The 72089-nt window shown below is 43.4% G+C and overlaps 1 protein-coding gene across 2 annotated transcripts; it reads left to right on the forward strand.

Annotated features, from left to right (window-relative positions):
- Window positions 1-16987: 16987 nt before the first annotated feature.
- Window positions 16988-47296, forward strand: LOC147422617 (putative 1-acyl-sn-glycerol-3-phosphate acyltransferase 5). 2 transcript variants are annotated; one of them, XM_086503280.1, is made up of 4 exons: window positions 16988-17634; window positions 17716-17820; window positions 46508-46638; window positions 46733-47296. In XM_086503280.1, exons 1-4 carry the CDS (start codon window positions 17063-17065, stop codon window positions 47188-47190), a joined length of 1266 nt encoding a protein of 421 aa, XP_086359406.1. In that variant the 5' UTR covers window positions 16988-17062; the 3' UTR covers window positions 47191-47296. The 2 variants fall into 2 exon arrangements, with proteins under 2 accessions (XP_086359406.1, XP_086359405.1); XM_086503279.1 differs by having other exon boundaries at window positions 16990-17820.
- The last annotated feature ends 24793 nt before the right edge of the window (window positions 47297-72089 follow it).

Genomic DNA, 72089 nt, shown 5'->3' on the forward strand with positions numbered 1-72089 from the left:
TCCCGAGGCAAATGCTACAGCAGAACAAAGGAAATCTTTGAGGGACTGGCAACAAGGCCAGAGCAAAGTGATGTATTGGCTTTCTATGAGCATCACAGATGGCATGATGGGCTATCTACAGGATGCTGAAACCCCCGCCATTGCATGGAGAAACTTAGGCAGAGTGTTCGAGGTGAACACCAAGGCCAGGAAGCTTCAACTAAAGTCGGAGCTAAATCAGGTTAAGAGGAACAACCTCTCAATCAATGATTATGCCTTGAAGATCAAGAGTATCATTGAGGCTCTTGGATCTATTAAAGTCTCAGTGGAAGATGATGACATTGTCCGTGCATGCTTGGATGGTCTAGGAGATCAGTATGTACATTTTAGGTCTTCCATGAATACAAGAGACGACATCCCCGTGTTCCAAGATTTGATTTCTATGCTTATTCTGGAGGAGAAGAACCTTGACACATCTTCTTCTCATGGCAGAAATAATTCTGAACAGGCCTTCTATTCTAACTCCAACAGAGGTAGAGGTAGAGGTCGTGGTCGAGGCCCAAGGGGTTGCAGGGGCCAATTTCTGGAAGGTCAATCAAATCAAAACAATACAGGTGGTAGGGGAAACCAGTCTCAAGGCAGGGGGAGTCAAAGAGGTCGTGGTGCAGGATCAAGCAGGCAGCAACATACTCGAGATAGCAGAGAATGTTGGACTTGTGGTGAAAGAGGTCACATGTCACGTGACTGTCCAAAGGGAAAAGCAAGTTGAAAGAGAGAACATGGCAACTATGCATCTACTAGCAGAGATGCAGATGACAGCAAAAACGAGCGCATGTTCGTTATGCAGCATGTGATGAATACAATGATTGCAGAGAATTCCACCCAAGATGATGTTTGGTATGTGGATTTGGGTGCCTCTAATCACATGACGTCTCGTGGAGAGTGGTTTAGAGATATGCGCAAACCAGATGTTTCAGGCTATGTGCAGACAGGAGATGACACAGCTCACCCCATTGCTCATGTAGGAGACATACCTCTAAATACGAAGAGTGGCAAATCAAAGTACTTAGCAGATGTACTTCATGTCCCAAACATTACAAAGAATCTTGTTTCTGTTGGACAAATGGTTGAGCAGGGTTTGCAGGTTCGTTTCAATCCGAATGGCTGTTATGTAGAAGATTTTCAGAATGGCTGTAAGCTGATCACAGAGGGCAAATGTGTGGGCAGAATGTTTACGCTGAATGTAGACATGCCTGAGGTAAAAGCTGCATTATTTGCACAGGGCACAGGTGTTGTGGCTGATGTTGACATTTGGCACAAACGCATTGGCCATGTCAATGAGCAGAGATTGCGCAGCATGCAATCAAAACAGATTGTAAAAGGTTTGCCCAAATTCAAGGTGGATGGTATGCATAAAGTGTGTGCAGCATGCCAGTTTGGAAAACAGTCAAAGGGCTCATTTCCACATGAGCGCAATGTATGTAAAAAGCCACTTGAGGTGGTGCACACAGATGTTTGGGGTCCAACCGATACTGCAAGTATACATGGTTGCAGGTATTATGTCTCTTTCATTGATGACCATACAAGGAAAGTATGGGTCTACTTCATGCGTAACAAAAGTGAAGTGTTTGGTCACTTTCAAGACTTCAAAGTCATGATTGAGAAGGAGACAGATATGCAAATCAAGACATTGAGGTCAGATGGAGGGGGAGAGTACTTCTCCAATGATTTTTCAGATTTTCTGCGAATGCATGGTATACATAGGCAGTTTACATGCAGATATACTCCACAGCAGAATGGGGTCGCAGAAAGGAAAAACAGGCACATTGCAGAGGTTGCACGTGCATTGATGAATGAGAAGAACATGCCTCATCATTTCTGGGCTGAAGCCGTAAATACAGCTGTGTACATTATGAACAGGACACCTACAGCTGTGGTGCATGATGTAACACCTGAGGAAAAGTTTACAGGTACAAAGCCTGATTTGGCACACTTGAAAGTGTTTGGCTGCATAGCTTACGTGCATGTACCAGATGAGTTGCGTAGGAAATTGGATCCTAAAGCAGAGAAATGTATTCTTGTGGGATATTCCCTTGAACAAAAGGGGTACAGGTGCTACAATCCTACTACACGAGAATTACGAGTGAGCAGAGATGTAGTCTTTGATGAGATGAGCAGATGGTACAGTAATGCACATGGCACTATTGGGGCTGATGTAAAAGATGATGTGGTTGTACAAAATGTGAGGCCACAGTCACAGGTTTTGAGTGGACCACAAGAGTCCTCTTCTCGTGGCTCTGTTGAGAAACCATGGAATGGTAGACTACGTACGCAGGTTACTCCACCAACAGGTACAGGGAATGTATCACGAAAAGGAAAGGAAAAGGTTGATGAACCTCCCTTTATGGCTGATGCATCATCAGGTTTTTCGCGTGTAGACATGGATTCAGATGGTTCTGAACAAAGTCTTGATGAGGAATTTGGAATTCCGGCTATCAGGACACCTGGTGTAAGGAAAGTACAAGAAGATGCTAGAGGGCAAAGGAGTGACCCAGGACCGCGCAGATCTAATAGAGTCAGAAATCCAGTTCAGAAATTGACTTATGATGGGTATCTAGCGCATCACCAAGCCTACATGGCTAAGGTGATACAGGATGTGGAGCCCACATGTTTTGAGGATGCAGTTGGAAATGTGCATTGGGATGATGCAATGAATGAAGAGATGGCTGCATTGGAAGCAAACGACACATGGGAGTTGGTGCCATTGCCAAGTGGCAAGAAAGCTATTGGATGTAAATGGGTGTATAAAACCAAGCATAAGGCTGATGGTAACATTGAGCGTCACAAGGCAAGGCTGGTCGCAAAGGGTTATGCACAGACGTATGGCATAGACTATGAGGAGACCTTTGCTCCAGTGGCAAAGATGACGACTGTGAGAGCTGTCATAGCATTGGCTGCATCTAGAGGATGGATTATGCATCAAATGGATGTAAAGAATGCCTTCTTGAATGCTGAGTTGCAAGAGGAAGTGTATATGGATCAGCCACCTGGTTATGTCGATCCAGGTTACCCAGATTATGTATGCAGACTTCTCAAAGCTTTGTATGGTTTGAAGCAGGGCTCTAGAGCATGGTATGACAGGATTGCCAAGTATCTTGTCAGTATTGGTTTTAGGAGAGCTCATGCTGATCATTCACTCTATGTACGTGAGAGTGATGTGGGGATTGTGGTCATTACCATATATGTAGATGACCTTATTATTGTGGGTGACAATGCTATGGAGATTGACCATGTGAAGGGTCTTCTCAAACAGGAGTTTGAAATGAAAGATTTGGGCGAGTTGCGCTACTTTCTTGGCATTGAGGTGATCAGGACTCCAGAGGGTGTATGGCTGTCACAGAGACAATATGCTTTGGACATGTTGTCAAAGTATGGTATGGCTGATTGTAAGCCAATTTCTATTCCCTTGGATGTGAATGCAAAGCTGAGTGCAGAAAAGGGTGATGTTGTTGAGGATGTCAACATGTACAGGAAGATTGTGGGTAGTCTAATCTACTTGACTATCACGAGGCCAGACTTGAGCTACACAGTAGGCTTGGAGAGTCAGTTCATGCAGCTTCCGAGGAAGCCACATTTGGATGGAGTACGACGCACACTTCGGTATGTGCAAGGGACTCTTGACTACGCATTGTTCTATGCAGCAGATGCACCATTAGCATTGTATGGGTATACAGATGCAGATTGGGCAGGTAGCATTGTTGATAGGAGATCTACGAGTGGCTTCATGTTCTCTTTTGGGAGTGCTGTTGTTACTTGGAGCAGCAAAAAGCAGCCTACGGTTGCTTTATCGAGCACAGAGGCCGAGTACAGAGGTGCAGCAGTTGCGGCATGCGAGGTAGCTTGGCTACGCACATTACTTGAGGACTTGGGAGTGCAGGTGGACCAGCAGATTGTCATTCATTGTGACAACCTCAGCAGCATGCAGTTGGCTAGGAACCCAGTGTTCCATGCTCGGACCAAACACATAGAGGTCCATTACCACTACGTTCGAGAGCGAGTGTTGGCGGGCGACATCGACTTGGTCTACGTCAGCACAGAGAAGCAGATAGCGGATATCTTTACCAAGGCCCTCGGAGCTGAGAAGCTTCGACGTTTCCGGACTATGCTTGGACTCTGCGACATGCAGAGCTCGAGGGGGAGTGTTGAGATGTCGAGCTCTACACCTTGAGCTAGCATCCACTACGGGTCTTGGCCGCTTACGGCATTTACTCACTGGCGCGTTAGGTGACCGACACGGAGGATCTCTGCCAGTGATTCTACAGCTGGACTACACTTATAGTGCCAGCCTAGTACGCTTCTAGCGAGTTCAGACTTAGTGACCGCATGTACATATGTGCTACTTTTCAGCTTTAGCACTTAGTCATTTTGTACTCTCTTTTCTGTAAAGAAGAAGAAGAAGCTTTCCATCTCTGTGTGCTTTGTGCTTGTCTTGTGTAGCTCTCTTGCATCCTCCTTCTTTACAGGTGTGTGTGTGTGCACTAGGCACACACAGTGCATAGTGTACTCTTTGGTGATGTTGTGTGTCTTTAGTGTGATGGTGACCCCTCTTTATATAGGGGAAGAGGGGGGAGAAATTATAGAATTTAGAAATGAAGAAATCATTATCTACATAGGCCATGTGACTGTGGGCCCCACTTGTCTGGCTGTGTGTATATGTGTCAGAACAGCAGTCTCATGAGAGAGAGACTAAGAGAGAGAGAGATGGGTGAATGGAAAATGAGAGGTGACATGGAGAATAAAGTAATTACAAGAGGGGAGAGAGGGGAGTGTGTTCAGAGGTGAATCTGTGTGCAGATGTGTGTGAACACAAGAAAAATCAGGTAACCACCGGGTGGGGATGGGTCTGTGGGCACCTTTTTCAGTGAAACTGAGTGTGTGTGAGTGTGGGGGAGGTTATTTAGCTACAAGACAAGAGACATGGCGCCCTTTAGAGAGAGGGGGGGGTATTTGGGTCATGGGATATGATAGGAGAGAGAAAGGGGGGGTGGGGTATACTATTTTGGAAGATAGCATAAGTTGCATGTGAGTTAGGGTGCATTATTGGTGAGTTATAATGCATTATTGGTAAGAGGTGGGGTAGCTTGAGGGGAGAGAGAAAGGAGAAAGGACAAGGGGAAGAGAGAGGGGGTTGACCTTTTGAGTGGAGGAGAGGAAAAGGGACACACGACGGGGCAAACAGTGAAGAAAAAGGAGGCAAGGTGGGGATGGGCTGCCCCGCAGGCATGAGGTGGCCAATTTTACCTTTCTCATATATTTACATAGTCATACTTTTTTTTTTCTTACTTTTTCCAATGCTTTTTATCACTCCTCCCTAAGAGGGGGTTTTCATGGGGTGGGGACGAGAGAAGAGGGGTATGGGAGCTTGGCTTGTGAAAAGCCCCCATCATTAGCCCTCCCCTTTTGGCTAGAGGCATTCATGCCTCTAGCTCATCTGTTTCTTCTTCCGCTTAGTTGTAGGATCCGATATCGAGTTGCCTTCTGAACTATCCATTCCATTTGGCCATTGGTGAGATTTTTGGGATATTCATGGATCTGTAACACGTCCGGGTGATAGCTTGTTCCTTGGAATAGTGTCGGTTGATTAAAGGGGAAGCCCATGGCTTCCAGAACTTTGTGCCAATGTCCTCCTGGATCCCAAGTGAAAAATAGGATCATTGTTTACAGTGTCCGAACAATAAAATTTGCATGCCAAATTGGATCAAATTTGTAGCCACCAGTAGCGAGAGGGAAAATGAGCATCTTGGCTCCTGCAAAGACAGAACTGAAAATTATGATTCCCAAGAGTGTACCAAGAATCCACCATATATGGCCGCCTTGTTGGTGTGGTGAGCTCAAGTTGTCTTCAGAGTCCTGCTTACTGCCATGACTAGAAAAAACTACAAGCATATCATGCTTCTTTTGGGTGTGCTTAAACATGTCAGCTTCCTTTACTGATGCTAATAGCAAGCCACCTACCTTGCGGCTTAAATACAAGGGTAAACCACTTACCTTTCTCAAAAGAGAGGATGCACTCTTTGTAAAAAATTGTACCAAATTGGGAATGAGGTCTTCATTCTTGCATTCTATCAGCATTTTGTCTATCCATGGCTCCTTTGCTCTTATCTCCATGTTGATCTTCTCTCTATATGTTATAGCGGCTAGCCATAGCCATAGGTCTGATGCATCCCATGCAAACACAATGTTGTGTTGTGGAGGAGTTTGGAACATCCTTAAAAGGTTGGAAACATATTGATCATCAAACTTACTATGAACATCCTCACATAAACTGGAGGCATTACCCATCTCCAAGTTTATAACACCCTTCAGTAGACTAGAGGCATTACCCATCTCTAAGTCTATAACACTACACAATAAAGTCTTGCTCGGCTGCCAAGCCTCTGGAGAAATATCCAACTCCAAACCTTCAGTCATACTTACCTCTTTGTTATGGTCCTCTAGTGAAACTGCCTTGATGCAAGATTCCTTTAGCTTGCTACACTGTCCTGGGTCCATGGTGGTGCACAGGCTTCCGTTTTCAAAGCCCTCCCCTTTGCTTGATATGTTGTCCACCTTCTGCAAAGCCTTGCTAGCAAGCTGGTCTTCCTCTTCTCTTGTATCTTTCATGCCCTTTGCATTCCTCTTACTCTGACGAGGCCTAATCAAGACTTTACACCTTCTTACCCTTACTGCCCAATGCTGTCGATTGATCGCTTTGGTGCCTATTTCATTTAAGGTTAAAGATGTACTCACATTTGTAACACAATTTTCTTGACTTACCTCCCCCACCTGGGTAGCATCTTTTGATTCTTTAACCTCTTGTTCCACTGCTTCAGTTCTTTGAATAGTCTTCTCACTTGATCCTTCTTCTGTTGCACTCATCTTGACCTCTTCTGCAAGACCAATGATACTTGGTGTACGGGTACCAATTGGTGGTGGGCGTAGGATGATTGTAAGTGTTGATTGTGGCGGACGTAGAATTTGTGTTGGTGGGGCTGGTGCTCGGGGTGGGGGTGTTCTTTCTCTAGGGGGTGACAATTGGTTCCTCCTACCTCCTCTATTATAGTTTTGTCGTGGTTTGGGACAGTAGTACATACCGTGACCGTCTTCTCCGCAGTTGTAGCAATGATACTCCCTGTTTTGTCGTCGTGCTCTTCCAGGGTCTTGATCTCTTTCTTGACTCCTCCCTTGTTGTATTAAGTGGACAGACAAATTCTGCAGTTGGTCAGTAATATGGGCCAACATATCTTGTTGGTCATCTCTTACCCCAAGAGCCGGTGGTGGTGGTGGAATGGTGGTTGTCGTAGTTGCTGGTCGACGTGATGTTGCTGTTTCTGTTGACTCGGTTTCTTTGGCTTTCATTCACAGCTTCTTGTCCTTAAGGCGAGCAATCTCAACGGCTAACTCGTACGTAGCCGGGAATCTACCTTTCACCTTCTCCTTGAGAAGCGGCCATAAGCCATGTGTGAACCGATCTTTTTTTAGGAAATCGGGTGCGGCTTCCCCCCTTGCCAGTGACTCAACCCACCGTTCCCACAAATCCACAAATTTGGACTCATAGGTGGCATATTCTAAAAGACCCTCCTGCTTCAAGTCTCTCAACTTGTCCCACAACTTTTCTGAAGTGGTACCTCCCCCAAAGCGCCTCTTAAAAGCGGTTTTTAAGGGTTCCCAGTCATCCTTGGTTGCTTGTGGAAGTGCATTGTACCATGATCTAGCTTCTAGCTTCATGAGATGCTTAAAGATTCTAACCTGGGATTCATCCGTATCTTTGTTTCTCACTACACATGCTACTTCAAAGTCATCTAGGAAGTCTGTTACCAAATCCTCCCCCTTCTTTCCTTTAAATGTTGGAAATGCTACACTTGCCATGATTACTGAGAGAGAGCTAGAAAGACACACTGCTTAACTTGCAAAAGTTTTTTCTTCTTTACAAGGAGGCGTGTATACCCTCTTATACTAGGACATAGATTAAAACTTCAAACGGTACATTGCCTTGTACCAAAGGTAAGACAAATGGTTGATCTGATGTCAGAACCTCAAAAAATCTCTCCCCACCCAGCATGGTGTCAATGACGTGCTGGTAGTGAGCCTTCAAATCCAGTATTACCTTGATTGAGTGTACACGTGTTGGTATGTGTGATCTGTCTTGAGGTAGGTTGTACTGATTCATGTGAAGCTTAGAGGTGCTTAGTCACTGTCCAAGCTTGTGGGAGAGGGTGGTGTTCTTTCCTGAAACAAACTCAGTAGATCCCTAGTTTCTCTAGTGAGAGTGTGAGCCAATGCTTCCGTTATCTGTGCTGCAGCATCAGGTGCGACTTGAAAACTGACTGTGATAATTACCTCGGTGACTTGAGTTACCCGATTCTCAAAGTAGAATAGTGTTGATTCTCTATTGTGTAGAGCTCCTTCCATTTTGTTGTTGTGGGTTGGTTGTAAGTTGCGGACATGGTTTCGACTTTCTCCTTCTTCTTCTTGGCACTTGGCCTATGTATATCCACTGGGTTTGGCGTGTTGGTTGACTCTCCCACTGCAAATCGATTACCGTTACGCCTGGCACTCGAGCTTCGATGGAGATGCGGAGTTCGTCTAGTTGTGCTTGGAGCTCTTCTTCTTCTGTCGTCCAATTAGCAAATCCTGCTAGCCATTCATCCATTCACAATAGTTTAGGGGTTTCAGTCTTGTAAATTGAAGGGTTTCATGAAAAGATCCTCGGTGGGGGCACCAAATGACGGGAGCAAAGCAAACCCCGAACCCCCGTCGGCCTCTAAAACACCGGGGACCGAATGGCACGCCTCGAGCCTGTCATGGTAAAGCAAACAGGGGGCACCACCTAGCTTCAGCGGCTAGGACGCAAACAACACACCACCATAACAAAGTTTTCATCCAAGAGAGATGGATGCTTGGGAGTAATGATGAAGAGGAAAGGGAATGAGATCAAGTGAGAGAGAGAGAGGGTGAGGGAGGGGGTATAGCGGCTTAGTACTTAGGCACCACAAAAGGATGGCGAATCCGCACACCCTTCACACATACACAAGCTCACTCCAAACACAAGACTAGGTGGCCATTCCGCACACCTCACATGGGCAAAACATTGCAAGAAAACATACTCACAAAACCTCAAGCTTTATTTAGAGAATAAGGCGATGAAATGGGGAGCATAGGGTAGGGGAATGAGAAGGGAGAGCGTGGTAGAGCACATGGCGGATAGGTGGGAGTTGATGGCGAAGACTCGCACGAGGGTTATGGCCATCATCCTTCATTTAGTTTCCCTTCATCTTCCATAGCCCAAGGGTGTAGAGGTCATGCTCAAGACGAGCATGGTGATTGCGGTGATGGTGATGGTGTGGGTGTGGGTGTGTGTATGTGCACTAGGCACACACAGTGCATAGTGTACTCTTTGGTGATGTTGTGTGTCTTTAGTGTGATGGTGACCCCTCTTTATATAGGGGAGGAGGGGGGAGAAATTATAGAATTTAGAAATGAAGAAATCATTATCTACATAGGCCATGTGACTGTGGGCCCCACTTGTCTGGCTGTGTGTATATGTGCCAGAACAGCAGTCTCATGAGAGAGAGACTAAGAGAGAGAGAGATGGGTGAATGGAAAATGAGAGGTGACATGGAGAATAAAGTAATTACAAGAGGGGAGAGAGGGGAGTGTGTTCAGAGGTGAATCTGTGTGCAGATGTGTGTGAACACAAGAAAAATCAGGTAACCACCGGGTGGGGATGGGTCTGTGGGCACCTTTTTCAGTGAAACTGAGTGTGTGTGAGTGTGGGGGAGGTTATTTAGCTACAAGACAAGAGACATGGCGCCCTTTAGAGAGAGGGGGGGGTATTTGGGTCATGGGATATGATAGGAGAGAGAAAGGGGGGGTGGGGTATACTATTTTGGAAGATAGCATAAGTTGCATGTGAGTTAGGGTGCATTATTGGTGAGTTATAATGCATTATTGGTAAGAGGTGGGGTAGCTTGAAGGGAGAGAGAAAGGAGAAAGAACAAGGGGAAGAGAGAGGGGGTTGACCTTTTGAGTGGAGGAGAGGAAAAGGGACACACGGCGGGGCAAACAGTGAAGAAAAGGGAGGCAAGGTGGGGATGGGCTGCCCCGCAGGCATGAGGTGGCCAATTTTACCTTTCTCATATATTTACATAGTCATACTTAATTTTTTTCTTACTTTTTCCAATGCTTTTTATCACTCCCTCCCTAAGAGGGGGTTTTCATGGGGTGGGGACGAGAGAAGAGGGGTATGGGAGCTTGGCTTGTGAAAAGCCCCCATCAACGGCATCGGTTGCAACAACTAGCCATCGAACTCGGCATTGGATTAGTTAACAGATAATCAAGAAGTGCAGCTTTGGGAATTTGTTTCGGATCACATGCGTAGTGGTTATTTCTGATAACAATCTCCCAATTGGTAAGGTTCGCATCGCATCATCGACGACCAAACGTGACTCAGAGATTTCAACTCTTCAACAATACCAACACGGCTTGGTTTCTCGGCATTCGTACATTTTTTACTTGCGGTTGTGGGGTCTAATTAGCACAGCTAATTATCGACATTGGTGGTGCATTTTACTATTACGAACTTTCTTTGGAATCAAGGTATTCTTCTTCTTTTTCCTTCCACTACACATTTGCCATGGATTTGGTGGTGCATTTTACTGTTACAAACTTTCTTTGGAATCAAGGTATTCTTCTTCTTTTTCCTACCACTACACATTTGCCATGGATTCAGATATCAACATGACTTTTGACTTTGAGCGCAATACGCCCGATCCTCCCAATGATGGTTTGCAATCGGGTACTCTCACCGAGGGTACTTGCGAAGTTACGAGAGGAGATGACGCTTATGAATTGCTCAATATCCAAGAATTTTGAGCACTTCAAGTAGGCATATCAGTGATGGAAATGAATTTTGCATCCCTAAATGAAAATGTCAGTAAATTATCCACTTTAGTGATACAATTTATGCAACAGTAGGCCAAGGGTCCTATTGACACATACATGCATGAGCACGTAGCCAATCAGGGGCAAGGCCCTCTTGGTCATGGACAAGGTCCATCTCCGAATTCTCTACACTCTCTCACTACGAAGGAGGTGGACGAGTTGTTGAAAAACACAAAGCCACCAACTTTTAAGGGAGAGGCCCAAAATCTCAATAAGGATGCAGTGAATATCTTTCTCAGCAAGTGGGATGGAATTCACGCCTTACAGCGTACTCCGGATGTAGTCAGAGCACTGCAGACAAGTCTGACTCTGGAAGGCAAGGCCTATAAATGGTGGATGTCTCTCAAGGAGAATAATATCATACCACAGAGTTGGACAGCCTTTGAGGCTATGTTTAGAAAAGAGTTTCTGCCCACAAATGAGGCAGATAGAAATTTCACGGCTTGGGACACGTGTTCCATGTGCCAACACCCATCATTGTTTGAATATATCTCGCACTATCGGGATGTTATCCTCAAGTTGGGTAAGATAACTTTTAACAAGTACGTGAGTTTATCCGTGGTCTGACACCAGAGTGTTTGCATCTCAATAGGGGTCCAAAAAGAGATGGTCTACCAAAGAGCAATGTGCAATAAGTGCTTCCACATTTACCTCAGCAAGGGACCAAGAGGAGAGATGGTTACATCTCAATAGGGGTCCAAAAGGAGGTAGTCTATCAAAGAGCAACATGCATCTAATGGAGCTTAAAAGACCTTAGGGTTAGCTTCATTAAAGACCTCCAAAGTTAGTGTTAAAAATTCCTCTGACTTTACGCAAGCTAGGGTTGACCATGAGGTGGAAATCCTATCCAAGCATGAGGTGCTTGTCAGCTTGCTAAGTGTTCATGGGAACCTTGCCCAAAACTTGAGGTGATTTTTATGCTTAAATGACTAAGGTTCTTGAAATGTTCAATTCAAAGATAAACTCTCAAGAGGCATAAACGTTTTCCATGCTTAATTGACTAAGTGCTTGAAGTGTTCAATTCAAACCAAATGACTCAAGAAGCATAAAAGACACATGTCAAAATCCTCTACATGTGGCCCTCATGATGTGCTTGAATCCTATTGGATAGGTTTTAAAGGGGTCCAATGAGAATTTAGATGCATAAAAATAAATAATTAAGTTCTTTCTCTCAAAGAGGAAAAAGAGGACACGTATCCAAATGATATAATTAAATAATACAAGAGAGAGAGAGAGAGGGGTGGATCAAGCTTGAGAGGGATATACTCTCCCACACACACACAGACACACACACACACATTATTTCATTGTGTGGAGTGCAAAGTTCAAGAGCTCTATCTCCTTCTCAACTTGTTGAGAAGTGGAGAGCCTACACCAACACTCTTGGATATGGAATGCAAATCCAACCAAGAGTTGTGCTTCAATGCTTAAGCTTGCCATCTTCTTCATCTTCATTACTATGCTATTATGCTATGCTAAGCAAGAAGAGTGATGATAAGTGAGGAACTATTTCTTTCTCCTATGAATGATTCTTCTTCCTCTTCCCTACCCTCGTTCCCCGCTTGTTAGGAAATAAGACGTAGCTAAATAGATAATTGAGTAGATTACTTAATGGAGAGAGACAGATTTACATACACGAGATTATAGAGTAGAGAGAGAGAGAGAGAGTACACACGATATACATGGTTCACCCAATGTGGGCTACGTCCACGGGAAAGCAGCCACTCAATGGCTTTAGTACTTCAAAACAAGAAGTAGTTTACAAAGGGATTATACCCTTAATAGAGGTCCCGCCTTGCTTCACTCTCACCACCTCACACTCACCTTGTTGCATCAACTTCACACTATAAAATGTGTGTAGAAATGGCCTCCTTTTATAGGCCAAAAGGGCTGCCCTCTCTCATGAGAGGCAGCCATGTGTGGCTCCGCCCTTGTGTAGATAAGTCCAAATCGGACCCTTCGATCCGCCCATGTGTGGCCGCCCTTGAGAAGACAAGTCCGCTTTTGAATTCGGCCACCAGCCATTGAATTCGGCCACCGGCCACCACCGGCCATTGACTTTCGACCACCGGCCATCGGCCATTGACTACCGGTCACCGGCCAACCGACGGTTGTTTTCTGACCACTTTCCGGCCGCCGGCTGGCCATAATATTTCGGCGAGGAAAAAAAAAGTCTCGGGGGCTTCCGCCCCCAAGGCCCCTAAAGTTGCCCCTGGTTTTTTACTGTGAAAATTTTGGTTTCCGAGTGATTTACCTTCACGCACGATGGCTTCTCCTCATAATGGGGGCCGACAGAAAATTACAAGGGTAAATCAGGCTCCATACTTAACACCGCTGGCTCTCTTCACCTTCGAAGGTGTTTGAGGCCTTGGGACTGAGGCTTGGGATAGTTAATGCTTTTTGCAAAGTTTATGCTATGCTCGTGATGTATGAAGCTTTCCATCTTCCTAGCATCACCAAGGTCACAAGGAACATAGAGATTGTATTGTACCAAGTCTCTGTTGATGGGAGAATCTATAATACAAACGCCGGAGGGGAGACCAGCTCCAAGTAAATCCCGTCCTCAACTATTGTCATGTTCTCTAATACTCTCTCTCTTGCAAAAGTATTGTTGATGCCAAGTTAATTAAGTATTATATTTATGTTGCTACCATCAATTAAGTTCACCCTCTAAGTTCTCAAAGTGATCTCACAAAAATGCTCACTTTAATTCTCTTAATTCTGCTATTCTTAAAGTTCATAGGCCATTTCCGTTACAACAAAGTTTTAATACACTCAAGGATGCATTAGCTACAACTCCTATTCTAGCTATTGTGGATCCTTTAAAGCCATTCATTTTGGAAATGGATGCCAGTAACCGTGCTATTGGAGGAGTCCTTGTACAGGAGGGGAGGCCAATTGCATTTGAAAGCAAGAAGCCTGATTCAGCGCAGCAAAATTATTCTACTTATGAACGCGAACTCTACGCAATAGTGTCTGCCTTAAAGACATGTCGGAATTATTTGTATGGAGCTCAGTTTGAGATTATGTTTGACCACGAAAGCATAAAATGGTTTACACAATAAACCAACTTGAAGGGTCGAAAGGCCAGGTGGGCTGAGATTCTTCAGGAGTATGACACAAAGCTCCAATATCGTAAAGAAAGATACAATGTGGTGGATGATGCTCTTAGTCGTATGCCCGAGATCAATTCTCTTTTGTTCACGGAACTTCACAACAGTGAGTTTTTGGATTCTCTGAAGGGCAAATATGAGCATGATGACGCATATTCCAAAGTGTGGAGCCATGTGCAAATGAGGGATCCTTCTCACTCCAATGCTGGTAGTGTGTCGTCAATCTCCACACATAGTTCTCCTCCATCGAGTGATGAACTGCAAAGGTGGAAGAATTTTTCCATAGATAATGGGTACCTACTCCATAAGGGGAGAGTTTGTGTACCGACGAACACGGACATTCGGCACCAAATTCTTTATGAATATCATGACAGTCCAAGTGTAAGGCACCCAGGTATTAAAAAAAGACTTATGCTCTCGTAAGACGACATTTTTACTCACTAGGTTTACATGGCTTTGTTCAAAACTATGTCTTGCATTGCCGAAAATGTCAAGTTAGCAAAGTAGAGCGCCTGAAGGCAGGAGGACTCTTACATCCTTTGGAGATTCCCAATGAAAAATGGGAAAGTATCTCTATAGATTTTATTGTGGGTTTACCAACCACCGTATGAGGTCATGACTCGGTATGGGTGGTCGTAGACCGATTGACTAAACTATGCAAGTTTATTCCAACCAAGTCGACCATAAAAACTTCAGAATTAGCTAAGTTATTTGTAGACAATTTGTACAAGTTGTATGGATTGCCAAGTAACATTGTGAGTGATCGTGATCCCAACTTTAACAGTCATTTTTGGAGGGTTGTGTTAAAATGATTGGGTACACAACTTAACCTCAGTACAACAAATCATCCAAAAACGGGCGGTCAAACTGAACGAGTTAACCAAGTGCTAGAGGATACGCTACGAGCATACGTTAGCAAGAAACAAACAGACTGGGAAGAGTATCTACCTCTTCTTGAGTTTGCTTACAACAGTGCTAAGCATGTCATGACGGGATTTAGTCCTTTCATGCTCATGTGTGGTTTTCAACCTAAGTCACTTGTTACGGTGGGGTTGGCAACCGAAAAACTCCAGCAAGTTAAGGATTTTTTCCAAGACCATATGGATATGCTGAAACTCACACGTCAGAATGTCCGACAAGCGCATGATCGGTATAAGAAGTACGCTGATGAGACACATCGGCAAGTTACCTTTGAGGAAGGGGAAGAGGTGTTTTTGCGTGTGCAAGAGCATTCAGAAAGTTAGAAGACTCGGCCAACACCTAAATTATTGCCAAGATATTGTGGGCCTTTCAAGATACTCAAGCGAGTTGGTGATCGTGCTTACAAGCTCTCGTTATCGACACACTCTCATGTTCATCCGGTATTTCATGTAATTCGTTTACATAAATGATTACGTGGGGATGACAATGTCATTGACCAATAGATTCTGGTCGATTTCGTTGAACCTCCTACCCACCGCATGAACCTGAGCGAATTCTCGACTATCATGATTTACGTATGCGTCATCATGTACGTCGTCAAGCTTTAAACAAGTGGAAAGATCGACCTGAAGAAGGCGTCACTTGGGAAAACATTAGTGTTCTTAAGAAGAAGTTTCCCACTTTTGTTTTCTAGAACGAAAACACTTCCTTAAGGGGGAAGTAATGTCATGCCAAGGGCAAACACTTCTCCAAGGGAGTAATGTCATGCCAAGGGCATACCCCGGGGGGGGCGGGGGGGGTCACAGACCCGGGGCAAGAGGCCGACTGCCAATGTGGATTGGGGATTCAGAGGCTAAGAGGCTATATATGGGAGGTTGGGCGGTGAATCTGGGGAAGGCAATCCCTGGGCATTATATAGATAAGGAGAGCATTGAAGAAACCTATTTGTTCTCTGACTACACTGCCACTTGGGTTGAAGATACTTTACACAGAATACTTCGAATTGTAGCTATTTAACCCAAGCCCAAACATCATGGCAAAAAGCTTGGCTAGTATTCCATCTGTGTTTTATAAAGGTTATGTGCAAAGCAAGGAAGTTGGAAGGCTACTACAGCTAAACCTAAATAAAAGATGGAGTCTATCTTGGAGTAGGAAGCAGTGGAGCTACAAATTTAAGTGCTTATGGGCTTTCCCCACTCCAGCAAGGCAAAGTTATCTTCTTTCGCTGATTGTTTAAGGAACACTCAAGAGACTTGTCACAGATCCCAACTAGAGGAGGAGTCAATTGCTCACTTGTTCATCAACTGTCCTAAAAATCAATTCCCGCTCAAGTCCCTGCAGAAGATTATCTCTCCCCTTCACCCTTAAAAACTTAGGTGGGAGGAGTTGCTACTCGGCACCTGTATAAGGATGGACATTTGTCTATGGACTCAGATGAGAGGTGCCTACATTTGGCAGGTGTGGATTAAGAGGAATAAAGAAGCTTCCACAAACCCTATTGTTCCCTCACGGCCCTTTCTCTTTGAGCTGAAGTGTATTTGTTTCTAGGAGATGGTAACTGTTACTAATATTTCCCAACGTGTAATTCAAAGGATTGTACATTGGAAAAAATGGAATTCCACCCTTCTGCAGGTCTATTCTGCTCATAGGCTTATTTTGTATCACCAAATAAATGAGATGTAACCCTTATATCTCCCTTGGACTAGTCCTCAGCCCATCCTTGAGGACCTTGTATCTTCCCTTTTTCTACTAATTAATTTCAGCTCATAGGCTTATTTTGTATCACCAAATAAATGAGATGTAACCCTTATATCTCTCTTGGACTAGTACTCAGCCCATCCTTGAGGACCTTGTATCTTCCCTTTTTCTACTAATTAATTTCAGCTCTGTTCCAAAAATAAATAAACAAATTTGCCAATAGGGGTAAAAAACAAAAAGACTTTTTCTTGGGCATTGGACAGGGGACAAATTGTCGACCAGACTATATTTCGTGCTACTGAGAATTGTGCTCTTGTTGACTCTGCTGAAGCAATCGCTCTGGGCTGCTACTTCTGCCAGACACGCTTATGAGAGAGAGAGAGAGAGAGAGAGAGAGAGAGAGAGAGAGAGAAAAGGTGCATGCACTCTCTTGCTTTTGCGGAGAAGAGAGTGCGAGGAAGAGGAAGCGGCATAGCTATTGTTCTTTTACTTCTTTTTTTGTTTTGGGGCCCCTATGTCATATTGTTGGTGAACACGCTATGGCTGCATCTCAGAATGGGCATACACAGATTCCTGATGGTAAAGCAAAGCAGACGAGGGATCTGTGGCACTATCTGAGGATCGTGAAAGCTGTGGTTGTGCTTGCAACCCTCACAGGCTCTGCATCTGCAATTCTCATCACCATGGCCCCCCTCACCTTCTTCTTACTTAGGTATTTCAGCATATATTGGAGTAGAAAAGTGATCGCTTTTATATTTGGACGGTGGCTCTCCATGTGGCCCTTCTTCTTTGAGAAGGTCAATAAGACACAGGTCATCTTTTCTGGGCACAAGGTTCCGGCAGCAGAGAGAGCCATCGTTATTTGCAATCACCGGACAGAGGTCGATTGGATGTACATTTGGAATCTCGCTCTTCGCAAGAAGAGTGTTGGGAGCGTCAAGTATGTTGTCAAAAGTAGTGTGAGAAATGCACCCATTTTTGGGTGGACGTTTCACGTGCTTGAGTTTTTATTAATTGACAGACGCTGGCAAGTGGATGAGCTTGTGTTTGAGTCTATGCTCTCCACCTTCAAAGGCTTCAAGGATCAACTTTGGCTGGTTATCTTCCCCGAGGGCACTGACTACACGTAAGTATTCATTTCTGTACGTTCATTATCTTTTTGCTGCTATTCATACTCGTTTGTATTGCTTCATGTGTGTTCTGAACAAGCTAAGTGAGAACTTGAGGGAGCTATCAACAAGCTTAAGCACCTGTTGGGTCAAGAGTTATTCCTCAATCCAAAGGGGCATGCCTTCTCCTTTAAGACCATATGTGTGAAAGTGGAATTGCAACTTATGGTGGTGGTATATGCACTCTCTATTTGGAAGCCTTACCTTCTCAAAGCCAATTTCCTCTTCAAGAAAAATTATTTCCTCACCCCAAAAGCAGATGATTGGCTACCTTCCTCTCTATTTTCGAATTTTAGATTCTTAAATCATTTGGCACTAAGATTGGAGCCCTTGATATTCCGGTGTAGCTAAAAAAGCCATCACACCCAGACCGTGCTGGTGGCTTGATGCACTAAAATGTCATACCCAAGCAATCTCACCCAATTAGGAATATTCAGTGGTTGACACATCACAATGCAACACAAATGCTCACATATGCATGTTACAAGACACAATGACGAGGGTTCGCTGAGCACACGAGGGTTCGCTGAGCACTTTTCCTAGACAGATAGTCTTAGGCATGAAGCTACTTAACGACTACCTCGTCACTCTCCCCTGCAAATAGCCTAAAAAGGTACGGGCCATGAGCTCAAGGATTGATACAGCCAAACGCTTCTCCTCAGTCCGTAGCCTGTGTCACTTGGGAGGTTTCAAGCATACAACGAAACGTTCCCCAGACACTTGGTTTGCGTCGTTCCGAGGTTCAAACATTATCAAACATTAATTCTTATTACTCCACCTAGGAGTTAATCATAAACCATTGAAACCAATAATAAAACCAAAGTCAAACAGTGGTCATATCGGCACCAAGATAAAATAGATACAATCCATTTCAAACAAATTTGAACCAGTACTTCCTCGAACAAGGTTCAAAAGTATCTAAATTCAAAGCAACTAGAAAATTTATGCGGGGTTTTGTTTGGACAACCGAACTTTGATGATGATTGGCTTGTTCTTTTGCATTAAGGTAATCGTACGGTTCCGGATCTGGAGTGTCGTGTCGTTCTTGTCGTGCTAGGGCATGCCGAAGAGAGCGTCGCAATTGTTAGATTTTTGTCATTACCAGATGCTTCGCACCTGTCTACAGGCTCCTCACTTTCACGTGCACTGGTCCTTGGTTGTGGGCAAGGTTGGATCAGTCCGTACGTGTTGATCGGTACTATACACGGATTGATCGTATTGTATGGTGTTTTTTTTTTGGCGGCCTCATGGCAGCGACCAGGGTCCATACATTTCCACATATTTCAGCAGGGTGTTTTTATTTAGGTATGCTCTACTTTCATTGTTCAATGGTTAGCAGGTACTTTCATTGATGAATGCTTGAAGGTTTTTCATTGTTCTTGTGTCACCAGATACAAATGTTTAATATATGTTTTACACGATCGTTCCTTGGTACTTGGTTAGTGAATCTCCAGTTGATAATGTGTAGTAATGTGTCCCCAAGTAGTTTGCATGATATACATTTTCTTAATCTCTAATGAACAAAAGAATTTTTAAAGAAATGTTCACTCATTTATTGGTTCTTTACAAAGGTACGTATTTTTACGTACATAAAAAATTTATCCATACGGTATGACGTACAATACGTACATTTACGTACCGTACATTATATGGTACCACCTTGGTTGTGATTTGGCCACCCCTACACCTGCTGCGCAGGGATCTTAGGCACAATTAGGGTTGTTTCAGCACATTGCCCACTTAGACCTGTTTTGGTCACTTCACATTCCCCCATTTATATTGGAGGGTCATTTATTAGGTAGGGTGATTTATCAGGCATTTGCCCGACCTACCCCTGTTCTCCTATATATAGGAGCAGGGGTGTCCTCTTTTCATTAGTCTGATCATTGTACATGTTCGCCATCTGGAGTATATTGGCTTGCCAGCCTTTCGCCATGTGTGTGTGTGTCATGGTGTTCCATTGTCTCCATCCTCTCCCCTTCTGCTGCACACTCTGACATGGTATCAGAGCATGGTATCTACTTGATCTGCCATTGCCATCAATGTTGAGAAGTTTCCATCGCGAAGGATTTGCTCCTCTACCTCTACCTGTGTTTTCAGATCTCCAGCGTTTTCAGCAGGAAGTGCTTCTCTCCTTGCGTTTTTTGCTGGCTGCCCAACGTTGTGCAGGTGGACTCACCTCTTATGCACCAGCGTTTTTGGAGTGCGTTGCGTTTTCTATTGGCTACCTTCAACGTTTTCTACAGGGAGGTTCTACACCTTGCGTTTCCTTGCCGGAGTCCAACCTCCTTGGTTGCCCTTGAGGCTTCCAGTGCTGCCCGTACCGCATCTAGGCCTTCTACATTCAGCTTTGGACCTGTTTTTTTCTCTGATTTTCAGCAAGTTGATGGTGCCCCACCCATCCTCGTGCCACCTGATGTCCCCTGACACTCTGAGGATGGCTCAATGCTCTGTTTACAGCAACATTCCAACCTCCTTTACTTCGTTTTCCGGCATGCACAACACCTTCCCTGACACGTGCACATCTAACCCTATGTGTACGTGGACAAGCTACTTCATGACATGGGTTCAGTTCAGTTGAGTTAGCCTAGCTTAGGAAGTGTTCAGGCACTTTGTGAGTCTGTTCGCAGACCGTGCATGTCCAGGCACTTAAAGTAGATGCATATCCTCTGGTTGCACACAACATGATCATCATATCACTGTCATATCACTGTCAGAACTCATCAGGAGCATTTTTATAGTGCATAGACCTATTTTCCCTATTTTAGCCATTTTTCACTTATTATTAATAAGTGACTTTTGTTGGGAAACTGGGTAGGACAATTTTGACAAGCAGATATATAAAGAAACCTAGCGCTAGCACTTTTTGGCAGAAGAGGCAGCAGAGTTCCAGCAACTGACAGCGCACCTTCTCAGCAAGTACCGGTAGGAGACTCAGCGTTTTCAGCCACAAGACAACCTGGTGTTTTGGTTCTTCCTAGATCAGCCAGCGTTTTCCAGATTGCACCCCTAGCGTTAGCAGATTGCAGAATCAGCCCTAGCGTTAGCAGATTCCAGAATTCAGGCTTAGCGGTTTTGCAGTTTGCACACAGATCCCTTGACGTTCTTGGTTGCAGATCAGCCTCGGCGTTTTACAGATTCTTGGCGTCAGATCAGCCCATTGAATCAACGTTTTCAGTTTTCAGCACGTAGACTCCGCACTGCAGCCCCCAAACCTCGCAGTTCTCAACTTCCCGCAGCAGATCCTCGCCGCACAGTCAGATCAGCCAAGGTTTGCAGATTCAGCCCGGAAAACACAGATTTCAGCATCTGCGTTTTCAGCGCGTTGTCGTCGCATCGTCGTCATTGCCGCCGTCACCGACATAGAGTCAGAATTCAGTAGATACAAGATTTGTAGATTTCAGCCATTAGCGTTTTCAGATTTCAGCCCGTCTAGTCGTTCTCATCGTCGTCGACATCGTCGGCAAGTCCATTGCATTGTAGAGATTTGTGCAATCAATAGTAGACCACTCTCGCCATAGAGAGTGGGGCCTTCGGAGGAGGGTTTGACAACATTCTGGTGTCATATTCTTCTCTCTATCTCTCTGTCTGAGCACCTTCATTCACAGTGTTTGCCGCTTTGTTTGTGATCATTTGCACTCTCTCACTAAAGGAACGGAAGGCTCTCCCTTCCGTAGGTAAAAGGAACCTTGAGCACAGTTCGGAGTACTCATCTTGAGCAAAGTTCAACATTCACTTCCGCTGCATCTTACATTTGTATCAGAGCTTTGACAATGTTCTGTATCACTCAAGGAAAGAACTACAATTTTTTTTTTGCTTGTTGCAGTCGCACGTAACCCAAGTCCACTTGGGCGTGTCGATTTCTAATCGTGTTTTTGAAGAGTGACATGAACCTAAGAAAGAAGGGCTTGTCTAGCCTCCCCTTGTTTCTCTTTTCACTCATTGAGAGCGGCCCGTGCACTTAGCCACCGGCCAATCGACGTGAGGTGGGAAAAAGCAACCTTGGTGTGAGCGCAAGACCGTCAAGAGGTACGCCCGCGGGAAAGAGAAGAGCTCGGGTAAGAGAAGATCCTTCTCTAACACAGATTGCAAGCTAAAGACGAACCTCAAGAACTCAAGAACCTAAGACCCTGAAGACCCCCAAGAACCTCAAGACCCTCAAGAGCCCAAGAACCACAAGAACCGAAGTTCCTCGTGAAGTTAAGAACCCAAGACTTCAGTGTACGGTCATCACCCGAAGCTGGATACTTTGCATGGAAGTGGTGAGCATGGGAGTGGCGAAGAAGAGTTTTCCCCACCAAGAGGTTTTTCCGACCCTCCCCCTTCCCCATCTACGCCAAGGATTGCACGAAACCCCATGGAGGCTTTGGTTAAGTCGATGATGGACATGATGTCACAACAAGAAGCGAATCGCATTGCATCGCGAGCACGAAGCGCGCAAAGAAAGAAAGGCAATCTTGGATCGTGAGCGGGAAGAAAAAGAGCGGCCTTGGAGTTAGAGTGTGACGCGCTGAGAGACCAATGCATGCACGAGTTGGTCCTACAGGTACTCACCTCGAAACCTGAGCCGACCAAAGAGGTTGGTGGTTCATCTAGTGGCGCAAGCCGAGATTCGGACTCCAACCACGCCGTCACCGAGAAGTTGACGTTCAATAAGTATGATGGTAAGATGGATGCTACTATTATTCATTCTTGGTTGCATCAATTTAATGCTTATTTTGCGACAACTAAGAAGACAGGAAATAGCAAGGTTTTGACGGCAGCTATGTACCTTGCAGATGATGCCATTAATTGGTACTCATGCATGGCAAGAGGCACAGTTGACCGCACACCTAGAGGAAGCCGAGGAAGACGCGTCCCTTTTTTCAATTGGGCCGACTTCCAAGACAAGCTCAAGGCGTGGTTTATGCCACCACAGTACCTAGCACGGTTGAAAGACGATTGGCGCGGTCTCAAGCAAAATGGTATGCTAGTTATGTCTTTCTCTAATCGTGTTTTGCAGCTCGGTACCCAATTACGCAAATCGGATGATGAGCGCAAGGAGGCATTTCTTTATGGATTGGACGAGTATATCAAGTTTGATGTCGAGGTACTAGATTCAACCGATCTCAACAAGGCGGTAGCAATTGCTCTCGCGTAGGAGATGAAGCACAACAAGGAAAAGCCTAAGGAGAACAAGACTTCTCAAAGTACCTCTCAGAATCCTTAGAACGATAAGAACGATAACTCTTCTAACCAATTTTCCTCTAGTCTCTTAGAAAAGAACGCTCGAAATGAACCTAAGGGTAAAGCAGACATAATTGCTAAACCTAAGCTCACTCCAGATGAAAAGGCAGAACAAGGAATTTTAGGAGGATACATCATGTTGGAAGAACAAATCATTTATTCTAAGGAAGGTCGTTGTTATCGTTGTCACATCAAGGGTCACATAAAAAGAACATGTTCTAAGCTTGATTCTAATGAATCTAAAGAACCCACATAACCCACTTCCTCTGTCAATGCAATAAATGAGAACACGAGTGTGACCCAAGTTTCTCATGATCCTCCCATTGATGAGTCTCTCATTAAGTGTTATGGTCATGTGAAGAGTCAGTGCTTTGTCATATTGTTTGACCCAGGCATTATGCATGATGTGATTAATGACTCTTTTGTCGAAAAAGCCCGCTGGAGGTTAGCGGGCTTCGCTCCCGGTATGGATTCTCTCATCACGCAAGAGTGCCTTGATGTTTTGTTCACTGTTCAACAAGCGTCCTTCTGCAGAAAATTTATAGTCTCTCCTCTTTCAGGATGTGACATGCTTTTGGACATTCAATGGTTTCGTGAGCATAACTCTCTTATTGATTCGACGGAAAATACGTTCACTTTCAATGCCAAAGTGATTCTCCCATTGTCATTCGTGGAGAGCAAGTTGTTCATTCTTCATCTCTCATTTCTAATGTGCAAGTGAACATTGAAAAGAATCAGGAGAAGGAGACTCTCTTAGTCTTTTCTTCTCCAAAGCACGACACACATGATTTGCATGATATAGATGTGATCACAAGCATGATGATTTGCAGGATTAAGATGTGATTGTTCACAAGGATGATGGTTTAGTTGATACTTTGTCTAGTGAAGCTAACCTCATTGTAGGTTTGATCAATCACAAAGAATCGATCTTGGCTCTCGAGTTAAGGTCCCAAGAACCCCCACAGGAAGTATTCTATGTTCGAATGATTAGTCAACACGCATTGTTCGAGTGTTTCATTCGTGATTCTTTCCTGTATTTTAATCACCGTCCTTATGTGATTCCCTTTTCATAGGTATGCCATATTGTACGATGAACACGATTGACTCATGAATGAGCACGGATGTATGCGGATTACTCATGAAATGATGACATGTTTGCATTCAAGGAATTCACATTCCATGTCTCTTCCTTGGCATGACACAATATCCAATAGAGCACAAGAAGGATTGAGAATCAAGCATCGGCATTTCCAGTGTGATTTGCCACAGTTGATAGATTTAGATCAGAAAGACAAGTTTTGACCCCATTTTTTGCGTATGTTTGATGAACGGTTTGACACTCCGTCTTTATGTTCATCTACATTGCATGCACAGTCTTTAAAGAAGACTAGTATTTTTCTAGTCACTTTACATGGAATGGGTATGTTCCATGTTTTTGTGTTGGAAGTGGTTTCAGGAATTTTCATCCTCGAAGATTCTTGAAGAAGGTAGACGCATGACTATAGACGAAGTTGAAGCATTGAAGGAGCCACAAATCACTTTGTGTCGCTTTCGCCGCGGCCCAAAGAAGCAAGCGTTGAAGACCTTTATGAAGTTCAAGTATTGCATGACCCACGCATCAGAGTGGGCCGGCGAAGAGTCCTTTCCAGGATTCAAGACACTGTTGGCGATCTCCCTCGACGCCATACAGTTCGGTACCAGTACCTCACTTTGAAAAGGAGGGGATGTCACGTGCACATCTAACCCTATGTGTACGTGGACAACTACTTCGTGACATGGGTTCAATTCAGTTGAGTTAGTCTAGCTTAAGAAGTGTTCTGGCACTTTTGTGAGTCTGTTCGCAGACTGTGCATGCCCAGGCACTTAGAGTAGATGCATATCCTCTAGTTGTACACAACATGATCATCATATCATAGTCAGAACCCATCAGGAGCATTTTTTCAGTGCATAGACCTGTTTTCCCTATTTTAGCCATTTTGTGAGTCTATTCGTAGACCGTGCATGTCCAAGCACTTAGAGTAGATGCATATTCTCTGGTTGCACACAGCATGATCATCATATCACAGTCAGAACCCATTAGGAGCATTTTTACAGTGCATATACCTATTTTCCCTATTTTAGCCATTTTTCACTTATCACTTATTATTAATAAGTGACTGTTGGTGTTAGGTGCAGCGGAATGAATGTTGTATTTTCTCAAGATTAGTAATCTTTATTGCTCAAGGTTCCTTTTAGTTCTTAGGGAAGGAGAAAGCCTTCCGTCTTATGGAGAGTGCTATGATCACGAACAAAGTGAGAGACTGAGAGAAGGAGAGAAAAGAGATACGACACTCGAGAGGTTGTAAAACCCTCCTCCGAAGGCCCCACTCTCGTCGGCGAGAGTGGTCTACTTTGATTGCACAAAGGTGTACAATGCGTATGCAATGGACTGATGCAATGGGACTATGCCGATGACGACGACGACGACTTGGTGGCTGAAATCTGAGATCTTCTAATCGCTGAATTTTGGGACTGTTTCGGTGGCTGAAAATGACTGTTTTGGCTGCGTTTTCTTGGGCTAAAGATGGGGGAACTTCTGCAACCAATCTGGGATGTATCTGCTACCTTGCTAAAGGCTGAAAATGTTGTGTATCTGCGGCGGCAGGTTGGGGCTGAAAGTCAAAATGCTGCAGCAATGCAAAAACGCCAGCAAAAACGCTAGCTTGGTTGAAATTGCTGATGTCAAAACGTTGATTCTGCTGATGCTTTGCAATCCCAAAAACGTTGGGCTTTGGGGGATGCCTGAAGGGGGAACAAACGCTAGAAAGGGTTGGTCTTGATGGCGATGGCTGATGCTGAGAAAACGCTGAGGATGGGAACTTGCCCGGCGAGGATGGGGATCCAAAAACGCTGGGGGTGCTGGGGGGTACTGCTGAGAAGTTGCCTGTTGAGCGGGAAGCTCCTGCTTCCTCTTCTTCCAGAAAGTGCTAACTTGGGTTTGCTTATATATTAACTTAGCAAAATTTCCCTGCCTACTTTTGTTGGAAAGTCACTTAAAAATAATAAGTGAAAATACCAATAAATAGGAAAATAGGCTAAATGCAATGGAAAATTCCCCTAACTGATGCTAATGGATTCTGATGGGAATTCCGATGATCATGCTGTGTGCAACCGGAGGATATGCATCTATGCTAAGTGCTTGGGCATGCACGATCTACGAATAGACTCACAAAAGTGCCAGATCACTGCTAATCTAGACTTGACTGAACTGACTGAACCCTGCTGTGGTGTAGCTTGTCCACGGACACATAGGGTTGGGATGTGTCACGTGACATCCCCTCCTTTTCAAAATGAGGTACTGGTACCGAACTGTATGGCATCGAGAGAGATCACCAACAGCATCCGGAATCGTGGAAGGGACTCTTCGCCGACCCACTCTGATGTGTGGGTCGTGCGGTAGTTGAACTTCATAAAGGTCTGCAACGCTTGCTTCTTTGGGCCGCGTTGTAACAAACTGCTGACGTGTCAAAGCCTAAAGAATGGAGTCAACGTAGAGATGTGGCCGAGGGGCCTAAACCCTAATTCTGGAAACCCTAATTGTTGAAACCGTCATTGCTGAAACCCTAATTTTGGAAACCCTAACCCTAAAACCTACAAACCCTAATTTATGCAAAAAACCCTAATTGCTGCAAACCCTAATTCTGAAAACCCTAACCCTAAAACCTGCAAACCCTAATTTCTGCCAAAAACCCTAATTCTGGAAACCCTAATTGCTGAAACCCTAATTTTGGAAACCCTAACCCTAAAACCTGCAAACCCTAATTTCTGCCAGAAACCCTAATTGCTGCAAACCCTAATTTTGAAAACCCTAACCCTAAAACTTGCAAACCCTAATTTTTGCCAGAAACCCTAACCCTAAGGCAGCATACAAAGAATGTAGAGTATAGTATATAACACTATATGTGGTATACTATAACATGTATTAAGTAGTATATAATACTATATGTAGTATACAATATACATACTATATGTAGTGTGCCCATTGTTTATATTTTTAATGTAGTATCCTATAAATAGTCCATTTTTAACTATATATTCTATACTATGTATTATGCATATTAAATTATATAGTATATACTCTACATTATATATACCGGTCCCACAAAAGAGCAGACAGAGCTTTATTCGAGGATATCTTCGCCCTCGAACCTGGACTTATTAGCCACTCCCACCCTTATTCATCGCGCATCGGGTGCGCTCCCGTCTTCACCGCAGTGTCTTACAGGGTATAAGCCAATTAAGATCACTTGCAAGAGAAGGATCCAGATTTGTTTCAAGTCACTGTTTTTCTCAGAAGTAGTGCCATGCAAATGTTGATGTCTACAGATACCAAGTAGTATACTCCAAGTACTTGGCAAGCTTTCAAGAAAAAAAAAAATTTGCCCGAAGTTATATGGTTTCTAACATCTTCCTTCGGAGTGCAACTTCTGGTAGAGTGGGGTATCCTGAAATGCTTGCCATAGAAACCCTAGCAGATTATAACTTGGAATTTCTCGATATTCCCAGTAGATGTCTCTTCACAAGCAGGAGATCCAGTGTGATTGCTATCTTGGGACTACCATTGCCGCCAAAGAAACACTGTCTGTCCAAGAGCTGATGGACCATGCCGTGCTCGGCTACAACCTTATGGAAGAAACCTAACCCTAATTTTTGGTGCAGGTTTCAGGATGGAAAGTCAGTCGACTTTTCGAGCTTGACTGATGTGGAGATTGCTTTTTAAGTTTGAGTTCTGTTTGAGCTTGTTTGGTGATCCTGTTTGGAATTTGTTTGAAATGGATGGTATCTATTTTGAATTTGTCTTGGTGCCGATTTGAATTGTTTGACTCTGGTTTGATACTGGTTTCAATGATTGGTGATTTTACTCCCGGGTGGAGAAGTGAGAAATGATGTTTGAGAATGCTTGTTCATACTCATGGCCCGGACCTGGATGGTTATGCGGGAGGAGTATTAAGAAGTCTGAGCAGTGGTTACTCTCAGCACCTCCAAATGACGTAGGCTGCGGTCTGGGGGGCGTTGGGTTGTAAAAGGCCTCTATATCTCATGGCCCGGACCTTTTTAGGTTATTTGCGGGAGGAGTGATGAGGGAGTCGTTGAACAGCTCATGACCCGGACTTGGATGGTTATTTGCGGGGGGAGTGTTCATCGGCGGCTTTATGTTTCTATGTCTTGTAACATGCATATGTGAGCATTTGTGTTGCATTGTGATGTGCCAACCATTGAATATTCCTAATTGGATGAGATTGCCTGGGTATGTAATTTTAGTGCATCAAGACACCCGAGGAAGATCAGTACGGTCTGGGTATGATGGCTAATTTTACTACGCCGGAATATCAAGAGTTCCGATCTGGACGAAAGGAGAAGCTAACTCCTTGATCAAAAGAGCCGATAGGAGCAGCTAACTCCTTGATCAAAAGAGCAGAAAGGAGAAGCTAACTCCTTAATAAAAAGAGCAAACCGATTGTCCCTCGGAATGACCCTCGGAAATTTTTGAGCTAACTTGAGTTGTTTTGCAGGTATGTTGTAATCGCGGACGATTACTCTCTTTCAAGAAGGGGAGATGTAACAAACTGCTGACGTGTCAAAGCCTAAAAAATGGAGTCAACGTATAGATGTGGCCGAGGGGCCTAAACCCTAGTTCTGGAAACCCTAATTGCTGAAACCCTCCCTAATTCTGGAAACCCTAACCCTAAAACCTGCAAACCCTAATTTTTGCCAGAAACCCTAATTGCTGCAAACCCTAATTCTGAAAACCCTAACCCTAAAACCTGCAAACCCTAATGTCTGCCAGAAACCCTAATTCTGGAAACCCTAACCCTAAAACCTGCAAACCCTAATTTCTGCCAGAAACCCTAGTTGCTGCAAACCCTAATTCTGAAAACCCTAACCCTAAAACCTGCAAACCCTAATTTCTGCCAGAAACCCTAACCCTAAGGCAGCAGACAAATTCCGAAAATTGCGCTGGCTGATGACGTGGCAGGCTATACGGATTTTCGTAAATTGCGCTCGCAGCTTTTGGCATTGCTGCGCCGAAAGCGACTCAAAGTCGTTTGAATTCCGCCACTCCGTGTCGCGTGTCGTCTCTCTCTCTCTCTCTCTCTCTCAGAGTTCTGTTGTTATTGAAGTGCTAAAAGTATGCTTAGTCTGTTCTTTTCTATTGGCACGTGGTGCCCGCCTTGTGACACGCGCTGAAAGCGACTCAAAGTCGTTTGAATCTCCTTTCTTGTGTCAACTTCGTCTAGAGTCCTGCTTCTTTTGTCTTCAAGAATCTCCATGGCTGAAAATTCCTGAAACCATCTCCAACACAAAACCATGAACATACCCATTCCATGTAAAGTGAAGGAAAAAAATAGTCTTCTCTAAAGACTGTGTATGCAATGTAGATGAACATAGAGATGGAGTGACAACCCGTTCATCAAACACATGCAAACAATGCGATCGAATCTTTTCTGTTTGATTGAAATCAATCAATTGTGGCAAATCACAATGGAAATGCCCATGCTTGGTGCTCATACTTTCATGTGCTCTTTCGGAAACTGTGTCATGCCAAGGAATAGACATAGAATGTGACTTCCTGACATACAAACTTTTTAGCTTTTCAGGAAAAATCCGCATACATTCGTGCTCATCCATGATAGAAACGTGCCCAACATACAATATGTCATGCCTAGGAAAAGGGATCACATAATGATGTTGACTAAAATACAGGAAACCGTCACGAATGAAACTGCGTGCGTATCAATCATGCGAACACACAATACTTCCTGTGAGGGTTCTTTGGACCAAGGCTCGAGAGCCAAGATCGGTTCTTCGGGATCTATCGAATCTTCTTGTGGGGGATCTGTGGACCTCGACTCGAAAGCCAAGATCGATTCTTGGTGATTGATCGAATCTACAACGAGGTTAGCTTCACTAGAAAAAGCATCTACTAACTCATCATCCTTGTGAACAATCACATCATCTTCATGCAATTCATCATGCTTGTGAGAAATCACATCTTGATCATGCAAATCATCATGCTTGTCATTGTAATCCAAATCATTATGCAAATCATTGGCATCCAAATCATCATGCTTATCATTGTCATTCAAATCATCATGCTTATCTTTCTCATCCAAATCATCATCATGCTTCACACAATCATGCAAATCTTGTGTGTCATGCTTTGGAGAACGAGAGACGGAGAGAGTCCCCTTTTCGTGATTCTGTGCAAAGTACGCCTGTACTTGAGAAAAAAGTCGCAAGAACTCTTTGTTTTGTCGGTCGCTCTGTTCTTGTATTGCTTTGTTCTCATGATCAAATTCTGCTTGTCTTGCTTTGGCTTCCAAGCGTGCTTGCTCGCTCTCACGTGCCATTCTTTCTTGGTACTTACGCTCGATGGCTGCCATGTCTTCTTCGTAGGCTTTTCTTTCTGCTTCTCTTTCTTGGTCCAACTCCTCCATAGGAGTTAGTGCAATCTTTGTCGTAGATGGAAAAGGGGGAGGGTCGGAAAAACCTCCTGGTGGGGAAAATTCTTCTTCGCCTCTCTCATGCTCATCACCTCCAAGCGAAGTATCCATTCCGCTTTGAGTGATGACCATTTTGCAATCGTGGGTTCTTGTGGTCTTGGGTTCTTAAGTTCACGAGGAACTTGGGTTCATGAGGGTCTTGAGGTTCTTGAGGTCCTTGATTCGTGAGAATCTTGGGTTCTTGAGGTTCTTGAGTCTTGAGGGTCTTGGGTTCTTGGGGTTCTTGAGGTTCTTGAGGTTTTCTTTCGCTTGCAAATCGCGTTGAGAAGGATCTTCTCTTCACCCGAGTTCTACTCTTTTCTGCGGGCGCACCCCTTGGCGACCTTGCGCTTTCACCAAGTTTGCTTTTTCCCACCTCACGTCGATTGGCCGGCCGCTAAGTGCACGGTCTGCTCTCAATGAGTGAAAAGAGACACAAGGGGAGGTTGGACAAGCCCTTCTTTCTTGGGATTCCTGTCACTCTTCAACAAAACACGATTAGGAATCGCCACGCCCAAGTAAACTTGGGTTCGTGCGACCTCAACAAGCAAACAAAAATAAATTCTTGTGGTTCTTGTGGTTCTTTCCTTGAGTAATGCAGAACACTTTCAAAGCTCTGATACCAATGTAAGGTGCAGCGGGGTGAATGTTGTATTTTCTCAAGATTAGTGATCTTTATTGCTCAAGGTTCCTTTTAGTTCTTAGGGAAGGAGAGCCTTCCGTCTTATGGAGAGTGCTATGCTCACGAACAAAGTGAGTGGATATTGTGCGTGCAAGTGAATGAGACTGAGAGAAGGAGAGAAAAGAGATACGACACCCGAGAGGTTGTAAAACCCTCCTCCGAAGGCCCCACTCTCGTCGGCGAGAGTGGTCTACTTTGATTGCACAAAGGTATACAATGCGTATGCAATGGACTGATGCAATGGGACTATGCCGATGACGACGACGACGACTTGGTGGCTGAAATCTGAGATCTTCTAATCGCTGAATTTTGGGACTGTTTCGGTGGCTGAAAATGACTGTTTTGGCTGCGTTTTCTTGGGCTAAAGATGGGGGAACTTCTGCAACCAATTTGGGATGTATCTGCTATCTTGCTAAAGGCTGAAAATGTTGTGTATGTGCGCGGCAGGTTGGGACTGAAAGTCAAAACGTTGCAGCAATGCAAAAACGCCAGCAAAAACGGTAGCTTGGCTGAAATTGCTGATGTCAAAACACCGATTCTGCTGAATCCCAAATGCTGGGCTTTGGGGGATGCCTGAAGGGGGAACAAATGCTAGAAAGGGTTGGTCTTGATGGCGATGGCTGATGCTAAGAAAACGCTAAGGATGGGAACTTGCCCGGCGAGGATGGGGATCCAAAAACGCTGGGGGTGCTGGGGGGTACTGCTGAGAAGTTGCCTGTTGAACGGGAAGCTCCTGCTGCCTCTTCTGCCAGAAAATGCTAACTTGGGTTTGCTTATATATTAACTTAGCAAAATTGCCCTACCTACTTTTGTTGGAAAGTCACTTAAAAATAATAGTGAAAATACCAATAATTAGGAAAATAGGCTAAATGCACTGGAAAATTCCCCTAACTGATGCTAATGGATTCTGATGGGAATTCCGATGATCATGCTGTGTGCAACCGGAGGATATGCATCTATGCTAAGTGACTGGGCATGCACGGTCTACGAATAGACTCACAAAAGTGCCAGATCACTGCTAATCTAGACTTGATTGAATTGACTGAACCCTGCTGTGGTGTAGCTTGTCCACGGACACATAGGGTTGGGATGTGTCACGTGACAGTTGGGAAACTGGGTAGGGCAATTTTGACAAGCAGATATATAAAGAAACCTAGCGCTAGCACTTTTTGGCAGAAGAGGCAGCAGAGTTCCAACAACTGGCAGTGGACCTTCTCAGCAAGAGCCGGTAGGAGACTCAACGTTTTCAGCCACAAGACAACTTGGCGTTTTGGTTCTTCCTAGATCAGCTAGCGTTTTCCATGTTCCAGCCCTAGCGTTAGCAGATTCCAGAATTTAGGCTTAGCGTTTTTGCAATTTACACATAGATCCCTTGGTGTTTTTGGTTGTAGATCAGCCTCGGCGTTTTGCAAATTCGCGGCGTCAGATCAGCCCATTGAATCAGCGTTTTCAGTTTTCAGCACGTAGACTCCGCACCGCAGCCCCCAAACCTCGCAGTTCTCACCTTCCCGCAACAGATCCTCGCCGCACGGTCAAATCAACCAAGGTTTGCAGATTCAGCCCAGAAAACGCAGATTTCAGCATCTGTATTTTCAGCGCGTCGTCGTGGCATCGTCGTCATCGCGATCGTCACCGACATAGAGTCAGAATTCAGCAAATACAAGATTTGCAGGTTTCAGCCATTAGTGTTTTCAGATTTCAGCCCGTCTAGTCGTCGTCCTCATTGTCGTCGACATCGTCGACAAGTCCATTGCATTGTAGAGATTTGTGCAATCAATAGTAGACCGCTCTCGCCAAAGAACGTGGGGCCTTCGAAGGAGGGTTTGACAATATTCTGGTGTCATATTCTTCTCTCTCTATCTCTCAGTCTCAGCACCTTCATTTATAGTGTTTGCCACTTTGTTTGTGATCATTTGCACTCTCTCACTAAAGGAACGGAAGGCTCTCCCTTCCGTAGGTCAAAGGAACCTTGAGCACAATTCGGAGCACTCATCTTGAGCAAAGTTCAACATTCACTTCCGCTGCATCTTACATTCCCCTTTGCCTCGTCAGGTTCCCTTCAGTTACCCTTCTTGATTCACATGCCTTCACCCCTTACCTGCACTAGCGTGGCGCTTTGTAAGGTGCAGCGGATGTGAATGTTGAACTTTGCTCAAGATGAGTGCTCCGAACTGTGCTCAAGGTTCCTTTTACTTACGGAAGGGAGAGCCTTTCGTTCCTTTAGCGAGAGAGTGCAAATGATCACAAACAAAGTGAATGACACTGTGAATGAAGGTGCTGAGACTGAGAGAGAGACTAAAGAATACGACACCAGAATGTTGTCAAACCCTCCTCCGAAGGCCCCACTCTCTATGGCGAGAGCGGTCTATAATCGCAACTTATATACCTTCGAGACGACTTCTCCCGGAAGATTGCAGCCTCTACTCAGGGACAACCTCTCCCTTGGATTGCTTGTAAGGTGTAGCGGAAGTGAATGTTGAACTTTGCTCAAGATGAGTGCTCCGAACTGTGCTCAAGGTTCCTTTCACTTACGGAAGCCTTCCGTTCCTTTAGTGAGAGAGTGCAAGTGATCACAAACAAAGTGAATAGACACTGTGAATGAAGGTGCATGAGACTAAGAGATAGAGAAGAGAATATGAGTCACGACACCAGAGACGTAAAACCCTCCTCCAAGGGCCCCACTCTCGATGGCGAGAGTGGTCTACTATTGATTGCACAATCTGGTACAATGGTTGATGCAAGTCGTGAGACTATGATGCAAGGTGGGTCTAACTTGAAGACGACGGCGACGACGAGGATGGCGACGACGACGGCTGAAAGGGCTATATGCTTGTGATCTCTATCTGCTGAATTCTGCTGCTACAAACGCTGATTTGCTGCTGTACCAAAACGCTGGCGTGCTGCTGCTGAAAACGCTACTGCTGCTGTGATACTACTGCAGAAATGCTACCTCTGCTGGGTCTTCAACCGCTGAAATTGCTGATGCAAAACGCTAGGATGCTGGCTGGATTCTGCTGCTTTCAAATCGCTGAATAGGCTGCTGAAAACGCCATGTGTAGAGGTTGAAAAACGCTACCTGCTGAGGTTTCTTCTTGCTGAAATTGCTGGCTGGAAACGCCAATGCAAGGGGCTGAAACCGCCAATGAAGGGGGGACTGAAAACGTTGATGCTGTTGGAGAGACAACGTTGGTGTGTTTGGCTCCAAAAACGCTAGGTTGAAGACGGGGGGGGGGGGGGGTCGTCTTGTTGAGAAGGGTCTCCAGAGGCCTGCTGCACTGAGTGCCTGATTCTCTCCTTCTTCTACCAGAAAGTGCTAGCTCTGGTTTGCTTATATACTTTATTAGCAAAATTGCCCTACCTAGTTCCCAACAAAAGTCACTTAATAAATAAGTGAAAAATGTCAAAAATAGGAAAAAGAGGTCTAATGCACTGGAAAATGCTCCTGATGGATTCTGATGGTAATGCTAATGATCGTGTTGTGTGCAACCGGAGGATATGTATCTAATCTAAGTGTCTGGTCATGCACGACTGCGAACAAAGTGTCAGATCACTTCCTATCCTAGACTGACTTGACTGACTGAACTGAACCCTGGTCATGCTATAGCTTGTCCACGGACACATAGGGTTGGATGTGTCACGTGACATCCCCTCCTTTTCAAAGTGAGGTACTGGTACTGAACTGTATGGCGTCGAGGGAGATCGCCAACGACATCCGGAATCCTCGAAAGGACTCTTCGCTAGCCCCCTCTGAGGTGCGGGTCGTGCGATACTTGAACTTCATAAAGGTTTGCAATGCCTTCTTCTTTGGGCCGTGCCGAAAGCGACACAAAGTCTCCTGTGGGTCCTTCGATGCTTCAACTTCGTCTAGAGTCGTTCTTCTTCCTTCTTCAAGAATCTCCATTTCTGAAAATTTTTGAAACCACTTCCAACACAAAACCATGAACTCCATGTAAAGTGACTCGAAAAATTCTATTCCTTTGAAAAAACTGTGCATGCAATGTAGATGAACATATAGACGGAGTGCCAAACCGTTCATCAAACACACGCAAACAATGAGATCGAATCTTAACTTTCTGATCTAAATCAATCAACTGTGGCAATTGACAATTGGACATGCCGATGCTTGGTGCTCATACTTTCTTGTGCTCTTTTTACAACTGTCGTGCCAAGGAAGAGACATGGAATGTGAGTGTATACTTTTCAGCTTTTCATGAGAAATCCGCATACATCCGTGCTCATCCATGAGTGAAATGTGCTCAACGTACAATATGTCATGCCTAGGAAAAGGGATCACATAAAGACGCTGACTAAAATACAGGAAACGATTACGAATGAAACACTCGAACAATGCGTACCGACGAATCATTCGAACACATAGGACTTCCTGTAAGGGTTCTTTGGACCTAGGCTCGAGAGCCAAGATCGGCTCGTCGTGTTTGATCGAATCTGCTTGGGGGGGTGCTGTGGACCTTGACTCGAAAGCCAAGATCGATTTTTCGTAATTTATCGAATCTGCAACGAGGTTAGCTTTGCTAGAAAAAGCATAAACTAAACCATCATCCTTGTGAACAATCACGTCTTGATCATACAAATCATCATGCTTGTGAGAAAACACATCTTGATCATTATGCAAATCATCATGCTTATCTTATCATCCAAATCATCATGCTCATCATTATCATGCAAATCATCATGCGTATCGTAATCATGCAATTCCTGTGTATCATGATTTGGAGAGACGAGACTGAGAGAGTCTCCTTCTCATGAATCCGTTCAATCTTCGCCTGCACATTAGAAATGAGAGATGGAGAATGAACAACTTGCTCTTCACGAATGACAATGGGAGAGTCACTTTTGGCATTGAAAGTGAACGTATTTTCCGGCCAATCAATGAGAGGGTTATGCTCACGAAACCATCGTATGCCCAAAATTATATCACATCCTGAAAGAGAACAGACTAAAAATTTTCTTCGGAAAGCAGCTTGTTGAACTATAAACAACACATTAAAGCACTCCTTCGTGATGAGAGAGTCCATACCGGGAGCGAAGCCAGAGACCTCGAGAGGAGATTTCTGACTAACCTCTAGGCATGCTTTCTCAACAAGAGAGGGACTCATCACATCATGCATACTACCTGGGTCAAACAATATGACAAAATGTTGCCCCGTCATATCGTCATATGACCATAACATTTAATGAGAGACTCATCAATGGGAGGGTCAAGAGAAACTTGGGGCACACTCGTGCTGTCATTGATTGCATTGACAGAGGAAGGGGATTCTGTGGATTCTTTAGATTCATTCGATTCAAGCTTAGGACATGTTCTTTTTATGTGACCCTTTATGTGACAATGAAAACAACGATCTTCCTTAGAATAAGTGCTTTGCTCTTCCGACGTGATGTATCCTCCTAAAATTCCTTGTGCTACCTTTTCATCTGGAGTGAGCTTAGGTTTAGCAATTCTGTTAGCTTTACCCTTAGGTTCATTTTGAGAGTTCTTTTTTGAGAGACTATTGGAAGATTGGTTAGAAGAGTTACCGTTCTTACCATTCTTACCGTTCTTACCGTTCGGAGGGTTCTGAGAGGTGTGAGAGGTACTTGTCGAAGTCTGGTCTTCCTTAGGCTTTCCCTTGTTGTGCTTCATCTCCTGTGCAAGAGCAATCGCTACCGCTTTGTTGAGATCGATTGGATCGAGCACCTCGACATCATACTTGATATACTCGTCCAATCCATAAAGGAATGCCTCCTTGCGCTCCGCATCCGATTTGCGTAATTGTGTGCCGAGCTGCAAAACACGATTAGAGAAAGACATAACTGGCATACCATTTTGCTTGAGACCGCGCCAATCGTCCTTCAATCGTGCGGGGCGTGAATTCGTTGGCTTCCTCTAGGTGCGCGGCTAACTGTGCCTCTTGCCATGCGTGATACCAATTGATGGCATCACCGGCAAGGTACATAGCTGCTGTCCAAACCTTGCTATTTCCTGTCTTCTTAGTTGTGGCAAAATAAGCATTAAACTGATGCAACCAAGAATGAATAACCGTAGCATCCATCTTACCATCATACTTACTGAACTGGATTTCTCTGTGACTGGGTTGTTGAAGTCTGAATTCGGCTTGCGCCACTTGAGGAACTACCAACATCTTTGGATGGTTCGGACTTCGAGGCGAGAACATGTCGTACAAACTCTTGCATGCGTTGTTCACTCTGTGCCGCACGCTCGGCCTGTCTTTCTTCAGTCGCCAAGCGCGCTTGCTCACGCTCACTCTCAAAGGTGTGTTGTCTGAGTTGGCGTTCACGCTCCAAGGTTTCTTGTCTGTCTTGGCGTCCACTCTCCAAGGATTCCTATCGTTCTACTTTTCTTTCTAGTTGTGCCATCAACGCGATTCGTTTCTTGTTGTTGTGCCATCATCTCCATCATCGACTTGACCATTGCCTCCATAGGATTTGGTACAATCGGTGGCGTAGATGGGGAAAGGGGAGGGTCGGGGAAACCTCTTGGTGGGGAAAACTCTTCTTCGCCACTCCCATGCTCACCACATCCATGCGAAGTATCCATTCTGCTTCGGGTCACGACTATACATTGTAATCTTGGTTCTTAAGTTCTTGAGGAACTTGGATTCTTGGGTTCTTGAGGTTCTTGAGGTTCTGGAGGTTCTTGAGGTTCTTCTTTGGCTTGCAATCTGTGTTAGAGAAGGATCTTCTCTTCACCTGAGTTCTGCTCTTTTCCGCGGGCGCACCCCTTGGCGGCCTTGCGCTCACACCAAGGTTGCTTTTTCCCACCTCACGTTGATTGGCCGGCCGCTAAGTGCACGGTCCGCTCTCAATGAGTGGAAAGAGGCACAAGGGGAGGCTGGACAAGCCCTTCTTTCTTGGGTTTCTTGTCACTCTTCGAAAACACGATTAGGAATTGACAAGCCCAAGAGGACTTGGTTTACGTGCGACCGCAACAAGCAAAAAAATTCTGTGGTTCTTGTGGTTCTTTCCTTGAGTGATATAGAACATTGCCAAAGCTCTGATACCAATGTAAGGTGCAACGGAAGTGAATGTTGAACTTTGCTCAAGATGAGTGCTCCAAACTGTGCTCAAGGTTCCTTTTACTGACGGAAGGGAGAGCCTTCCATTCGTTTAGTGAGAGAGGGCAAGTGATCACAAACAAAGTGAATAGACATTGTGAATGAAGGTGCATGAGACTGAGAGATAGAGAAGAGAATACGACAACAGAGACGTTGTAAAACCCTCCTCCAAGGGCCTCACTCTCGGTGGCGAGAGTGGTCTACTATTGATCACACAATCTGGTACAATGGTTGATGCAAGTCGTGAGACTATGATGCAAGGTGGGTCTAACTTGAAGACGACGGCGACGACGAGGATGGCGGCGACAACGGCTGAAAGGGCTATATGCTTGTGTTTCTATCTGCTGAATTCTACTGTTACAAACGCTAATTTGCTGCTGTACCAAAACGCTGGTGTGCTGCTGCTGAAAACTCTACTGTTGCTGTGATACTGCTGCAGAAACGCTACCTCTGCTGGGTCTTCGACCGCTGAAATTGCTGATGCAAAACGCTAGGATACTGGCTGGATTCTGCTGCTTTCAAATCGCTGAATAGGCTGCTGAAAACGCCATGTGCAGCGGTTGAAAAACACTACCTGCTGAGGTTTCTTCTTGCTGAAATTGCTGGCTGGAAACGCCAATGCAAGGGGCTGAAACCGCCAATGAAGGGGGGCTGAAAACGCTGATGCTGTTGGAGAGACAACGCTTGTGTGTTTGGCTCCAAAAACGTCAGGTTGAGGGGGGGGGTCGTCTTGCTGAGAAGGGTCTCCAAGAGGCCTGTTGCACTGAGTGCCTGATGCTCTCCTTCTTCTTTTGCCAGAAAGTGCTAGCTCTGGTTTGCTTATATACTTTATTAGCAAAATTGCCCTACCTAGTTCCCAACAAAAGTCACTTGATAAATAAGTGAAAAATGTCAAAAATAGGGAAAATAGGTCTAATGCACTGGAAAATGCTCTTGATGGATTCTGATGGTGATGCTGATGATCATACTGTGTGCAACCGGAGGATATGCATCTAATGTAAGTGTCTGGTCATGCACGGTCTGCGAACAGACTCACAAAAGTGCAGATCACTTCCTATCCTAGACTGACTTGACTGATTGAACTGAACCTTGGTCATGCTGTAGCTTGCCCACGGACACATAGGGTTGGATGTGTCATGTGACATTGCTTATCCTGTCATCTTGTCTACTATGGTGGACGATGCCTTCCCTATTGAGCCTCTTGTTCCTGCTCTTCCCCTGTCTTCTGCTCGAGATTCTTTGACTTGGATATACTACCGGTTTCTCACCTCGGCAGTTTTCCTCTCGTCGTCGTCAGAGTGTTCCTCTTTTTTTTTTTTTTTCCGAGAAAAAGATCCTTCTATTAGTTAATGAAAACTGCCCATAGGGCTACATCCACCTCTGCAAGAGAGGGCTACAACAAGCATGATGGGGAGACTCTCCCAACGAAAAAACAGCATATATACAATGAGGCTAAATCAAGAGATGGGAGGAGGGAAGAGCCACACAGGTGGACAGTAGTGCCATCGCTCCCGCATGTGGTCGGAGCTGCCCTGTAGTCCCTCAAGCTGTCCTCTGAGAGTATGGATCAGCTCTAGCCCAAAGTCACGAACAGTCTCTGCTGGTGGCACAGGGCGAGCCTCAAAGATATGGAAACAGCGGGCCCGCCAGATGAACCAGAGAGCTAGGCCGTTGATGAGCTCCCAACACTCCTCTCTCTCACTGCACCACTCCTGTGGAGTAAGCTCTGTAGCAGGCTGAAGTGTAGGTCGCCCCCCCTGCATCACTTCCATCCTGCTGGTGGAAGGAAAAACCTCTTGGTGGGGAAAATTCTTTGTAAAAACTGTAAGGCTTTCTTCCGATCTTTCACTCTTGAAAAAGTAAAAATTTTATTGTTGCCCTGTCATTCTTGAAATCCTTTGGCTGGTTAGGCACATACCCCGGTTATGGATAATAAGGATATTCATATAGTCTCCAACCATTGTGCCCAGGTGGCGTGGTGGTGGCAACGGCGATGGCAGAGGTGGCTGCATTGGATCAGGGTCGAAAGGCTGCACCATGTTCCTAAAGACTCCCCCAATCGGAACAGACGTATGAGAAGGTTGTTGGTTGGAATTTCTCGTACTTTCTAGTGCCGGGGGAGGTGGTACCACGTGGGGCATCAGAGGGGGTAACATGTAATTTAGAAACTGTTGGAAACCCTGCAACATTGGGAGATTCTGCTACGGGTGCCATGAGAGTATGTTGCGAAGCTCGTCAACAAGAAACTATAGGTACTTTGCGGAATCCATAAACGCCATGATGCTCTGTCTGGTCTTGGTAGGACTGGTATGTCTTGAGAAAAGCACATGATTGGAGATCTGATACCATTGTAACTGGAGGGCACCACGTGCCAATGGAAAAGAATAGACAGAATAAACTTTTAGTAGTTCAAAACAATTGAACTGAAAGAGATGTACGACACATGAGACACGGAGTGGTGGAGTTCCACTCCAAGAGAGCAATGGCCCAAAACCCTAGCGTCTCTTTTAGTATTTCTCTCTCGTTACAATTCTGGCGACACTCTTTGCATGTGCCATGCGGTAAGATGCTAGAGAGTGAGCCCTTAAGTCATATTTAAAGGCCCTTGGCCCAAAAAGCAATTACATGAAAAGCATGCAGTCTAAAAGCATGTGGACTCCAAAAGCATCCGGTCTCCAAATAGCCCACACCAAAACAACCAAAATCTTTCAGCGCTATTTTCGAAAATCTGTACAACTGTCACGTGGCATTGTCAGCGCGATTTGCAGAGCTGTCCGTATAGTCTGCCACGTAAGCAAGTCTTAGCGTAAATTGCGAGATCCGTCATGCCTTGCCACGTCGTGAGCAACGACACGATTTATCTGTGTGGGACGTATTTTATCTTTAATAAACTCGCCAATTCCTTGGATGTAAGGTGCAATGGAATGATTGTTTGCGCTTTGCTCAAGATGAGTGCTCCGAACTGTGCTCAAGGTTCCTTTTAGTTCTTATGGAAGGGAGAGCCTTCCGTTCTTAATGGAAAGTGCTATGATCACAACAAAGTGAATGGACACTGTGCGTGCAAGTGTATGAGATTGAGAGAGAGAGAGAGAAGAGAGATACGACACCAGAGACGTTGTAAAACCCTCCTCCGAAGGCCCCACTCTCGTCGGCGAGAGTGGTCTACTTATTGATTGCACAAAGTGGTACAATGCGGATGCAATGGAATGATGCAACTTGGGACTATGCCGATGACGACGACGGGGATGATGACGACGACTTTAGGGCTGAAATCTGTGGTCTTCTATCTGCTGAATTTCAGGGCTGTTTCGGTGGCTGAAAATGACTGTTTTGGCTGCGTTTTCTAGGGCTGAAAATGGGGGTATCTGCAAGTACTTAGGGCTGAATCTGCTAATGATCTTAAAGCTGAAATCGCTGCTGCATTTGCTCCATCTATGGCTGAAAATGGAAACGCTGGCAGAATGGGGTAGCGTTTGCAAAAACACTAGTCGACTGTGGCGATGATGCAAGCTGAAGACGCCAGGGAACTGTGGGAGTTGCTGAGGATATGCAAAAACGCCAGGATGAGAGGAAAAACCAAAACGCTAGGGCTAGGTGTTGGTGTGGGAAGGTGCTTGAGGGGTTCTTGTTGAGAAGATGCCTGTTGAGCGGGAAGCTCCTGCTGCCTCTTTTGCCAAAAAGTGCTAACTTGGGTTTGCTTATATATTAACTGAGCAAAATTGCCCTACCTACTTTTTTGTTGGAAAGTCACTTAAAAATAATAAGTGAAAAACACCAAAAATAGGCTAAGTGCATTGGAAAATTTCCCTGACTAAATCTGATGGATTTTGAAGGGAATACTGATGATCATGCTGTGTGCAACCAGAGGATATGCATCTATGCTAAGTGATTGGGTATGCATGGTCTACGAATAGACTCACAAAAGTGCCAGATCACTTCTAATCTAGACTGACTGGATTGACTGAACCGTGATCATGGTGTAGCTTGTCCACGGACACATAGGGTTGGATGTGTCACGTGACATTGGAAGCATCGAGTGTAGTACTTGCATGAATGTATGGAACAAGCACTACTATGGTTTTGGCCTTCTTGAGGGAGGTTGCTCAGGAGGTTTATCTCCCTTGTGGGAACATACATAGGGAGTGTGTTCTTGTTGAAGAGTGCCTTGACGAGGAGTAAGACAAGGTTGTGCAGATGGAGTCGATGTTTCACGAGAATCCTGAGAAGTTGGACATGGTGGTCGAGGATTCTCTGAAGGTGTCGGTTGGTCTTCAATTGTAAATTCGAGTCTTCCCTTAATTAGTTCATAACTAACCACAGCATGATCCATGAGCTCTTGTATGGTAGAGACTTGGTTGGACAGACAGTATTCTTGGGGTAGTCTGATAGTGTAGTTCTCGCATTGGTCCTCCACAGCATGATCCTTGAGCTCTTGTATGGTAGAGACTTGGTTGGACAGGCAGTATTCTTGGGGTTGTCCGATAGTGTAGTTCGAAGAAAGAGATAGGGAGGGAGATGTCCAAAAACTTGTGATTGTAATTGTCCATGGTCAGCATTTTCAAGGTACCCCATTCTGCCAAAACCTGGACTTCAAATAAGGTCAGATAATTTACGGCAAAAATATTCTTGAAAGCTTGTCGAGTCCTTGGAGCATGAGGCTTTGTGGCTAAAGAACACTACATAGCATTGGCTCAAGAAATTTTGGATTCTTTTGTGTAGTTCTCGAGTAAATAGATATTATCGAGCTGTTGAAGGAAGTGCAATGCTTTTCTTTAATCTTCCACTCTAGAAAAGCACAACTAAAAAAAACACACACACACACACACACACACACACACACACACACACACACACACACACACACACACACACACACACACACACACACACACACACACACACACACACACACACACACACACACACACACACACACACACACACACACACACACACACACACACACACACACACACACACACACACACACACACACACACACACACACACAGAGAGAGAGAGAGAGAGAGAGAGAGAGAGAGAGAGAGAGAGAGAGAGAGAGAGAGAGAGAGAGAGAGAGAGAGAGAGAGAGAGAGAGAGAGAGAGAGAGAGAGAGAGACTTCGAGAAAGCATACGATCGTGTTGAGTGGGACTTTCTCGAAGGATCACTAGCCAGGATGGGTTTCCCCTCGCGAAGGATAGTAGGCATTTCTGCTCTCTTCAGGATTGCCAGCAGTGCTATTACTATTGGTGGTCGTGTCAGTCGCAGTTTTGAGCTCTCTCGATCTGTACGACAGGGATGTCCTTTAGCAGCATATCTGTATCTGTTTGTTGGAGAGACTATGTCAGATTTTCTTCGTGCTCAGAGTCATGCATTTCGTGGCTTGACCATACCCGTACCTTCAGCTCCGGACCTTATCGATCAGGAGTTCGCTGATGACACTATGCTGATGTTGCACTATCTGCTAGCAGCGCTTGATGCCATGCGGGAGGCCTTGGGGGTTTTTTGCATTGCCAGTGGTGCACGTATTAACTGGCATAAATCCTATGGGTTACTCGTTGGCAGTGATGACATACCTACTTGGGGGGTAGCTGATGGTTTCACATGGCTGCAGCCGGGCCAGACATGCAGATATCTGGGCTTTCAGGTTGGATTTGATGTTTCCTTACAGCAGTAGTTTGCATCCGTACTACAGTCTATTCGCAGGAAGCTATGTCATTGGTCTTCACGTCATCTGTCGTTGGCTGGCTGTGCATTGGTCGTCAACCAGGTCATTCTGGCTACAGTATGGTATTCGGCCTCTTGTTGGATGCTACATTCTGGAGTGATAGCTCAGCTCCGCAGATTAGTGCGGAACTTTTTATGGAGTGGCACAGATGGGACTACTGATACTCGTGCTCGAGTTCGCTACTCCACGATTATTCGACCTAGGTCAGAGGGAGGCCTTGGCATTATTGATCCAGAATTACAGAGTCGTGCCCTTCTTACCAAGCTTATTGTTCGGGGTCTTTTTCCCGGCCAAGAACCTTGGAAGATGCTTCTTCAGGCCGCTCTTTGCACAACAACTCCACGCCTCGGCACTAGAGATGGTCATACTTGGCATACAGGGTTTCGTTTTCTATTTACGGATGCCCCCTTGACCACCCGCACTCTCTCACCCTTCATCCGATCACTCCTTCAGATTTGGGTTTCCATGCGACGATCTCTCATATGCTCACTCTCTCACCCTTCATCCGATCACTCCTTCAAATTTGGGTTTCCATGCGACGATCTCTCATATGCTCACCTCCCTCATGTCGTGAGGAGATTGAGCGCCAGCCTCTCATTTGGAATGATGCAGTTCTTGATTCTTCGGTTAACCCACCCCGTCAGCTTGGAGAGAGGACTCACATTGACTGGGCTGCTTGGGACACTGGCCCTACTGCCTCTATGCGGTTGTTTCATGAGACGCGTATGTTGGATGCAGATTTCATAGCAGAACATTATGACATTGGTCGCGGGGTGACAGACAGACTTCTTGAGATTGACTCCGCCGTTCCTTCCCAGTGGGATGCAGTCATGCGAGGCACGGTTCAGATGCCTCCACATAGTGGCTGGGAAGGTCTCTTTGCTCAGAGCACTCTCTTATTAGTTCGTTTCGACACCATGCTGTTCACAATTGATTCAGACTCCTCTCAGGGGATTCATGCTAGATTGACATATGCTACCACCTCTCCGCACCTTGTCTACCCTGGCGCTCGATGGGAGGCCATACGAGTAGTTGGCTCTCGCGGGAAGCATCGTTGTGTTGACCCTCGTTTTGCATCCGCTGATGCCGCCCTTTGGAGGCTTTGGGTGTGGGAGGGTCGTGCCTTATCACAGCTTTATTGGGACCCAGGAGAGTGGCACTGGCCTCACTCTAACCCCACCGGTGCACATGTATCATTTTTTGAGTACACTGTCAGAATTGGAAGATTCGCATTGATGAGACAGCACCCAGAGCAGCCCACTCGTATGCGTTTCTGGTTACATTCAGGTCTCTCCCATGCCTATCTACAGCAGTTTTGGTCAGCCATCTGGGATTTACATGCGGCTCATCGTATTTCTTTTTTCATGTGGATGATTGCACATGCAGGACTTCGAGTTGGGACTTGGCTTGCTACTATGGGTCATGATCCGTTATGCGCTCGATGTCCTTCGCGACTACATGAGTCACCTGCACACTGTCTTTGGTCATGCTCCTCTTCTCATATAGTGTGGCTACCAGTTTGCTTTTTACTTAGCAGAGCAGGTGTTCAGGATGGATTTCTCACTTGGGGCTCTGTCTCATGGTTGATGCCGATGCCTGGACCGCATCTTTTCTACGAGGGCTCAGACACAGATCCAGCTCTTATGCTTACCCCGACTGGTTATCGGCGAGGGACTTTGGCTATGTTACCACAGATCGCATGGCAGGGAGATCCTCAGACACGTGATGAAGTTTTTTCCGTCATCACTAGCATTACACTATGGAATATTTGGAGAGCTTGTTGTCTTCACATTCTCAATGCGGCTCCACAGCTCCTTCAGGATACCCTTACTGCCATTTGGCTGGACATCATTCACACCCTGATTTGGCAGTGGGATTCTTCCTCAGGTACATCTCGAGCAGCCGAGGTTCGACGATTTGCCTTTCTTCGGCGTTGGGCCCGAGCTCCACTCTTTTTCACACTTACAGGTGGTCAGATTATCTGGCATTATGGCCCCCCTCAGTGGTTTCTCCTCCACTCATCACACAGACCACCATGAGATTGTACTAGTCGAGTTGTTACTCTAGTGGCTATCATCCTTACATTCAGCTTGTACACCCCACGTGACAAGCTATTTTGGCATATGTTGGGGAATTTATTGTACTCAGTAATATACAGCCCTGATTTTTCCAAAAAAAGAGAGAGAGAGAGAGAGAGAGAGAGAGAGAGAGAGAGAGAGAGAGAGAGAGAGAGATATGAAATGTTATATTAACGTCTTCAAAAGGCCATAGTGACCTATGAGACCAGAAAGTTACAATGTGGTGGATCTGATACAAAGTCAGAGAGAGAGAGAGAGAGAGAGAGAGAGAGAGTTTGTGTCTGATGGTGTTTTTGTTTTCATTGAATCGATTGGTTTTCTTCTTGGTAGTGAGGCTAAGTGTGAAAAAAGTCAAAAGTTTGCAGAGGAGAATGGGTTACCCAGGCTTCATCACGTACTTCTACCTCGAACAAAGGGGGTCTATGCATGCCTAGCACAGCTTCATGACTCTGTCGATGCAGGTAAGCAAAACTAAAGCAGTTGGCATAGTAAGATATCGTATATGTGAGAGGAGGAGTGCATGCACGCTGAGTTCTCTTTTGTTCTTGTTGACAGTCTATGATCTTACAATTGGCTATAAGAACAAATGTCCATTGTTCCTCGAGAATGCCCTTGGGACGGATCCAAAAGAAGTGCATATCCATGTGAAGCGGATCCCAATCTCTAACATTGCTGTCTCAGAAGCTGGAGTCTCAGAGTGGCTCATGAAAGAGTTTGCAAGAAAAGATGCTCTTTTGAGCCATTTTTATAGAGAGGGCACGTTTCCGGATGGCCAAATCATTGAGGAAAGTCTCAGCACAATTTTGGGTGTAGTGAATTGTTGTTTTATATTGGCTTCATCGTGGGCTTCTCTCTTCCTATTCTTGGCTTTCCCTTGGTTCAAATTGTATACTGCATTTAGCTGTGCCCTCTTAGCAGCTTCAACTTATGTAAATTATAAGCCTGTACCATTCTGGAGGCGCGAAGACGTGACAGCTCCTAAGGAAGAGAATGGTGTAAAGGTTCATCACTAATGTTTGTCATGGCCTTGTCTGAATATCAGATAGGAGGTCAATGATTTGTACATTTGTAGAGTTTGTAGTGAAATGAGCGCTGAAGTCTGCAAAAGGAGTTTGTGTATGTGTAACCTGCAATTCTCTCTCTCTCTCTCTCTCTCTCTCTCTCTCTCTCTCGCTCCGTGGAACATCAGGACTTGAGTTTAAGACGTGTTGGATAGATCTTTGAGGTCTCTTGGGATTGTTCCCGCGATGTAACTCTCTCTCTCTCTCTCTCTCTCTCTCTCTCTCTCTCCCCCCCCCCCCCCCCCCCCCTCTCGTATAACAGGTCTTGAGTTCAACTCCTCGTTGGATAGATCTTTAACGTCTCTTGGGATAGTTTCCTACGACGTTAAAATTCTCTTCTCTTCTTCTTCTCTCGCGCGCGCCTACGTGCACATACACATGCGATAGCCTTACTTTGTTAGATTGCATGCAATCCAGCTTCCCCTTTGGTAGTACTGAAATCAAGCAATTCTTCCAAAAACTATCACAAATGGTTGTTACCTTGATTTTGCATCTATTTGCCTTTCCTATATATAAGTCCTTGATTTTGCATCTAGTTGCCTTTCCTATATATAAGTCCTTTGCATGTTTTATTCCACATTGATTTGATTGGCATAAGGGTGTATGTTGAAATCATCATAAAAATTCATAGAAGGATTGGTCCTCTAGAATGTGGCTTAGACCAAAAGCAACAGCAATATCATTCTTTTTACTACTACACTTTGGCGGCTCATTTTGTTGCATCCTACGGTTTTGAGCCTTTTGAAAGTCTTAGCATCTATGTTCTCTTGATCTCTTGATCTTCCTCTAAAGATTGCTTCTTTCGAGTCATTGCTATCCTCATCTAATTCTTTAAAATTTCATTTCTTTGAGGTGCCTTTGCTATAAGAACAACCTCGATCTACGATGGGATTCATTCAAGTGCCACTTTCAAAAACGAACTTGCAATCTTAGACATTTTTGTTAGTATTGTGTTAATGTCCTTTTGTATTGTTCAAATTTTTATCCCTATATACATGATACATAATAGTCTAGCATTCATTCATAATGTAAAAGGACATGTTTTTAACCACTTTGCTATACCTACCTCTCTCTCTCTCTCTCTCTCTCTCTCTCTCTCTCTCTCTCTCTATATATATATATATATATATATATATATATATATATATATATATATATATATATATATATATATATATGTGTGTGTGTGTGTGTGTGTGTGTGTGCACGCGCGTGCACGCGTGCGTTTGTGTATTTTATAAACTTGCGGACCACTTTGCTCTCTCTCTCTCTCGTGTGTGTTGCTATATTAAACTTATACACAAGCGTAAAACGGGTCAACGAACTTAGCAGTTGTTATCCATGTCCTCCTTAAAATCCTTTTTAACTTAAACCTACTATGCTTTTTAGAGAATCAAATATTGCAAAAGTGAGTAGATAGACCAAAAGAACTTATTTTCACATGTTTTCATTCTGATAAGAAGACCACCACCACTTTTGATCCAACTGTCAAAAGATCCCTTAAAGATTTTATAAAAAATTGAAGTATTCAAGGTGTAATTTTTCAATTTACAAACCCCAAAATAGTGTATTTAATGTGATTAGAAGGCCACCCCCCCTTCCGATCCAAGTGTCAAAAAATATCCTTTTAATATTTCATGATGTAATCAAAACATGATGTAACCTTTTGAATAATGAACCAGATAAGTTATGCACCTTTCTTATAGCCTAAATATGTATTTTTAATGTTATGTGGATTAGAAGGCGATCACTCCCTTTTGATTTAAGTGGTATAACCATTATAATTTTTTTTGTATTGAGTTGACATTCATTATGATCTTACAGATTATCTATCACTTCCTCTTGAAGCCATATGTTATAATGTCCAGATGTCAGTACCAAACCAACAACTATCCACCAAAAGAATGGAATCTAGCCAATCAACTTAAAGAGTCAATTAGCCAATCTTAGTAAATTAGGATAAAGTTTCATCTTAACTTGTTACAAACCAAGCACTAGCTAGAGTCAGCAACATTTATCTTTCAAGAAGTCTCCAACCCCTGAACTGAAGCACTCATAAAAAAGGTTTATTAGCAAGAAAGCCACCTGTCCACAATATTATTATTCATGGGAGTAATTGAAGTCGCGGAGCGGAGCGTGAATCGACTCTCACACACACACACACACACACACACACACACACACACACACACACACACACACACACACACACACACACACACACACATAGATACACAGAGATCTTACACAGTATGCAGAGAAGTCGTTTGAAGGGTTATTTCCCAAAACCTTATTATCCACAAAAGTATAAGTGAATATATACAAAGAGTTAGTGATAAGTGAGTTAGGCGGGCGGGCGGCCATATCCGTATAAGAGGCCACTTGGGCTTTAATCCCAACAACCTCCGACTTAAAGTCCAATGTGGCACTTTAAGTAACTGTAAATCTATGAACATAAATGTACAAAGATTTACATGGCTGCCATCTATCCAATGCCCAATAACTCACGACAATGCACAAAGCCCTCTCCTGGAAGTCCCTTTGTGAGTAGATCAATAGGATTGTCCTTGGTGTGGATCTTCAGCAGTTGTATCTGCTTGTCTTCAAGTACTTCCCTAATGAAGTGATATTTCACATCAATATGCTTTAGTCTTCGAATGGAACACTGGATTCTTTGCCAATTGTATATCACTTTGACTATCACAATATAACTCTGGCATATCTACTTTGATTCCCAAGTGTGCTACCAATCTACCAAGCCAAATAGCTTCTTTGCATTCCTTATTTGCTGCAACATACTCAGCTTCTGTAGTAGACTGCGTAATACAATCTTGTAATCGAGATCGCCATGATATGGCACCTCCGGCCAATGCAAAAACATAGCCTGATGTAGATCTCCTCTTATCTAAGTCTCCTGCATAATCTGAGTCAGTGTATCCTCTGACACTCAAATCCTGACTACCATAGCATATGCGCATACTCTTTGTATGTTTTAAGTATCTCATGATACCTTTCACTGCCTCCCAATGTTTCTTCCCGAGATTTGACATATATCTTCTAACCACTCCCACTGCAAATGCAATATCCGGACGTGTAGCAATCATTGCATACATCAAACTACCCACTGCAGACGCATATGGAATCTTATCCATTTCAGCCTTTTCTTCCTCAGACACAGGACAATCTTGTTTGCTAAGTTTCACATATGGTGGCAATGGAACACTCAATGCCTTTCCCTTCTCCATATTGAAACGTTGCAAAACCTTGTCAATATACTCTGTTTGAGATAACCAAATCAACTTCTTTGATCTGTCTCTCTCAATGCGCATACCAAGTATATGACTTGCCTCACCCATGTCTTTCATGTCAAACGATTTTGCCATCTTTGACTTCAAAGCTGAAATTTCTTCCAAGTGTTTGTCAGCAATCAACATGTCATCCACATACAAAATAAAGATCAGCCAACTGCCATCCTTAGCCTTCTTTGTATATAGACAGTGATCGAACTCACTACGTTTGTAGCCTTGAGAAATCATAAATTGGTGGAACTTATGGTACCATGCCCTCGGTGATTGTTTTAAGCCATAAAGACTCTTTAACAACTGGCATACCAAATCTTCCTTGCCTTTCTCAACAAACCCTTCTGGTGCTGCATGTAAATTTCCACATCTAAATCACCATGCAAGAACACTGTCTTGACATCCATTTGGTGCAACACCAAATCCAATATGGCAACCAATGCAAGAAAGCATCTGAATGTAGTCATCTTGACCATTGGAGAGAAGACTTCATCAAAGTCAATGCCTTGTTCTTACTTAAAGCCCTTGGCAACAAGCCTTGCTTTGTACTTTGGCTGACTATCATGAGCGGTGATCTTATACCTGTAAACCCATTTACAAGGTAGATCCTTTTTGCCCTGTGGTAATTTAACTAGCTTCCATGTATGGTTTTTATGTAGAGCTGTCATCTCTGACTGCATGGCCAACTGCCATTTTTTCGAGTCAACCACTTGTAATGCTTCCTTGTAACAAGATGGTTCTCTGCAATCTGTGAGCATGACATAATTTAGAGATGGCACATAACGATCAGGTGGTTTGGAGACACGCTCAGAACGTCTCACCACAACTGATTCTGCCTCTCTAGCCACTATAGGCTGTTCCTGAGCCTGACCATGTTGTCTTGATGTGCTAGCACTAGGTCATTTAAGTCCCGCTTGGTAAGCTTCCAAGGCTACATTAATAGGCTCAAAAATTTTGCCTACCAAAATTGATCCTCCAGATTTCACTGTGGTTTCTTTGATTTCACTTCCAGTTTCTTTCACTTTTTCCTGGAATAGCTTCTTTGCTTTCTCCTCAATTTTCAGCCCTATGTTTTTGCTTTCTCATATCATACCTTTTGCTTTTGCTTCTTTTGTCTTTTGAGAGGAAATTTTGGTATTCTCCGAATCATCAGAGGAGTTATGTTTCTTTTTCTTAGCCTGGGCTCTGGTGATTACCTTGACTGGAACAATTGGTTATCTTCCCTGAAGACAACTCTTCTGATCTCCTTTGTCTTCTCTGGCTTAGCGTGAAACTTGGCTTCATTGAAATGCACATCATTGCTACGAATAAGTTTTCTGGACTCAGAATCCCAAAGCTGATAACCCATCTTGCTCGATTCTCCGTAGCCAAGAAATATACACTTCTTGCTCTTTGGTTCTAACTTATTCCTGAACTCCTTAGGAATATGCCTATAAGCTTCACAACCAAAGACTGAGATGCTTATACGAAGGTGGCTTGCCTGTCCATAGCATCTCGGTCACTGCACTCTTATCCAGAACCCTACTAGGAGACCTATTGATCAAATGGACTGCTGTAGCCACTGCTTCCGCCCAAAATCCATCAGGCAACTCAGCATTTGGCAACATGCTTCTGACCTTCTCTTGTATGGTTCTATTCATACGTTTTGCAACCCCATTCTGTGAAGGATTATATGGTGCAGTAAGTTTCCGCTTAATCCCTTTTGATTCACAAAAGTCTTGAAAAGCTTTGGAAATGTACTCTCCACCTTTGTCAGTTCTCAAGCACTTCAGCTTCTGACCACTCTGATTCTCCACAAGCTGCAAGAATGTTTTAAAGACCTTGAGCACCTCATCCTTGTGCTTCAAGAAGTAAACCCATACTTTGCGAGAATAGTCATCTATGAATGTACAAAAGTACGCTGCTCCTACTAGTGACAAACTAGGCATTGATCTGTATAGATCACTGTGCACAAGAGCTAACCGTTCCTCCCTACGATTCCTCTTTGATCTGTGCGGTTCCTGTGTTTACTTACCATAAACACAATGCTCACAAAACTCGAAATCTTGAAATGAAAAGCGAGGCAAATAACCATAATGAGAAAGTATTTCCATTCCTCTTTTTGACATATGTTCCAGCCTACGATGCCATAGTGACACACTTGGCTGCTCAATCACATTAATTACATGGTTTTTAACCTCTGAAACATGTAAAGTGTACAAAGTTCCTGACTTGCTACCATGTGCTACAGTCATCAAACCTTTGGAGATCTTCCAAGCGATGTTCCCAAAAACTGTCACATAACACGCATCATCCAACTTTCCTGTACTGATCAAGCTCTTTCGGATTGCTGGAACATGTCTGACATTCTTGAGCCATAAAGAAGAGCCATTCTGAAACTTCAACTACACATCTCCCACTCCAAGAATGTCACAAACCTGCTCATTGCCAAGTCTGACATAATCTTTAGTAGTCACATATGATGTAAACCACTCTTTGTGCGGAGAAACATGTAAAGATGCCCCTGAGTCGATAATCCAATCACTCATAGCATGTCCATCCTCTGCAGTCAAGAAAATAGAATCAAGATTGCTTGTGAGGAAGATGTCACCAGCTACTATACCAGAATCACTGTCTGAACCAGATCCTGTGACATTCACCTCTTCAATCTTCACTGAACTCTTCTTTTCATCTTGCTCAGAACTCTTTGTTTTGCCTTTTTCTTGTTTCCACTTCATACAGTCTCTCTTCATGTGACCCTTCTTGCCACAATGGTAGAATTCTATGTCATCCTTTGACTTCGAGTCACGAGACTTACTTCGGTTTTGTGCCTCCTTATCCTTCTTCTCTTTAGATTGTTGTCTCCCTCGAATGACCAAAGCACTATTGCCTTTGCCTTTGTCAATGTTCTTCCTGTTCACTTCCTCTGTGAGCAAGCTGCTTTCTACATTGGCACTTGTAAGACCTTCAAGCGCGACAGAATTACTTAACGCTGTACGAAAAGTATCCCAACTGTCTGGCAAAGTGATTAAGAGAAACATAGCCTTTACTGAATCTGGAAAGACTATCTCTTGTGCTGTTAACTGACTGAAAATTGTGTGAAATTCATTGAGATGATTTGACATGGCTGTCCCTTCCTTCATCTTCAAATCCACCAATTTCTTGAGCCAGTAAATCTGAGAAGCAGCACTTTGTTTCTTGTACATACCACATAGCTTTTGCCATACGCCATACGCTGTATTCTCTTCTGCTACGTTGAAGTAAACATTTTCTGCCAGTGTCAGCATGATTATGGAACAAGCTAACTCGTCAAGTTCTTCCTACTCATCTTCAGCCATACCTTCTGGTCTCTCCCCTTTGAGCTTCAGTGGCTTCACTTGTTTTTTCTGCACCAAAACCTGCCAAATCTGCTTCTTCCAGAATGGAAAGTTTGTGCCATCCAGCTTCTTTATGTTGTAAAGAGTCTCGCTTTAAGAAGATGCCATATCTGCCAAACTGTTTAATTATGGAAAAAATTCGGCAGAGTTTCCCCTGTAAACTGGCCTCTGTACACAGTAAACAAGCTGTAAACAACAAGTTGAATACCCCTCCTCAGGAACTGTCAGTATTTTGAAAAATTTTGACAGAGTCTCCCCTGTAAATTGAGCTCTGGGAACCAAAAGATAGCTCAAAAACAATCATAAATAGCTGACCAGTGACAAATCTAAAAATCTATGTAATATGCTGTCCTGTAAGCATACACTGTCTCCTGTCTGGACGATCACAGAACATGTATCTGTCTCAAGACTAAACCCTGAACAATGCCTCAACGGCCTGACGCATAAGATGCAATCCAGTGTCTACACAAAGTCATACATCCTATGGGATAAAAGTCGCCGAAGAGGATGCGTGTAGAGGGGAACTCCATCAACCTAATCCACCTCACACTGGGTAACCCAGCCCTCAGTGCTTGGTTCACATCCATCCTCACAGATGGCTTAGCAAACTGCCGAGAACTAGCATACATCCTACAATAGACCAATCACTGTCCTATGACCGCTGCGGCGGTCTGTCTGCTAGCGTGACTCACAACTAGCAGACCCACAATCACAGTACATCAATCTGCAATACATGCCAGTGGCATCAAGCCGTCGTATGGCCACACCTCCCCTGGAACCTGGCAAGCACAAGAAGTAGCAATGCAGACTGCAATATATATATATATATATATATATCTGATGATATATATGTGTACCTGGTCTATAGATGATGCTTTGAAGATGAATGAGTGATGTATGTCGATGTCGATATTGATGCCGACCACCTCCTGCTTGCCAATCTATACGAGACAGGTTTCTTTGCCGCCGAAACCTATCTTCTAATGTAGTGCTCAGAATGAAATTCTGAGGGCATAAACGGCTTTGAAAGGGGGGTAAAACTCTAGGTCGTCTGATGGAAATACTCCCGGAACGTCGAGTGTGAATTTCCAAGCTCCGGATCCAGAATTTGCTCGAAAAGTGCGTGCGCGTATTTGTGTGATTACGCAAATACGCACACTTGGCTTTGATACCAATTGAAGTCGCGGAGCGGAGCATGGATCGACTCACACACACACACACACAGATACATAGAGATCTTACACAATACGCAGAGAAGTCGTTTGAAGGGTTATTTTCCAAAACCTTATTATCCACAAAAGTATAAGTGAGTATATACAAAGAGTTAGTGATAAGTGAGTTAGGTGGGCGGGCGGCCATATCCGTATAGGAGGCCACTTGGGCTTTAATCCCAACAGTAATTGTACCCAAAAATCTAGATCTTAAACAATCCTCACGGTAGAGCCTATCAAACATTTATAGGCTTACTCTAATGTAAAATGAAAAAGTGTAAAATGCCATAATTTTTTTTTTGTAATCAGAATATAATTTATATCCCAACATTGATTTGTAGAGACGAGCAATTCAAGGTCAAACGATGTATATCCCGCCAGCAAGCTCATCAAACAATTGTTAGAAACCCTAGTAAGAACACATTGTTACAATTTAGATGAAATCTAAACCACATCAAATTAGGGATGTAAAAAGAAACATCAACATAGCTTTTAGGACCAGTAGATCCACCAAGGGGTTAATATACTACATGAGAGACTATCCTTAAGGATCAACAAAAATGCTAGTACAATTCCTGAGAAATTTATCAAAAGTAAATCAGTAACCCAATGGTATAATATTAGAAAGGATTCCTCGAAGGTAAAGTTAACCTGCATCAACCCATCAGACAAGTGAGAGTGAACCTTCATAATCCTAGCCAAGAAGAGACCTTATTAGAGGGGATACAAGAGAGGTCAGCTAATAACCAACATCAAGCATTAGGTCGTAGCCAGGAAAAAGGTAGCAACCACAACCTTTTATATAGCTGAAGCCACTGTCCATGTTTATAATGTTAACCAGACTACAAGCCTGAGTAAGAGGTAGTGTGTTCAATCATAATAATATTCAGAATATAAGCAAGAGTAGTAACCATATTGAAAAATCTAGCACTAAAGTCAGGTCTAAAATTTTGACAAATAGGAGTCGATTTTGACAATCATCTGGTAAGGCTTAGTTAAACCAAAACATTATCAGCTATAGCATTCGAACCCACATATTTTTTCTGAATTGAGTACTATGTTTTCCTTAGCAATAGATGACGCCATCGTGAGTACTATTATATAACAATAAATCAAAGCACAACTTAGTGAAATATGAAGTACATGTAATATAAAAAAACCTAAAACAAGCAGCAAAGAGGTAATGTTTTTAGGTAAACCACAGTAAGACAAGAGTCCTGCAACCATGTAGTTATACCCCATCCGGGAGGTTCTTTATGTATGACCAAACAAGTCAGTCATAGCTCAGAAACACAACTCACAATGTCTATTTGTATGGGCAGGCAAGGGAGACCAGTAATATTCAGAGGATTAGTATAAGCACAAGTCCCAACTCGAATTCATAATCCTAACTACTCAAAACTGTAGCAAATTGAATTTATTTAGTATCATAACCTATGAAGACTAGAACCGTCTCCTAGTAAAGATAAACATTGAAGTGCCATAGCAATTATTGCTCTTAAATATAACCATCTAATTTTCAATTCAAGATGAAATTAGACCAAAGTACAGGCATCAGAGACATGGTTATGATCCAGGTAAGAATAAAATTTTAAGCCAGTAATAATGTAGAAGATTAAAACTATTGAGAGAAAATAAATTCCCTAGCAGTCAGCCATAGTAGATAATTGAAATTTCTCAGCACATATAGCATCCATAACCTATCTAAGTATAGGCCAGGCAAAACATATGCCATGCCTTATGATTCTTTCCAACCACAACGAATAATACTCCCGAAAAAATAATGACTATATAGTTAAAAAATTATCATGATAATCCCTGCATTGGCTAAATATACAGATTATCACAGATTTCAAAGATTAAATTGATGTTGTATGTCAAGATTTTTCCAACATAGTAGTCCAACATCCAAGCGCCAAAAGATCCCTTAAATATTTCATAAAAAATTAAAGTATTCAAGATTTAGTTTTTTGAATTTACAAACCCCAAAATATAAAGAAGTGTCATTCCACATGTTTTCAATATGATCAGGAGACCACCACCCCTTCTTATCCAAGTGTCAAAAGTTTCCCTTAAATTTTATAGTGTATTTGATGTGCTTAGAAGGCCACCACCCCTTCTAATCCAAGTGTAAAAAACGATCCCTTTAATATTTCATGATGTAATCAAAACATGATGTAAACTTTTGAATAATAAATCAAATAAGTTATGCACCTTTCTTACAGCCTAAATGTATTTTTTACTGTTATGTGGATCAGAAGGCCATCTCTCCCTTCTGATTCAAGTGGTATAACCATTATCAAAAATTTGTATTGAGTCGACATTCTTTATGGTCTTACAAATTATCTACCATTTCCTCTTGAAGCCATATGTTACAATGTCTAGATGGAATCTAGACAATTGTCAACCACCGGCATCCACTTCTAGTAGTCATGGGCCGGGCTTGTCGGTCCAGTAGGAAAAGGGTAAGAGTGATCGCCGATGAGAGACGCACTCTAACTAGAATATTCAAGGGTTAGTTGGCTAAGCATGGGTGCCCAAGTGTGAATGGACGAGCTCATATAAAAGTCACCTAAACCTAAAAATCACTCATTCTCTCATTTGTGCAATTGAAGAGTGCTCTTGCTCCATCTCCATCTCCTTCTTCATTTCCTTATGTGTGTGTATGCGTGAGAGAGAGAGAGAGAGAGAGAGAGAGAGAGAGAGAGAGAGAGAGAGAGAGAGAGAGAGAGAGAGAGAGAGAGAGAGAGAGAGAGAGAGAGAGAGCATTGCAACGGCATGGCAACGGTGAGGCGGTTGAGCGCGGCATGGCGGTAGCTTCCTCTTCTTCGCGACGAGGAATCCTCCACGAAGGCGAGCGTAGGGAAGTGAGTGACACACACTTGCTCTCTTGGGCTTGCTAGATTAATCTGGTTGTGTGCTTGCAGCCATTTGTGGCTTGCACACAGTGTACAACAAGTCCCTTGCTTTGACACGTGCAATAGACACGCACATTTTTGGTGCCGTTGTTGGAGAGATTCCTTGCACTAAGCTCGAATAGCACTCTATGCTGCTTTGTGGTGCAATTTGAGATGTAGGAAAGGTAGAGAAAGAAGGTGTGGGGCTGTTGAGAAGGATTTGTAAACTTTGTTTTTTGTGTAGTGTATTGTTTTCTGTTAATAAGGTGTTAGTTTTTTGCTGCAATGTACTGGTTTCTGTTCATAAGGCGTTAGATTTAAGATATTAGATCTATAATGTTAGATTTATATGGTGTAGTAAGTAGATCTGTTAGTTGATTAATTGCTGTAGTGTTGTGTTAAACAGTGTGTGTAACAGTAGCTCTTTTAGTTGCAAGTAGGTAGGTTAGGTGTGTGTGTGTGCGCGCGGCGCAGCTGCAGCGACCTTATCCAAGAATTAAAAAAAAATAAAAAATTAAAAGGAAGGACCGGGATTGGGAACATTCAAGACCAAACACTGTGCTGTAAAGCACACCACGACCCCCTGAGCGATACGCTCATTTTGAACTATCACACGTTCTAATCCAAAAACCGATCGTAAAAAGACATAAAAAAAAAGTAAAAACGGGGTGCAAAATGCTAAAAAAATCAAGCAGTTAACCTTCGAGGGTATTCGCCAATGCTTGTAGGGTGCCAAAGGCACATGCATCTGCGCTCTGGTCGTGTGCTAGAGGCTGAGAAACTAGCAAGCACTTCGACTTACGTGGGTTCTCAATACTCACCTACCTTAGGTTCCGGGCCCTCGGCGGGGACCCAAGGTAGTACAACCCAAGACCCAAACATAGCGGCTAGTGAGTCTACATCTGACTACGATATTATGGAAGGGAATCCTACACCAAACCCTGAGCAAGTAAACAAAAACGTACCTGTCTGGGCCCCACAACATGGATCTAGTGTGTTCAGTCGCTTTATAGAAACCTTTAGTAGAGCTACTCGCTCTGAACCTGCGGCGGCTAGTGAAGTTAACGAAGGTGAGGGAGAGGTAGATTCGCCTTTGGTATCTTAGGGGGAGCCTATACTCCCCAAGAGTGTCCATGTCGATATCCTGTCCCCTGCTTTCATGGAAAACTCTACAACAATCACCCCCCGAAGTTCTACTACTCGATGGTAGGAGTCTTGCGGAGGTGCAAGAAGTTGAGCGCTATATGCAAGCGGTTGGGAAGAAGGAAATGGAGAGTTTCCTAGAACAACACTGAGCCATGAAGGGAAAGACCCCTGGGACAACAGGCATAGCAATCGAGCAATCGAGTGCTCCTGAGTTAGTATTCTCAATGAAAATTGGGCATATGACCTACAAATTAAAACCTTGACTGATCTGTACATGGGTTACACATACCATATAGGTTGGTTAAAAGTTGTACAATCTACTTCTAGTGCCACAAGTCTAGAGGAGCAGCAACAGATGGTCTGAAATGTCATCCATAGCATCATCCAATTGGAGAGGCAAAACCGAGGGATTAACATTCCTTCAGCGGGTCTTATGAGATTCTTGGATACGTGCAAGGCCAGACAACCGACACTATCACAGATGGAAACCCCTTCAGTGAGTCCAATGGACCCTTCATATATTGTGTCGCCTGGAGTTAGGTACAAGTCTGAACCCACAAGTAGTAGTTTTACTTTTCCAAATCTAGCTCATCTGTCTCTCGGAGACACTACGGCTACGATACCTACTACAATGATGAGTACAAAAAGTACACCTTGGACCTCGTTTGTTAGCAATGCACCGCTACCTAGTAGCACAGTGCCCCCAACAATACCTACAGGTGTGCATCAAGCCTATATACATGTCGCACCTCATTCCCACGTAGCTCCCATACCCCCAATTATGCCAAGGGCTTATACATTCCAGAATGGCATTATCCAAGCTCTTATTCAAGTGGGGCCATACCATCTAGCAATAACATGTCGTATCCGGCAGCGGCTATGCCTAGGGCCACACCTATGAACTTTGGACCACCACGTGGTACACCACAATACGAGGTAGGGGACCCAAGGACTGGGCGTATGCCAAGGCCAAGGCCAACTCCCATCCCACATGTAGTTCCAGGAGCGCTTGCACCACATGCGGCCACTATACCTGCTTATTTAGGAGATTTGAGAGCATTTGCTCAAAGCATCGGTCGATCTATTGCCAAGAATATGCATAACAGGCCTGATAGAGAGCCTAGAAGTAAAGCAATACAAATAGCCAAGCTCACACAAAAATTTAGTGGAGACAGGAATGTGAGAAAGCATATCAAAGTGTTTGAACAAATATCAATTCTCTAGGAGAACACAATGACCTGCATAAGAGTAATGCTTTAAGCCTAACCTTAAGTGGGAAGGCTGGGGATTGGTATAGAACCCTAAGGGTGGAAGAAAAAAAGATTTACCCGACTCTTAGGAGACTGTTCTTAAAAGAATACATACGAGAGGGAGTGCTTTGGGGTGTAGCCTCACAGCTCCGAAAAGCCCAACGAGAGGAAGGAGAGTCGGTGAGAGACTTTATTAGTCACTTGAAGCATTTGAATTCTCATTGTAATCCAAATGAGCGCTTCAATAATAATCAATTGCTTGATAGATTCATTAGGGGATTAAGACATGAGGATATCTACAATGACCTAGTCATTAGAGGTATCACCACTTGGGAAGCAGTCACCACCAATGGATCCAATTGGAGGATAATTTAATGATTCAAGGAGAAACAATGTTTGTTGAGCCTAAATCTACTAGCTCGCAAGCATCGGGGCATCAACCAATGACCCTAAAGCCTATTGCTAAGGAGCCAAAGATTACTGAGATGACTTTAGCAGATCTCACCAAGGCCATTCAAGAGAGTCTTAGAGACAATGTGCTCCACAAAACAATCATATGTATCCAAGAAGGGAGCAACAATGGTGCTCAGTATGCTATGGTCCCCATAGTACTAGTGAATGCCCTACTTTTAGAGTAAAATTCAATGGGAATTGCAATGCCTGCGAGAGGTATGACATCAAGCTAAGGATTGCATAGTATTTAAGCGCGTAATGGCCAATAGACCAACCTTAGCATGGACAGACATACCTCGAGTGCCTACATTGATGCCGGCTCCACCTCTTGAACAAACATCACAACACATGGTCCCTAGGGCCCAAAATGTTGTTCAAACAACACCCTTACCACCTCCAGTGCTAGGAACGCAACCACCACATTTGAGAATCACTTCTGTGAATCAAGTGGGTTGTGAGCCATCTATTGCTTGTTTGGAAGGCTATGAGGAAGATATAGACCCTAATATTGCATATGGGATTGATGTGCTTGAAGAAAGTCCACAATACTACATGGAGGACTATTGGGGACAAGTCAAACCTGTCCATCAAGTAGCTGCTCTTGTTGCAAGAGGCCAAAATATCAATTACACACCCAAGAGACCACCTCTTCAATGCTATGAGTGTGGAGGTCCACATCGTGTGGTCGAGTGTCCTATTAGGCTAAAAAAGAACGCCACACTAATGCAAACCAATCAAGCGAGCATGTCTACAATGCCGATACTCATGTGTAATCGATGTGGCATAGATCATTTGATTGCCCAATGTTCGCATAATCCAAATGCACCGAGGATCACACCATTAAACTTGATTGAGGTTACCGAGGAGCCATCACAAAGTACACTTGTGGTACCAGTAAATGTACTCACACGATCGATGCTCCAAAAACAAAAGTATATTCTTGAGGAAAGAGACACAACATCAATTGCCCAATCTCAGAAGAAGAAGAAAACACGTAGAAAGAGATCTCAAAAAGCAGCGAAGTCAGACCCCAGTTCAAAGACCAACTTAGGGACTAGTGACGACCCCATATATATGAACGATGCTAAAGAGGATTCTGATTTGGGCAAAACCATGGAGACCAAAACGAACACTAAGAAAGAAACCAACAAGGAAGATCATCATGAGCCACAATGGCGAGGATCCAAGAAGAAGATAGGAACTTATCCAAACCCTATAGAGGAAATCGAGCGAGTCAAGCAATTAAGGAGTTTGGTAGAAGATACCCAAAGGGATCTAGAGCCAGCACATAGGTAGATCCAGATTACAGACACAGTGTTTCCTACGCAACAACAACCTTACCAAGTCCATAGACCCTTAGCCATACCTAGTGTCATCCAAGAAGAAAGTGACTTAAAGTCATGGGAAAGTGGGCGTACTCACTTCTTGTTGGAAAGAATATTTACAGAGGGACTACCCGATCCTATCGAAGAAATGGAGATCCCATCTCCCCCACGTCAAGGGACTGAAGCCCAAAAGGTGCTGTTAAATATTTCCAAATTGATGGATTTCAATGTTTAAGAAGTCAAAACCACCATCATGTCCAAACTATATGGAGACCCTGAGCTATTCTTAGCTCTTTAAGCTTTCCTCAATGGAGAAATGAAGGTCGGGCTACCACAATTTGCACAAATGGATGGAGCTAGGGAGATGCCAATAGAGAAGGAACACTTAGATCCACAACCCAACCTAGATGAGAACCTTGTTGTAGAAATACCTGTTAACAAGTTGGGACAATACTTTGAAAATCATCCTAGTTCGGGTAGGCGTGATGCTGAAGGAAAAAAAGAGGAAGAAAAATGGATCCATGAAGGGATCATGATAAGGGGGGAGGATGTGATTTAATTATGAATCTCTTATAATTTTTTGGTAAAAGGGAACCTTGGAAAGGTTAGGAACCTAAATGGGCTATTCTGTAATTTTCCTCATCCAATCGGACCTTTGCTCTGCTTGTTTAATTATTGATTTAAATAGAATCTAGAGTAGGTTATTTTTGTAAACCTTTCCCACACAAGATAAAGAAAAATAAGAATTGGAAATTGTGTCATGGTGCCGCCTCCATACGTAGCGGAGGAGACAGGATATCCAAGTCCTGGAAGGAGGATAGGGATATTCTTGGAGGAGTATATGTAATTGCTTGAAAGATAACTAGGTAATTTTACTAATACTAAAGGAAAAAGAAATTAAAATATTATGAAAATAAAAAAGGTGGGAACAACTTGATAAATGCACACTTGCAAGGGTATGCAACAATTTGCATGCTGCTTTCAAATGCTTGAAATGTATTCTTGGTTTGACATGTTTAGAATATTGTTATTTAGTATCATAGTACTACCTTGAAAGGGAGCATTTACCAAACGGTTCGGTGGGTGGGTGGATTTCAGAGTGTTAGCTAGAAAGTTGAACCCAATTTTTATATTGTCTAGTAAAAAACGGGATAAGGGATTCCGATCTACAGAGCGAGAATCAAGCTTGGGAATGAGGGCTTTGTATAGCTATTAAATACACTTATCTTAGGGGAACGCTCTGATGGCCCTGTGCTCGGGCATAACCGAGAAAAAAAATTCAGTGACCTCAATTGAACCAAGGGTGAACTAGTGAGCACCCACTAGTTGACCCTGGAAGGTTGAGTTCCCATTTAGTTTGATGACTTCAATTGGAAATTTCAAAGTGATAAGGAAAGATATTTCGGGGTTAAGGATTTTTGTAATAGAAAAGTGAATGCTATCACCCCCTTGAGTTGGCATCGAAGAGTGGGAGGAGTCCTGTCTTGGTGTCCATCTGAAGCGGGAGGGATGTCAGGAATTATGGTGTATCCATTTGGAGATGGTTTAGCCAACGGCCCCTGGCAGGGCCCTCATACTAAGGATGAGAATGATGGTGAGACCTCCTTTACTCATGGCTTGTTTAGGAAAAGCATCTCAAAACGTAGAGGAAGTTTCTACGGTCAACCTCATGGATAGTTTCATCTATATAGCTCATGTTCATGCTCATCAACTTATAAGTAGCTTGGGTTTTGGTTTTAAGTGGAGATGGAAAAGCGATGAGCGAGGAAGTTCCGAAGTCACCACATCCACGAAGAAGTCCCCCAAGAAAAGTACTTCCCTCCAACATCCTAGTAGTATTTCCAACCCCCAAAGTCTCGTGTTTGCAAGAAATTATGACATTGAAGACACGTCATGTCTTCACTCTCTTGTAATGACAAGAATATTTGACAAGAATATTTGATTCTTTCTTTTTGAATAAAAATGAGAACTTTATGTTGGCCTCTATTTCTCTATCTTTGAGTTTATTGCAATTTTCACTCTTGTTTTGGTTAAAAATTGCTTAGTCTATTCTTTTTCAATGTAAAACCGTGTCTTTTACAAATATACGAAAGGAAAATGGGACTCTCAAATTTCTTGTTGAAGAAATTATAATCATCAAAGATCCATCACCCTATATTCTAGAAACCATCACATCATTGCCATTTGATATCCCCTCACGACCAACATTAGTGTTTGATCTAAACGATGTCCTCTGTGCTTCATGGGATGAAGATCCTAATAACCCGGATGCTCTGCCGCTGCCTAATCTAGAAAGTATTGCGTTCAACCTCATCAACAAAAAGGGGGATATGTTTGACTGAGGCTATGGAGTATTTTTGCTTCATGTATGATTTGTGCATGCCCACAGAGCGGGAATTGTTTTTCTTCAGGTACCTCTACCACCCCAAGGATGCACAACAGTTCTCAATGTTAAGTATGGAGCCTGATTTAACCCTTGTAATTTTTTGTATTAAAAACGCACATTTGTAAGGCCCCCGTTATGAGGAGAAGTCATCGTGTGTGAAGAAAAATCACTTGCTGAAAACCAAAATTTTCATGGCCAGTCTCCGAAATATTCCTTTTCGCCGGAATATGGTCGGTTGTTTGGACGGTTGGCCGGTGGTTGGTAGTCAATGGCCGGTGGCCGGTAGTCCGAAGTCAATGGCCGGTGGCCGATTTCAGAGATGAACTTATCTTCTCAAGGGCGGCCATACTTGGGCGGATTGGAGGGTCTGATTTGGACTTGTCAACACAAGGACGGCTACACGCGGCTGCCTCTCATGAGAGAGGGCAACCCTTTTGGCCTATAAAAGGAGGCCTCTTCTACACACAAAAAGGGATTATGAAGCATTGTGGTGCATTGTGAAGTTGATGTGAGGTGGTGAGAGTGAAGCAAGGTGGGAGCTCCAAAATAGTATAATCTCTTTGTAATCTACTTCTTGTTTGAAGTACTAAAGCCATTGAGTGGCTGCTTTCTCGTGTATGTAGCCCACATTGGGTGAACCACGTATATCGTGTGTACTCTTTCTCTATCTCTCTCTCTCTCTCTCTCTACTCTATAATCTCTTGTGTGTGAAAATTATCTCTCTCCATTAAGTAATCTACTCAATTATCTACTTAGCTACGTCATATTTCCTAACACTTAGCTTAGGCTATGGGTTGGGAAATTATTCACATCTGGAGTTTAGCAATGTTGAACAGAGTGAACAAAATAATCAAGGAAGCTTTTGGGGCGACTTTGTGACTACTTCAACGGATGGGAAGGACAACAGTTGTGCGATGTAACCACATTCAAAATGGTAGGTGGAAAACAAGTTTTTTTCAAGAATCTATGAAATTTTCTAAAGTTGGTTCCACGATACGATACGAGAAATGTGCTATTTGATCAACAAATGTCCTTGGGGGTTCACTGTTCAGTACCCCCCTATATAATGTGCGTTCGTGGGGTATTAAAAAAAAACCCTCTTTTAACATGTTTGATGAATAAAATGGTCCCTTATTTTAGGAAATTTTTCCAAAATTGAATATAAAAACACCTTATTTAATGTATCTCTGTTAAATTGCCTAAAGTTTTTAAATTTTAAAACCCCTCCTATCAAAATCACGTTATACTTTAACATGATTACATAGTGCACCCCCCGAGAAAATGTCTTTATAAATGCCATTATAATCCTCTTGGTTTCTATATCATTGTAGATGGCCTAGAGGATCGGCGTAGTGAATTATTATCCAGGGATTTGCAAGAGGTTCTTGCCAAGTGGTGTGATGCTACGGATCGGTCATCCGAAGCTTTCACCTTTAATGTGAAGCCTACATCGACGGACATATATGTTAAAGCTGCACTCCAGCGAGGTGGAAAGACGACCATTTATGAAGGATACCTAAAAGTTCCACATTTGATGCCAATGGTCTTTGAGCACTAGTATCTCATCCTTTTACATGAGGGATATTTGTAAAAAGCTTATGTAATTTTAGGAAGCCAAACTTTGTAGCAAACCCTTGTACTGCCAGTTTTGTCATTACAGCTTAACGCTCTCTACAAACCCATGCATATGCCTACTTTCCATGAGGGATGGTTTTTTTGGCAACATTTTGAATGCCTATGTACTGAGTGATTAACACAACATGAAAGTTGAGTTTATACTTATTCCATTATGTTAGTTTAACATGATTTGGACTCTAATTTTTGTGCTTTGAGATCAATTGATGTTGTGGGTAGTGTGTGTCTGGTTGTGGCTGTGGATGGTGCATGTCAGACAGGTAAGTTAAGGCTTACAGACATGTTTTGTAGTCATTGGAGTCTTCTTGTCATCACAATTATGTTTTGTTTTAGCATTCTAGCACTAGAAAGTAACAATACAAGTACCAACCAAGGTACTTGGTGTACCTGATGTGCAGATAGGTATTTTAAAAGGGAACTGTGAAAACACCCACAATGGTAGTTTAGGGTACCCTATCTGCAGATAGACACATGCAAAGAATGTTGGGAGACTACCAACAATGGTACTTAAAGTACCTAATTTAATGATATGCTCCATGCATGGTACTTTTAAGTACATAATGTGCACACTTCTACATTGTAGAACATGCACTAAAAACCTATCCTTGCCATACTTTGAGACTACCTGGATACCCCCTTTAAGTACTTGAACAAGCATTTAGGTGCTTAAAACCTAAACTGTAGTAATTTTAAAATCACTTTGAAGTACACAAGTTGGTACTTTAAGTAAATGGGTAGATAAACAATTTGTGTCATGTAGGCCAACCTTTGGTGAATATGCCTCTAAAGCCAAAGTGTCCAAAACTGAGACTAATGGCACAAATAATTCCCCCACCAAGCCACCTAAAGCTACCTAGTCTTAAGGTACTTTGAAGCTTCCAAGTGGCCCAAGAGAGCCTATTAGTATGTACTATCATGGTTGGAAAGGACCTATGAGTTTTACAAAGGTGATTTTAAACTACCATGAAATGTACATTGGTTGTCCAGGAGGACCCTAATAGAACTTATGAGTTTACATTGGTGCTTTTGAGCACCAATCCGTTTGACATGGTAGTATTACTAGCATCTACATATAGGTACTCTAGGTAATCTTCAATCTAGTATATTTCTACAAGGTACATGTAGCAAAATTGGTAGTGTGGAAGTACCTAGTCTATGAACTTTGGCCCAATGCACCTTTTTTTGCTTTTATGTATACTTGAATTACTTGTTTTACCTCATGCTAGCTTCTACCCAAGGTTAAGGTATTCTTCAGGGTTTCAAGTATTTTAGGAGATTCATGAGCATATATTGGTGGTTGCAAAGTTCTTCTATGCTATACCTATGGTGCTTGCAATGGTGATAGTAAACTATATTTAAGTGTATATTGGTTCTCCAAGAGTACCATTTAATATTGCCTTTTGGAGCGTACACATCTCTGGTGCTTCACAGAAAACATTATACCTTATGTAATACTACCTATATGTAGTTACTACCTATACACATGGTACCTATACTAGAGCATGCAAGAGAACAAAATAACTCAAGCACTTGTGGAGCATACCTGTGACTCATCAAGCAAATGTATTGGATGATTTATGTAATATTTTTGGCCCAAACATTTTTGGCACACATCCTTTTTGTTTGGGGACACTTGCATCTCTTTTTGCCAAAAAGAAAAAACAATGTATCTTATCTCTTGCGTGATGCAATGACTTTGAGGTTATTCACATCGGCATAATTGCAATGGAAATGTTCCTACCTCAGCCTCTTTTAATCGTGAATTAGCTGCTGCAAAATTTTGTCGATGCAACCCTGTGAACCCCGCCATCTCCAAATTGCTTATAGACCTTGATGGATCCACTTTGCTATTCACTAACATCATGCATAAAGCTCTTTTTAGCATCATCTTATCTTCAAACAAGGATGCTTTGAATTTGGTGATCAGGCCTTGTATGTTGGAGAGTATAGACTTGTCTAATCCACAGTGCAACTGTCGAAAAGTTGGCTTCTCTAGAAGTAAACAAAAGGTGACTTTCTTAACTTCACAATTTATGCCTTTTGTAGCTTCTTGCCAGCAAGCACCATTGTTTGCAAATTGTACTCATATCTTCAAGCGTTGACAAGCATGATGCATCACGTTCTCTTTTTCTTTGATGATCCTCTTGTTTCATCATGGCCGAATATTGTCACATCCTATGTGTGGCATCCTGGAGAATTGTGGTTGAGTACTCAACAATTATTGTAGAGTTGTTCAATTGTCAAATATGATGCTCAATTCTATTCATCAATTGCCAATAAGCAACTACCCATGAAAATTTTGATATATTCATATGGTGATGACTTTATTTAGTTCATCAAAGTGTTCCTTTTAATATATATATATATATATATATATATATATATATATATATATATATATAGAGAGAGAGAGAGAGAGAGAGAGAGAGAGAGAGAGAGAGAGAGAGAGAGAGAGATGTTTCTTTTTCTTACGAGAATTACCTTTTCACTCAAGGGTGAAGCTCCCGTTCACATGAGAGCAACAAGTACAAATTTATTTCTTCACTTGATGGTGGGAATCTCCTCTTGGTTACACTTTTCAAAGCTTTAAATATTTTTTTGGCCTCCTGTTGCCTATGGGCACTCCCTCTTAATAAATGGAAACACCCCAAAAGAAGTGGTTTGAAGCAGCCTCTTTGAGGCTGCTTGGCTTGCCGTAAGAAGAGACCCTTTGAGGGTCTAAAGCTTTGAGATTTAGTGCTGGATTATCCAAACAAATGCAGGCTATAGGTAGAGAAAGGGCGGGAAAGCTCGGGCAGCTAACACCGTGGGAGTGGTCCCTTGTAGACCCAACTAGGAAATAAGATCTTTTGAGCCCAAGGATAGCATCTACTTGCTTTGCCAAGGGGTATTGAAGCTACGCTAGTAGACCCACCAAGAGGTTGCATTCCATTTGAGCACCCAAGAAACATCCGCCCATATGCTCACCAAAATGGCCAACCTCTTTGAGCCAATCACTCCCAACCTTCCAAATATATTCAAGAGGTATAAACACTTCACCTCCACGTGCTTGGTTGAGTGATGGCCCTCAAAATCAGATCTTATATAAATTTTTGAAAAAGGTTACACACCACCATGTACAAATTGAGTACTACTTTAAGATATTTTTACTGAGTATTCGACTGTTGTGACCCGGGTCATGGGTTCAAATGCGGCCAATCAATTGATAGCGCTCACGGATGTTTGTATCACCTCGCACAAGATTTTGCGATTTGCTAAGCGAAAAAAAGATCATGCTTGCTAAGCATGATAAGGTTTAAATGAACGATACATAATCTCACCTTGAAACAAAGTAAAATATCATGTTACCATCAATTGAGATGTTGTACCAACCACCCAATGTAGTGCCTTGTTAAAATGTAGGGCTTGAAATCTACTATTATAAAACCTAGCTTTGCAAGTGCTCTCCTATCATCCCTCGTGCCAAACCCTAGCTTTGCAAGTGCTCTTCTATCATCCCTTGCAGATATGCATGAGACAGGGAGGCCTCCAAATGGCCTTCACAAGAGACAGAGGTGTTTGTATGTGCTACAGAGAGGATGGTTGTGGCATCTTTGCTCACTATGTAGAAGGGACCTGCTTTGTAGGTGGTTAGAGGTGCTCTTGGAGGTGGTAATCTTTGCCCTCCTCCCTAGAGATTCTCATCGCCCTCTATTTTTGCACAGTGCGATGTTGCAATAGCCCCCCTTGGGCCAAAAGCAAACTATGCCATCAAGAGCCTGTGTTTTTCTTTTTGTTTGGCAAGTGGATTTGTGGAAGCATGGGTGCTTCATGGTGGCTGTAGGTTGCTCTCCAATGGATTTGGTCTGAGTTTGTACCCTTGGAATCTCTGAATGGTCTCTATTTTTTGTTGGTTTAGAATGGTTGGATGGGAGTTTTGGGAGGATGGGAGCAAGTGCCTTCCTTGTGGTAGAAGAAGACTCATGGTGAAACTGTAATCCTCCAATTGAGCGTTGTTCATGATGCTCCGTGGACTCATGGTAGCCACTCCTAATGGTTCTCTTGTCATTTGGGTTGTGCTTGCATGGAGAACATGTTGGATTGATGTGACATGTCACATGACAGCGTGGCATCCCCCTTGCAGGTTTTTCTCCTTTTTTGTTGACATTATGTAGCTTTGATGTATATGAGTGGCTCCTTGTAAAGCTAAAATCTATGGTTTATATCTTATGCATTTGTGGCTAGTTCTGAGCATGGATATCCATGAATCTTTTCACATTTTAAGAAATCCTTCTAGTTATATTTAGCTATTTTGAGAAGTAGCACAGTGAAGGATACATATGGGATCATAAACAAATTGATAACCTTCATCTTGATATTGAAGGCAAGGGGCACATATTCCCACCTTCTCATCTTGCTCCTAACTTTTTCCATGATCCACATGAACCTTTGTTTGTGAGATATTCCAATCCCTAGCGGGGCCTAAAGGTGGCGGAAGACCATCCCTTTTGAATCTCTCTTGTCCATTTAGATGGGTAGAACAAATTGTTTTCTAGTAGAGAAACCATTCTTGATTTTTTCACATTGCACTTAGAGCCAAAGTATGGGGATGGGAATGGAGAGAGCGTTTGGAGGGAGCTTTTTCTAAGCCTTTCACTGGTATAGTGTTTACAGGGAAAAAGGCTTTCCGCGCCTAGTTGGAGAGATCTTTTTGGAGGATTTTTTTTTTTGGGTTATTTCACAATCCAATAGAACATTCAAAGTAGCATGTGCATAGGAATAAAACCTTGTTTTGAATTAGTGGAGCTGGCAGATAACTCCACTATTGCCACATTTGACCTTGAGGACATATCCACACCTATTTTTGTGACCATCAAAAACTTTGTGGACAAGGTTGATGAATCCAATACACATTGAAATTGTTGACCTTATAATGTCACACCATCTTTCACCTTTGTTTGAATGTCACCATCCGTAGTAAAAATGATGGCAAACATCTTGCTGTTACTACAACCCCCATAATCTATAGGATTGACCATGGCAAATCTTGTAGGGCAATCAAGCAACAAAGGTTCACCGCCGCTAATAGTATTCAAGAACAATTAACTCACCTTACATGACGAAGAAGAGGCCATTGTTGGTAGAATTTTCTAGAGCTTAATGGCTATTTTAGCTGACACCCTATCCTATATTTTTAGACAATCAACACACCAAAGTACAGACATTGAATCTCTCTCTCTCTATGTTACCCTATCATCAAGTAAATCTTGGAGAAAACTTTTGTGGTTAAGGAATTTATGTAGGTGACATACATGCATACCCAAGATGCGCTAGAGCATCTTTTTGAAATAGCTTAAATCTTGGAGAAAACCCTTGTGGTTAAGGACTTTATGTAGGTGACATACATGCATACCCAAAATGGCCTAGAGCGTCCTTTTGAAATCGCTTAAATGCTTCAAAGCTTCCTGTCCTTGCCTATGGATTCTTACAAAAATGGTCGAGATGCTTGAGAGCTTCGTGGCCTCGGCCTTGTCCACTTCACAATGCTAGAGCATTTCTCTTGGAACAAGGAGAGAGCTATTTAAATGGATATATTACTCTAGTGAAATAAAATTGGTCTTAGAGTGCATAAACCATAGTCATTGACCATAAATAAGGAGGGGGGGGGGGGGGGGGGGGGGGGGGGGGGGTTCCCCCACCTTTTTCTCTTAATTTTACTTGTGAGAAAGTTCTAGCAACTAGAGTAAGCCACATGGCATCGGAGTGGGAGAATTGAGAAGGAATATTTAGAGGTGGTTCCATGAATATATTTCCCAAGCTCCTAAAATAAACTGGTAGATTATTATTTCCTTTCCGGACGATGTTCCCTGGGAACTTGGAAAATCTTGTGCCACCGATTATTAAAGAATGCACT

Source organism: Adiantum capillus-veneris, chromosome 27 (genome assembly GCF_014529385.1).
Source record: "Adiantum capillus-veneris isolate H3 chromosome 27, ASM1452938v2, whole genome shotgun sequence".
In the NCBI taxonomy this organism is placed as follows: domain Eukaryota; kingdom Viridiplantae; phylum Streptophyta; class Polypodiopsida; order Polypodiales; family Pteridaceae; genus Adiantum; species Adiantum capillus-veneris.

Excerpts from the sequence above, each read along its gene's own strand:
- LOC147422617 (XM_086503279.1), top strand. The coding sequence starts at position 17,063 with ATGAGAGAGAGAGAGAGAGAGAGAGAGAGAGAGAGAGAGAGAGAAAAG. Across the intron at positions 17,821-46,507 it reads CCCGAGGGCACTGACTACAC|TGAGGCTAAGTGTGAAAAAA; the intron begins GTAAGTATTCAT and ends TCTTCTTGGTAG. Across the intron at positions 46,639-46,732 it reads TCATGACTCTGTCGATGCAG|TCTATGATCTTACAATTGGC; the intron begins GTAAGCAAAACT and ends TCTTGTTGACAG.